Below are 72,089 nucleotides of genomic sequence, written 5' to 3'. Positions count from 1 at the left end.
TCCACAGGACTCAATAGGCCTAACTGCCTCAACTTGTGGAACAGATTAGTATAGGTTTCTCCCAGCCGAGTGAATGTTCTCTGCCTCTGCACCCTTTCATTCCTGAAAGTCTGATTCCCACGGAAACCTGGTCCCGAAGGATTCCTGTAGGCCCTTGGTAGTGGATATGTGTTTTGTGGAGGTGGATATGTGTTTTGTGGAGGTGGATATGTATTTTGTGGAGGTGGATATGTATTCTGGGGAGCCAGCGCACGCCATTGCGAGCGAGCCGGAGGCTGGGTGTAAGTTTGGGCGTGATGGACAGAGAAATGTGGCTCTTGTGGTGGGTAGTAGGGTTTTGGAGGGTAATTTGGAGTGTGTGGGTAATTTGAGTGATGGGGTCTAGGTTGGTAGTGAGGGGGGGACCTCTAGATCTGGACCAAGTACCTTCCTCAACTGTTGCGACATCTTCCCTTTTCTTCTTTCCGAGCGCACCTCCCATGCCGCTCTGGATGGCCTAAGTGGTTGCTTTAATGGACGAATAGCTCAAGATTTTGTTGGACTTAAGTCCCTCTTCAATCATACCACCCATTTTTACTACTTCGTTGAAAGATTTGCCAACTGACATCACCAAGTGACCAAAGTAAGTTGGCTCTAGAGTCTGTAGAAAGTAGTCCACCATTTCCCCCTCTCTCATCGGAGGATCAACTCTTGCTGCCTGTTCTCTCCACCAGAACCCAAATTCTATAAAGCTCTCTCCCGGTTTATTCTCAAGTTTCAGCAATGTGAGACGGTCAGGGACGATCTCAAGGTTATACTGGAAGTGACCTGCAAATGCTTGTACTAGATCGTCCCAGGTGTACCACCTGCTCGGATCCTGTCTTGTGTACCATTCCAGTGTAGACCCACTTAGACTTTGACCAAAGTAAGCTATTAGCAGCTCATCTTTACCACCTGCTCCTCTCATCTTGCTGCAAAAACCACACAGATGTGCCATTGGATCACTGAGCCCGTCGTATAGATCAAACTTTGGCATCTTGAACACTGCCGGCAATTGAATGTCGGGGAATGGGCACAGATCTTTGTAGGCCACACTGACTTGGTTGCCTAACCCATGGATATTCCTGAAGGACTGCTCCAGGCTTTTAAACTTTCGAAGCACTTCGTCTTGCTCTGGGCACTTAGCCGGCTTTTCAGTCTCTACCGGTATCTCAAAGTGAGTATTATAAGTATGAGGCTCGAGTGCTTTGAAGGTTGGTTAAGGGGGTAATATTAGTTATCATGAGCCTAAAACAACGGCTCGCTGGATGATCTTTGCAGCGTGGCTAGTGGGGGTGCCACGAAAACTAGAACATTTGGTGGAGGAGGGTTCTGATTGGGTTGTGAAGCTTGGGGATCATAGGCATTTCTTCCCTGATAGTATTGGTGACTGGGGAAGCTTGTCAAAGGACCGGGGGGAAGGTATTCCGGCGTGTTTACTGGTGGGAGAGTGGGAATAACGGGAGGGTTAGGCACTTTTTGTACCCTAGCTAAAGCCAGCTGCATTTCTTTCATCTCCTGTCTCATCTTATCCATTTCCTCCTTCAGCATTTGATTCTCCGTCCTTTCATCCTCGACACTTTGATCTGAACTAGTCATGCTTTTTAGTACGGGCCCTTTGGATCTTGTTTGGTAATGGTAATCTGCCAGAACGTTCTAACAAACTAACTGGTTCGAAATCTCTGGTAATACAACAAACTTGTTAGCGTTAGAGTTTAACACATATTGCAATTTTACGTTGGGGGATGCAATGTTCCTAGGCAGTTTAACCATTTCTAACATGTCTTTGCTTCGACCGCATGCGTCATTCCGGCTTACTTTGTTTGTGCCTTGTTTAAGTGTTTCCGAAACTTTCTTTATCTCTCTTTTTTCTTTCTTTTCCTTTATTTTATTCACTTTGCCTTTTCTCTTTTTCTTTTTAGTGGTGGTCGAATCTTATGTGGATTGCCTACGTATCATGTCCCTGCATGAATCAGACCGGGCATAGTTCTGCCACAAGTGCGGAAAATAAAAACACCATTTTTGGAGTTTTCAACCTTTACTAGCAAAATGTTTTATTACAAGGCAAAACATTTTTGAAAGGAAATTGACAGACTTGATACAGACTACAGACTTTATGCCAAAAAGGGAAATACAAACTCCGACGGACAATAGACTCTGAAAATAAGGAAAATACAGACTCAAACTATGAATGTTTTAGAGTTTTGAATTTTGGCGCCCGCGGGGCATCGTTCGGCCTCGCCGCGGGCTTTGGTGCAAGGCCCCTTTGCAGATCTTTCAAATCTTCCATGATCTGGTGGACATAAATCATTATTGAAGCAAAGAATATGGTACGGGACATATCCTCACAAGCTAGGCACTTTATGGTGATGTAGTGCCCGATATCGTCGATTCTTCCCTTGATTCTGTCCCTTTCCATAAGCAATCGCTCTATTTGTTGATTCCGCGTCCCCAGCATTTGCGCATTGTAAAGGAGTTGATCCTGAAACTCATTCATCTTTTTCTCCATTCGGGCCATTAGATCATAGTAGTGCTTCCTATCTGCTCTGGCATCTCGGGCTTGTCTGAAGATCCGCTCTTTGAGAGTGGATATTGTTTCTCTCAATGTAGCGATGTTCCTTTCGTAGCCCTTCGTTTGTTGCATAGACCGTGCTCGCTTTTCTGCCTTCTTTATCCATTTCCCCTGGATTCTTGCTAGACCAGCTTTGGATTTTTCCAGATCTTCTTGATACTCGAGGACTTTCCTCTTTAGACCGTTTACGAGCCTTTCATCGGCCCGGCTTCTCTTCGGGTTTCTGGTAGCTATTTTCATTTCCTGGATTTGAGCTTTGAGGACCTCGTTTTCCTGAGCTAGTTTTCTCTTTTCTCCCTCATCTGCAGTGATATGCAAATCTTTCTCAAATTTCAAATCTATAACTTGCTTCTCCAACTTGCCTATTACAACCCTGTACTCGTGCTCTTTAGCTAACCAATCCCACTGTTCTTGCGACGCCTTGACGAATTCCTGGAGATGGGGTCTTTTAGCCGGCCTTTCGTGCTCAAGTTCTCTCATGTACCACACAAGGTATCCTGGCGCCACTTTGCCTTTGGCCTGATCCTGCACGCAAGTATCTGCTTTTAAATATTGGCATTCACTCCAGATCTGATGGACTCTTGCTTCAGGGAACTGTCCGTCAGGGCTAATCTCAATTACTTGAGCACTAAGATCTTCCTCCTGTGGCACTGTTTGGCATCTCCCGAGTTGTCTCAAAACCCGATATGACGCGTAAGGCTGAATGCTCTTGAGCCCCATCAATAGAAAGTGGGTCCTAGCTGCCGGCATATGGATGACCTCGTCAACGGGCAACCATCCTAGTGTCCACTGTATTTGGCTGGCGGTGAGGGTCCGAAAGAATGATGTCCATGTCGTAACTCCCTCGGGTAGACTGACCCCCTTGATTCTTGTGTAGAACTTTTCTATGCAAGTTTTCTTCAAGGAACCATACCTTAAGAGTTGGGAACGGTGACAGAGATGCTCAGTCATCCATATTTGTAACAACAAGTTACACCCCTCAAAAAATTCCCTCTGGCTTTGCAGGCTGTGAGAGCTCGAAAGATATCATATACTATCATAGGCGCAAGAGTGCTTTCATCTTGAGTGAGCAAGGTACTGACGACCCCGGCTATTTTCAGATCAATGTTTCCGTCTCTCCTTGGAAATACCAAAAGGCCCAAAAAGGTTATCATAAAAGCCACTCGTCTATGCTCGTCCCATTTCTGACGGTTACTTTTGCTGCATAAATTGTTACCAGGGTTGTTGAATCCTCCGACATGACCGTATCTGTCGTATATGAAGCGTGGATTACAAAAACTTGCGGCCAAATCTGGGTTATGGACCGTCCTGGGTATCTTTAATGAATCTAAAAACCGATGCACAGTGACAGCTCTTGGAGCAACCAGGTATTTTTTGCCTCAACGGAACTTCAGTATTTCTGATGTACCAGGCTATTTCCTCCAAAGTCGGGGTGAGTTCAAAATCGGAGAAGTGGAAGACATTGTGTGTCGGGTCCCAGCAGGTGACCAAAGCTCTTATGATATCCCCCAGAGGCTGCATTCCCAATAAACCCGTAAGACCTTTTAGATATTTCTTGACCTCATCTTGCCCTTCACCACCTAAATCATCCCACCATAGCCGCAACTTGAACGGGATTTTAGTCATTATTGAAAAAGGTTCATTTTGCATCGTGCTCATCCTGCACATTTATTAAGGTGATTAAGAAATAAAATTTATTTGACTCAGCAAATTGACTATTTTTAATTTTTCACAGATTAAAAGGAAGATCCGGTTCCGCCCACGACTTTTCAGCACTTCGGGAACGAAGATTTTAAAGCTGGGTGAGTTAACCGGTCAAAAAACCAAAAAAACGACTATGAGTGGTCGTTTATGCAAAGTCAGCCTTCCAGCGTCCCCTTTTGGGAACATTCGGCTATTTTGACAAAAATGGCGTCACCCGACTCATTTATGACGAAAATTAAAATTTTGACATTTTTGTAAAGGGGAGGTTGGATCCGATGAGGGTTGCCTACGTATCCCGTACCCTGTGAGAATCAAACCGGCGTAGTTCGGGTAGATAAAACGAACTTCTTTTGAAAACAAGACTCTTTTCAATGGCAAATAAAAATCATTTTTCATAAACAAAACCCCCTTTCTTTTTTCATTTTCTCAAAAATTTGACAGAGTTTCGATGCTATTTGGACATTGATTTTTTTTTCAAAACAGGCGATTAACTACCTCTATCTCTCTTTCCTCAAAGTATTCAAAAGTCGGTCAGCATGCAAGTCCGAAGCAAACAAATGCACAGGTAGCAAGTTGGATGCACCAGGATGGTCTTTTGTCATTTTGGTACACCTGTCCTAGACAGACTCAACCCCTGTGTTGAGCCTCCAAAGTCAAATGCACATAATGCAAAACAAACGTTCCTACTAGGGATCCGGCATGAAGCTGAGTTATTCTAGGTTCGTAACCTGGGTATTTGTTCTAGACTCTGTACCTGAGCGGACAACTCGAGTTGAGGAGGGGGCTACGTACCGGGGACCCGCGGGATCGTCCGGCTTTGTAACTTGTCCGGACTCTTTCTTATTCCAAGGTATGACACTAACAAAATAGGGAGTCTTGCCCAGCAAGCGCATCCCCGGAGGTAAGAAGAGAAGGGTTTCGGCACAGTTTATATACAGTTCAGATAATATCAAAGCGGTAAAAGCAACATTTAGCACATCAGGCCCAAACATGTAAAAATCAGATAATAAACAAAGCCAATTATAATAATTATTCCAAGCTCAAATTCTCGAACCCTGAACCAGAGATTCTGGGTTCGTTCCCCAGCAGAGTCGCCAGAGCTGTCACACCTCCTTTTTCATCCGCGCACGCAGGGGCGCAGAGGAGTTTTTCCAATTAAAGGACAATCGAAACGGGATTTATTATTAAAGGATCAGAGTCACCACTTGGGAGATTTGTGGTGTCCCAAGTCACCGATTTAATCCCGAATCGAGGAAAAGAATGACTCTGTATTACAGTCTGCGAACCAGAAATCCGGATAAGGAATTCTGTTAACCCGGGAGAAGGTGTTAGGTATTCCCGAGTTCTGTGGTTCTAGCACGGTCGCTCAACTGTCATATTCGGCTTAATTATCTGATTTTATACAATTATGAACCTATGTGCAAATTTTAACTTTTAACCGCTTTTATTATTATCATTATTATTTTAACAGAGAATTGCAATGATGTGAAAACGTATCTCGAACCACGTCACATCAATGTACCCGTGGTTATCGACACATTTCGACTCCGTTGAGATTTGGATTTAGGTCACATAAATGTGCACCCGAGTTTAAGAAAGTAAATTATTAATGGCGCGCCTAAAGCGACTAGCGTATTATCATTTTGGGGAAGGCTGTGAACTTTTGCTAAACGGCCCATCCCGAAGTCTAAGGGATATTACAAACACTTATAGAAGGCCCCGCAGCTTATGTATTTTTGTTTGTCGAGGCTCGTCTCATTCATTATTTTTTAAAAAAAAGAATTGCAACATCATGGAAATGCATCTAGAACACGTCACAATCAATGTACCCGTGATTAGCGACACATTTCGACTCCGTTGGGATTTGGCTTTGGGTACATAAATGTGCACCCGGGTTTAAGAAGGTAATGCTATTTAAAGTACGCGCCTAAAGAGACTAACGCGGGGTTATTTTGTAAAGTGGCTGTGCAATTCGCTAAAAGGCCCGTCCCAAAATCTGAGCATTTTAATATATACAATTATCGAGGGCCCCGCAATCTGTGCATTTTATTTGGCGAGGTTCATCTCGTTTATTTTAAAAGGACGATCCTAAGGTGACTAAGATTTTTCTATTTTTTTTTCTAAAGATAAAGAAAAGTCATAATTAATTATATGCGTATAATGGCCCAGCTTTTATTATTTGCTCCAACAACTTAGCAATTTCCGCTGTTATACCAAACGAGAAGATATTGTTCAATTGAATTCCATTCAAGTTGTTCAATTCTACTAAATGCAAACTTAGGCGTGTATGGTAGACTGAAGTAAACTGCAGTAAATTGAAGTTGATTAGGATTGATATACATGAGAAATTAAGTTGACAACTAACAGCTCAAGCTCTAACATTTATCAGATATTTCCAGTACTCTAAATCTACTTCCCTATTCTACTTCAATTCTGTTTTTCAAAAAATAAACTATGTCAATTGAGATTATACTATAGCCTGGCTAAAGGGCAAATATCCAACTAATAGTTCACCGATTCCATCACGCACAGGAATATAAATACACTAACACTCAACTAACAAGCACATGAACAAACTAGGCGTAGGATTTATCAGTTCAATTTTCAGGCAACAGTTTACATTAACTGAAGATAATTCTAACTAAACAAATCCTTATCTAATACAACTCAAAACCATCAGAAATAACGACTAGGCAGTAACTAGGCAGCACAGAGACTCGGATCATGCTTCATTTCATTCCAATAGCCAAGGATATAAAAATGTGTACCTTTTATTGACAATACAAGAAGAGGAAGAAAAGGATTAGCAGCAGCAGTAGCAATACAATACAGCAGAACAGCAAACAGCCACTGCAAATACCAAATAGCAGGTACCAACAGCTAGTGGCATATGCAGCAGACCCAAGTGGATTTGAAACCAGTTAAAACCAGAACACTCAAACTTCAACAGCTCAAACGACCTTAGAAAGGAAATCAGAAAAAACACACTACTACAACACTACACCCAAACTCATCTTAAACCATCTCAAAATCTATTTAAACTTTGAACTCCTTTCTCTCCCTTTTCAGATTACTTTCTCTTCTAAATTCTGCCTAAAAGAAAAGTCAGACCAGACCCAGAGAGATCCAAGCCCAGACTCGAAAAAAAATCCAAAGAGAACTGATTTTCTGCTCCCAAAAAAAACTAGCCCCTTTTCTGGTCTTGAGTGACCCTATTTATCACCAAAACAGACCTGCCCCCTCTGCCTTATCAGATTTTTTGTCCATGATATTCCTCCACCACTACTACATGGTTTGTTCTCTTTTTAATTCACTTGTTCCCCACTACCCTTGCCTTTTCCTTATTTAATTGTTCAAACAGGTATGGGCACCTATTTCCTAATCCATTTCATTTAGACCTTCCACACCATCATGTTTTGTTCCCCATTAGCACTAAACAAATGCATTAGTTTAATGTTAATTAAGTGTTTTACTGACAGCCCACTTAAACTAGCCATTTTTAAACTTTTCAATTCCTAAATTACCCTCCTAAAGCCCCTGAAATTACTGTCCTACCCAATCCCTTCAATTGGTAACAACCCCAAACAGCTATAATCAATTCAAACTATCAAATTCCTAACAACAGACTCCTAACTCAACTGGACAGATTACAAAACTTCAGATTTGAAAAACCAATAGACTCCCTGATAACCAACTAGACAAGTAATCAACAGCATGAATTGCAATCAAAGGGAATCACACACTATAGAATAAGTTTTAATTCACAACAATTTGGCTAAACCCAACTACTATCAACATGTGATTGCAATTAGAGATGAGGCAATCAAGTGTCATGAAATGAAACCTGATTAATAACACGAGTCTAGGCTCAGACAATCATGAACCATTTCCTAAGCATTAGGTCTATTGTACAGGCTAACATTGTTGATTAAGGGATCACCATGACAACATAATTGGTAACCTAAACTTGAACAAACTAAACAGACACAAATTCATCCAGTTTGGACCTTAGACTAATGAAACTAAACAGACACAAACTCGCAAACTGGCCCAAGTTTGGACCTTAGACTACTGATCATAATTCAAACGGGAAATTCATGCCAATTTATAGAAGGGAAAGGGACATAGTAAACAAACGGAACTGCAAGAGTGAACAATCAAACTGGATGTAAAAGACTTGCCTGAATCATAACTCGATAAAAAAAACTCGAGGCTCTTCCCATTTTCAAGCCGAGACGGACTTTAACCATGTGTTTTCGAAGAAAAACAGCATGGCTAAAGTCAGTCTCTGGCTCAAAATTCATGGAACCTGGCCTGCCTAACTTCGATCTGGAATCCGAGCTACCCCACGATGATTTGAAAAGAGTCGATCAGGGATTCATGGTGATGTGGTCCAGGAGATCACAGGGTGTGAGTTTGGTGGCATTTGAACGGATTAGGGTTTGGGTCAATTCCTTTGATCTAAGATTCGAGGAGCTCGGGGGTGATTCGAAGAAAATTGAGCGTGGGACTAGAACGAGGAAGTCTTGGCAAAGCTGTGGTGTGAATTTGGAGGCTATTGAACGAGATAGGGTTCCGGCCTGATTTTCGATCTAACATTCGAAGCACACCGCCGGTATTCGAGGGATAAGAGTTAGGGATTCGGAATAGGGAGGTCGAGGGGAATCAGTGGTAAAAGATTGGGTCGTTTTGACCACCGGAACCGCCGTGAAGCGATTTTCGGTGGGTGGAGCACGGTGGTTGAAGGCGGAGGGTTTGTTTGATCTCTGAAGCTCAGAGACGAAGAGATGAGGGGGGGTTTGGTTTAGGGGGGCGGGGTAGGATTTAGGAATATATATCATGTGGGGAACTTAATCCCGACCGTTAGATCAATTAAGATCAACGGCCAGGATCAAGGAGATTAACCCATACGGCGTCGTTTGGTTTAAGTAGGGGGTCGGTTTGAACCGGGTAACGGGCCGGGCCAGGGGATGGGTAAGGATGGGATGATCTGGACCGTTGGATCAAGTCGCATCAACGACCCAGAATCTTCATGCCCGAACGGCGTCGTTCCACCCGTCTCCAAGACTGGTTGGATTGGACCGGGTAAAAGGGTATTTGGACTAGGCCTGAACTTTCTTTTAAAATTGGCCCAGTCCGATTTTCTTCTCTTGTTTTCTTCTTTTTCTTCTATTTTCTTTTTAATTCCTAAAAAACAAAATTCCTAAATTAAATGGTAAAACCAAGATTATTTTAAAAAGATATTAATTAACCCTTAACAATAATTAACACACAAGATCAAATATTGACTAAAATAAAAATCACACAATTAAACAATAAAAATGACAAAGCTACCAAAATTCATATTTTGTGATTTTTATTCTTTAAAATAGGACATGGTTTAATTAATTCCAAAATGCATAATTAAATTCTAAATATGCATGCAACATGTATTTTGGTATTTTTCAATTAATTAAAACAAGGTAAACATTCATAGACAAAAATAATTATCCCAAATGTCACGCCAAAATTCTCAAAATTGTACCCAAAGGCAATTTATTTTATTTTTCGATTTCTTTTGGAGTAGTTTTCGTGAAGCAAAAATCACGTGCTCACACCCGTCATTCTGGTAGATTCAGTGGTACCTCGTCTGGAGGTAGGGATTCTTATGGTAGAGGCCATCCTTCGAGGCCCTTTCGGTCAGCTCTTCAGGCTTCTCATGGTACACCAGGTGGTCGTGGTTCTCAGCCGCAGTATTCTGACCAGCAGCTCTTCAGTTCACCATCAGCACCTATCAGTGCACTACCACTTTGTTATTCTCAGCAGCCGAGGGCTAGTTATACTTGCGGCGATGTGAGTCACATTGCCAGATATTGCCCTCGAGCTTCCAGCAGCTTGCAGCAACAGGGTCCTCGCCCGATGATCCAGGCACCAATTTCCCCACAGCCTGCCCAGACAGCTAGAGGCGGGGGTAGAGGACATAGAGGTGGAGGTAGAGGTCTTAGAGGTGGAGCTCAGACCGCTAGAGGTAGGGGTCAGCCAGCAGCAGATCATCCCAGGGATATGATTCAGGGAGGTGGGGCCCAGCCCCGTTGTTATGCCTTGCCATCCAGGCCAGAGGCTGAGTCATCAGATGTTGTGATTATAGGTACTATTCTGGTCTGTGATAGGGATGCTTCTGTGTTATTTGATCCCGGATCTATAGTGGTGGACCGGTTTCATCGTTCATGTTTTATGGTATTCAGGGGTCTTGAAACCCGTGTTGACTTGTTACTCTTGGATATGGTAGATTTCGACGTTATATTAAGGATGGATTGGTTGTCCCCGTATCATGCGATCTTGGATTGTCATGCCAAGACCGTGAACTTAGCCTTACCGGATTTGCCCCGTTTATAATAGAGAAGGACTCCTGGTCATTCTTCTCGCAGCGTTATTTCTTATGTGATGGCTCGACGCATGGTCGAGAAGGGGTGTCTAGCTTATCTGGCTTATGTTCACGACTCCAGCGTTGAGGTCCCGTCTATTGATTCTGTTCCTATTGTTCGGGAGTTTCCCGAGGTCTTCCCTTCAAACCTGCCGGGCATGCCGCCCCACAGGGATATTGATTTTTGTATTGATCTGGCTCCGGGCACTCAGCCCATTTCCATTCCGCCGTATCGTATGGCGCCGCCAGAATTTAAAGAGTTAAAGGGTCAGCTTCAGGATTTGCTTGAGAAGGGTTTTATTAGACCCAGTGTTTCGCCTTGGGGCGCACCGATGCTATTTGTGAAGAAAAAGGATGGTTCGATGAGGATGTGCATTGATTATCGGTAATTGAACAAGGTGACGATTAAGAACAAGTACCCACTGCTGAGGATCGACGATTTATTCGACCAACTTCACGGTGCGAGGGTGTTTTCAAAGATAGATTTGAGATTTGGCTACCACCAACTGAGGATTAGGGCGTTTGATGTCCCTAAGATTGCATTTCGCACTTGGTATGGTCACTATGAGTTTTTGGTCATGTCATTTGGATTAACTAATGCCCCAGTAGCATTCATGGAGTTGATGAACCGAGTGTTCAGACACTATTTGGACTTGTTCGTGATAGTCTTCATTGACGATATTCTTATATACTCCCGTAGTCAGGAGGAGCATGAGCAACACCTCAGAGCGGTTCTTCAGACCCTGAAGGATAGTCAGTTGTATGCTAATTTCTCGAAGTGCAAGTTTTGGTTGAGTTCGGTCGCATTCTTGGGTCATGTCGTATCAGCAGCAGGTATTCAGGTAGACCTGAAGAAGATAGAGGCAGTCAAGAACTGGCCTCGACCAGCTTCAGCTACGGAGATTCGGAGTTTCCTGAGGATAGTAGGTTACTACCGTCGGTTCGTGGAGGGGTTTTCATACATTGCAGCCCCTATGACCAGATTGACCCAGAAAGGTGCCCAGTTCAGATGGTCAGACGAGTGTGAGGCGAGCTTTCAGAGGCTCAAGGCAGCTCTGACCATGGCACCGGTGTTGGTTTTGCCCATAGGTTCAGGGACCTATACAGTCTATTGTGATGCATCTCGTATTGAACTTAGTGCAGTGTTGATGCAGGATGGCAAGGTCATTGCCTATGCTTCGAGGCAGTTGAAGGTTCATGAGAAGAACTATCCAGTGCATGATTTGGAGTTGGCAGCCATTGTTCACGCATTGAAGATTTGGAGGCACTATCTGTATGGTGTGGCGTGTGAGGTGTTCACGGATCATAAGAGTCTTCAGTATTTGTTCAAGCAAAAGGAGTTGAATTTGAGGTAGAGGAGGTGGTTGGAATTGTTGAAATATTATTACATCACTATCTTATATCACCCGGGAAAGGCCAATGTGGTGGCCGATGCCTTGAGTAGGAAGTCAGCCAGTATGGGCAGTCTTACTTATATTCCGGTCGGTGAGAGGCCGCTTGCATCGTACGTTCAGGCTTTGGCCAATCAGTTTGTGAGGTTGGACATTTCTGAGCCTAGTCGAGTATTAGCTTGCACGGTCGCTCGTTCTTCGTTATTGGAGCGTATCCATGATCGGCAATTCGATGATCCCCATTTGTGTGTCTTGAGAGACACGGTGCAGCGTGGAGGTGCCAAGAAAGTAACCTTAGATGATGATGGCGTATTGAGATTGCAGGGGCGAGTTTGTGTGCCCAATGTTGATGGGATTCGAGAGTTGATCTTAGCGGAGGCCCACAGTTCTCGGTATTCTATTCACCCGGGCGTCGTGAAGATGTATCAGGATCTGAGGCAGCACTATTGGTGGCGCAAGATGAAGAAAGACATCGTTGCGCATGTGGCTCGGTGTTTGAATTGTCAGCAGGTTAAGTACGAGCATCAAAGACCTGGTGGTCTATTTTAGAGGATTGCACTTCCCGAGTGGAAGTGGGAGAGGATTACGATGGATTTCGTTACTGGACTTCCGATGACTCGGAAAAAGTTTGATGCAGTTTGGGTCATTGTTGATAGGCTGACCAAGTCAGCGCATTTTGTTCCTGTTGCAGCCACCTATTCGTCCGAAAGGTTAGCCGAGATTTATATCAGGGAGATTGTTCGCCTTCATGGGGTGCCGCTATCTATCATTTCGGATCGGGGTACGCAGTTTACCTCGCATTTCTGGAGAGCGGTTCAGCGAGAGTTGGGCACCCAGGTTGAGTTGAGTACATCATTTCATCCCCAGACGGACGGTCAGTCCGAGAGGACTATTCAGATTCTTGAGGACATGCTCCGAGCCTGTGTCATTGATGTTGGAGGCTCGTGGGACCAGTTTTTGCCTTTAGCAGAGTTTGCCTACCAGAACAGCTACCAGTCCAGCATTCAGATGGCTTCGTATGAGGCGTTGTATGGTAGGCGATGTCGATCTCTAGTTGGATGGTTTGAGCCGGGAGAGGCTCGATTATTGGGTACGGATCTGGTTCAGGAGGCCTTGGACAAGGTCAGGATTATTCAGGATAGACTTCGTACAGCTCAGTCCAGACAAAAGAGTTATGCAGACCGCAAGGTCAGAGATGTTGCTTTCATGGTTGGGGAGCGGGTATTGCTCCGTGTATCGCCTATGAAGGGCGTGATGAGATTTGGGAAGAAGGGCAAGCTCAGCCCTAGGTTCATCGGTCCATTTGAGATTCTTGATCGTGTGGGAGAGGTGGCTTATAGACTTGCCTTGCCACCTAGCTTGTCAGCTGTGCATCCCGTGTTTCATGTATCTATGCTCCGGAAGTATCACGGCGATCCATCGCACGTGTTAGACTTCAGGACTGTCCAATTGGACAAGGATCTGTCATATGAGGAGGAGCCGGTGGCTATTCTAGACCGGCAGGTTCGACAGTTGAGGTCGAAGAGTTTTCCTTCAGTGCGTGTTCAGTGGAGAGGTCAGCCTCGTGAGGCATCGACCTGGGAGTCCGAGTCCGATATGCGGGGCCATTATCCTCATTTATTTCCCGACTCAGATACTTCTTTCTTTTGTCCGTTCGAGGACGAACGGTTGTTTTAGAGGTGGAGAATGTGACGACCCAAATGGTCATCACCATAATTCTTCCTTGTTCCGTGCTTCCGAGGCCTTGAAAACCTCGCTTTTAGTTGCCTCGATTTGCGTGTGTAGTTCTGGCGCATAGCCGGAAAGTTTTTATGTTAGAATATGTGAATTATGTGAAAAATTTGATGAATTTTGATATTAATATGCATAATATTGACTTCGGTCAACATTTTGGGTAAACGGACCCAGACCTGTGATTCGACGGTCCCGGAGGGTCCGTAGAAAAATATGGGACTTGGGCGTGTGCCCGGAATCAAATTCCGAGGTCCCAAGCCCGAGAAATGAATTTTTGTGTGAAATTGTTTTCTAAAATTAATTAAGGAAAAGGAAGAAGAAAATTGATCAGAAAACTGTGGTATCGAGCTCATATTTTGGTTCCAACGCCCGGTACGAGTCTTAAATATGTTTTAAGCACTATCTGTAAAGTTTGGCTAAAAACGGACGTCATATGACGTGTTTCGGACTTAAAATGGGGAATTTGAGTTTTATGAAAGTTGAAAGAAAATCATGTGTTTCGAGGCTTGATCCTATGTATATGATGTTGTTTTGGCGATTTGATCGCACGAGTAAGTCCGTAAGGTGCTTTCGAGATCATATGAATGTTTGGTTTGGAGCACCGAGGGCTCGGGTGAGTTTTGAGTGGGTCCCGGGAGGTCTTAGACATTAAAAATGCAGGTTCATATATTGCAGGCCCCAGTGCGGCCGCGGCCATTTCCGCGCGGTCCGCGCTGGCAGCCACGCGGCCGCGGTGCTTTTCTGTGTGGTCCGCGTGGTGGGGTTCAGAGGGTCGACCAGTGCGGTAGCGCACCAAATCAGTGCGGGCCGCGCTGGGAGGGTTCAGAGAAAGCCCACTTCTTCCCTCCCTCGGCGCGGCCGCGGTACATTTCTGCGCGGTCCGCGCCAGTCCCCAGCAAAGTATATAAACTCGGAATTTTCAGTCATTTTTCCACTTTTCAAAAAACCCAAAACCTAAGAGGCGATTTTCCAAACACCTTTTCTTCTCCAAAACGATTGGTAAGTGATTTCTAACTTAATTTTTTTATTCCTTGACATCTTTTAACATGATTTCAAATTCAAATAAAAGATTTTCACGGGGGAAATTGGGTGTTTTGGGTAGAACCTAGGTTTTCTACAAATTGAGAAGTTGGACCTCAATTTGAGGTCCGATTTCAAAACAAATCATATATTTGGATTCGTGGGAGAATGAGTAATCGGGTTTTGGTTCGAACCTCGAGTTTCGACCATGTGGGTCCGGGGGTGTTTTTGACCATTTTGGGGAAAAAACTTGTAAAATTTATTTTCATGCATGGGGAGTGATTCATTTAGTAATTATTAATGTGATTAAGTAACTTATGACTAGATTCGAGCGGATTGGTGGTGGAATCAAGAGGTAAAGCTATACTAGAAGCGTGAGTTGAGTTTGGAGCATTCGAGGTAAGTGTTTGTTCTAACTTTGGCTTGAGGGAATAGGATTAGGATGTTATTTGCTACTTGCTAATGTGGAGTACGGTGTATAGGCATGGTGACGGTTATCTATGCACCGGAGTCTAGCATGACCGTGAGTCTTAATTGCTTTTAATTCGAATAACGTGACACAATCTCCTTGTTTATTTGATGAGTTTCATATAATGTGAACGGTTGAGGTAAAATTGTGATTGGTGTACTTTTGGAGCGTTAGCTCGAACATGAATGTGTTAGTTGAGGAAGAAGGGATTTAAAAAAAGAATGTGTTGTGATTACTCCCTTGCCGGGATGTGTAGACCGATATATATACTCTCCCTTGTCGGGATATTTTGGGCTGTTTGTTGTACCCTTGCCGGGTTAGAGTGATACGTTGTTGATTTCCCCTAATGGGACTCTCCTTACAAAATCAGATGTTTCGAATTATATTATGGGATCGTGTGGCACGCTGTCCACTTATATATGATATTATGGGACTGTATGGCACGCCGTCCACTTATATATGATATTATGGGATCGTGTGGCACGCCGTCCACTTATATATGATATTATGGGATCGTGTGGCACGCCATCCACTTATATATGATATTATGGGATCGTGTGGCACGCCGTCCACTTATATATGATATTATGGGATTGTGTGGCACGCCGTCCACTTATATATGATATTATGTGTTCGTGTGGCACGCCGTCCACGTATGATTTTCCGAAATGGGATCGAGTGGTACGCCTACCACAAATTAGAGTGATTATTGGTTATTGACCTCCGTTGCCGGTGACATATTGCGCACTGTGATAAAGATGAAATGGGAACGAGTGGTACGCCTACCGCGTGGTATATGAAAATTGGGATCGTGTGGCACGTCGTCCACTTATATATGATATTATGGGATCGTGTGGCACGCCGTCCACTATATATATATATATATATATATATATATATATATATATATATATCATGGAAACCAGAGTTTCTTCTATTTATTTCCGATATTTCATTTTTATCTGTTACTCCCCGATAGCATGTCCCCTCATAGCTTTACTTTGTATTATCTTGTTATTGTTTTCTTGCACTTGTATATATATCTGTACAGGTTAATTGTGGTAGGTCTTGTCTAGCCTCATCACTACTTCATCGGGGTTAGGCCAGGCACTTACCAGCACATGGGGTCGGTTGTGCTGATGCTACACTCTGTGCATTTTGTGCACAGATCGGGGAGCAGCTTACGGACCACAGCAGTAGGACTTCTGGGAGCTATCTTCAGTCCAGGGACTCTCAAGGTAGCCTAGATGGCGTTCGCAGGCCGAAGTCCCTTTCCATGTTTTTTTGTTTGTTTATCTTGTATCAGACAAACATGATGTATTTTCCCTTCAGACATTGATTGTAGTATTCTGTAGTAGTCCGTGAGCTAGTGACACCAGACCTTGGGTAGTGATGTGTATTAAACTTCCGCACTTTTGGTTTTCAGTTGCTTTAGATTTAAAGTCTTCCGCTTAAATTTTGTCTCGTTTATTATATTGTTTAAAAGAAAGCAGGAAATGTGTTTTAAATATTTGGCTTGCCTAGCTCCGATAGTAGGCGCCATCACGACACCCGATGATGGGAAATCCGGGTCGTGACATTGTCCAACTAGATGGAATTACATGTATGAAAGTTTAGTTGTTGCATATGAATATAGAAACCCCATAAACTCAACGTTTAATGCTCAAGTAAATGATGATGATGAGCACCTTACAAATATGGATTGGTCTAATGTTAAAATGCTTGTAGATTTTTAAGAAAGATTTCACGTTTCTACAAATGAATTTTCTGGACAATATTATCTGACTATTTCAAACTGTTTAGTTTATCTTGCAGAACTTGCAAATTTGTTTGCTTATTTTTCAGAGGGTGGAGAAATTTATAAAGAAGCTATTGATTCTATGAGAAAGAAATTTAAGAAATATTTTTTTCCCTATTCCACCTATTTATGATGTTGCTGCCTTGTTAAATCATACTATAAAATTAGGAGGTCCTCAATATTGATATCAATCTATTTATAATAGTTTAGCACTTGAAGATGAGGAGTTTTCTACACTTTCGGACGTAAAAGCCTCAATTAAAATAAATGCTCAAACTATTTATAGTGTTTATCAAATTGCAATAGATAATGCTAGACAAAATGTTCCGACTCCTTCTTCTTCTAATTCTCAATCATCTAAAAGAACTGCAGGAGTAAGAGCACTTACTGCTTGGACCAAGTTCAAGGGTTCTCAAGGTTGTCCATTAGTGATTGTTCATAATTAAATGAGCTTGAAGTTTATTTGTTACAGAGACTCGAGGAAGTTAATTCCGACGGCTCATTTAATCTTTTGGAATGGTGGAAGGACAAAGAAAAACACTTTCCGATCCTTTCAAGGATGTCCCGAGATATTTTAACCATTCAAGCTTCAATAGTGGCATCGAAGAGCACTTTCAGTCAAGCAAGACTTCAACTCGGTGATTATAGAGCGTCTATGAGGGAGAGCTAGGAAAAATCAGTACTTTTCAGAGACTGGATCCGTTCGGAACGAAGAAATTTTGGACTTGCTGAATCACAACCAGAGGTAGACGAAGCTTACGAAGAAATGCTAGCTAAACTTGCAGAGGATGCAGCTTCGCCCAGAAGCGGTGATGAACAAGCTTCTTTTCCGCCGCCACCAACGAAAATTCCTCCGAACCTTGATGGATTTATGAAATTTGTAAGAGATACCATGTAAAATTAATATGTAACTTGTATTTTGGCACATCTTGATTAGTTTCTTTTTCTTCTCAATGGTGGTATTAGCACCTTGGTTGTGTTCATTCCATTTGGAGGGGGGGGATGAAAGCTAAGAAGACTAAGAAAGATTGGGCCATGTTTTGTTAATGTCATAATAATAAAAATTATAACGCATTCCTTTGAATATCTTTTTACAATATTTTGTCTTTTAAATTTGAATTAAAAAATTTTAAGTCACAACTATATAATATAATTTACAAGAAATTGCCTTAGATAAAAAAAAATAAAAAAAAGTCAGGCCCACTTAGGCCTATATATATATATAATTTACAAGAAATTGCTTTAGATAAAAAAAAATTAAATAATAGGCCAGGCCCACTTAGGCCCGTTTAGGATCGGGCCCGACCCACTTAGCCTGGGACCATTAGTTCGTGGTCCCGGTCCCAGTTCGGTTACCTCCAAAAGCCCACGAAACCCGGGACCGTTTAAGTCCGTCCCACGAAGCCCGGACCCACATAGAATCGGCCTACTTAGGATCGGCCCACGAGGCTTGTTTAGGCCCGGGCCCGGCCCATTTGCCACCCTTATTTGCGGGTTCTATTGAATGCAGCTTGATTGAAGCGACACAAAATAAAATAAAATAAAAGTTGACTTATTACTCCAACTTGAAAGTGAATTACAAGAAAATACACTTGACTTCACACCATAACAAAAATGACCCATATTTTTAAGTTTTACCCTACCTAGCCCATATTGTACATATTTTAAAAGCACTAGCAAATTCAAAATCTGTTTTCTTGCCACCATTACTTCTAAAAGCTATGGAGCTAAATCTATGTTCTCACAACCATTGCTTTCACTCTCTTTTCTTCTCACAACTTCTACATATGCTTCAAGGGTCCGTCTGTCAATATTGCTTCTCCCATGTGTCACCTGGTTGCAATGTAAGAAAATTGAAGATTCAACATTCCACCATTGAATGTCATTCAAAGCTTTGCTTTCAAAAATAAGATTTTTTAAGTTTGTTAGTTGTTTGGATTGGGTGTTGTTCCAATTGATTGAAAATATCAAAAGGAGTTCAAAATTTAAATTTAAAGTGATTTGAAGTAGATTTGAGTTAAAATTCAGAAAAAACACAAGGAAGAAGACAAAGTCAGTTTTTTGTATAATTATGTATAATCTTGTATAATAGTGTATATAAGTGTATAACACATCTTATACACTATTATATATTTTTATACACCTTTATACAAGCGTCTGTAGACGAACTTCTTCCACGATTTTCAGTTGCAATTCTTGTTCAAAATCAGTCCAAATCTCCATTAAATGACTTCAAAGTTTATATACAACCTCCTTATATTATTTCTAACACTTCTAAATAATACCCACTCCAAATGTTTCACAAAATCAAATTCGGAATCTAAACCCACATATTTAAGCTTGTTAAAAAAGCTAATTTTCACCATCCAAATGGATTTGATTTGTTGAACTAATATTTGAGTTACAGTTACTGATTCGAAAATTAACTTAAAAGCTTGAATAATATTTTTTTAAAATTAAATAGTAATTTTGAGAATCTATTGGAGTTGGATATTGAATCTTAGCCAATTATTTTTGTACTAGTTAGTTATAAATTAAAATATATGTATAAAATTAAAAAGCAGGGATCCCAATTATTCTTTATGTAAAATTTTCCCTTGTATTAATCCCAGCATGTTAGCAGGAAACTAATGCTATACGGTGGGCCGGGCTGGGACCGGGCCCGCGGTCCTAACGGGCTAAACGGGCATGGCGGGCCGGTCCCTAATGGTGCAAAAAGCCCGTGGCGGGTCGGGTATGGAAAAAAAGCCCACGAGCCCGAGACCGGCTGGCGGGCCTGGGCCGGTCTTACCGGGCCTAACGGCTACTTTTTAAAAAAAAATAGCAACGGTCAAAAATTAAAATTATAGCCGTTGGGCTGCAATTTTGACCATTTGGAAGTTTAAAAAATAGCCATTTGGCCCTCAAACTTTATATAATTACACTTTTTCCCAATTCTCAACTATAAATACCCCCTCATTCTTTCATTTTTACTCACCAATTCATCAATCTCTCTCAATCTTTCTACTATAATTGCTTATTTTATTGTTAAAATTTCGTGAAAAATTGTGAAGTTGGTGAATTGAAGTATTCAAGTCTTCAACGATTTTCAATTTTCAAGAAGTTGTTCGGCAATTCGGTAAACGCGTTCCAACTCTTAAGTTTTAATATTATAGTTTTGTTAGTTTTATTTAGTATAATTATAATTAATATGGCATTTTCTTTGAAAAATATTTTTGGTGGTAAGGGTAAAGCTAAAATTGGTGAAAGTAGTGGCCAACCTACTACCCTTCCCCCGGCTCCCCGACCCAGACCTGGTAGACGTCCTGCTGCTCCTATTATTCTTGATAGTGATAACCCCTGTTTTCAATTTTCCGATAGTCAATTTTGCCATAATGTTGCACCAGGTGAAAATTTAGATGATGAAACTATGAATGCTCTTTATCCTAATGAAACTATCTTTGAAAATGAGGATGAAGATGAAACCCAACCGGATTTAGATGATACACCTACTAGTCCTTTTAATAACCCAACTGATGTACCGCCCGACCCACCTGTAGAAACCCCTAGTTTTAATAGACAACCTCCTAAACGCCTAGAAACATCATTAGTTTGGAATTTTTTTACTCAAGTAAGAGAACAAAATAAGGCTAAGTGTAAAACATGTGGGAAATTACTGGCGCATAAATATACTGGAGACCGTAGCGGCACGGGTAGTTTGACTAGGCACATAAAAACACACCCTAGAGATAAAGCTAGATATTTACAAATGAAAGCGCAGCTAGAGGGAACACATGTAGATTCTGATGTTAACCCTAGTACTGGTTCAAATCTAGTTCAACCAGGAATTAACAATGTGACCAGAGGTATTTTATATTACGATCCAAATAGAGATCGTGAAGAATTAGCAAAGATGGTTACCGTTATGTGCTTACCCTATTCTTTTCCCTCTAATCCTAATTTGGTGCATTATATTAGAAGAGTTTTTAATCCTACTTATAAAGGTTGGCCTCGCGCAACAGTTAAGAGCGATATTTATAAATATAAACATGAATATGAACAATATTTGCGGTATTTATTTACTCATATAAGTAATCGAATTTCTATTACTACTGATATTGGTAGAAGTGGTAATGATTGTGATTATCTAACTGTTACAAGTCATTGGATAGATGAGGAGTGGACAATGCAAAAACGCATTATTGCGTATAGAATAATTAATTCATGTCACACAGGTAAGTTTATAGCTAACACTGTTGCAGATATTTGTAGATATTTTTGCTTTAGAGATAAAATAATGGCAATTTCTATGGATAATGCTTCTAGTAACACTAGTGCTATAGGCATACTTACAACAACACTAAATCCCGCATTTAGGAATATATTCCATGTTAGATGTATTTGTCATATTTATCATTTAATTGTCGGTGATGGTATGCGAATTTTAAATTTAGAAATTGAAAAGGTTAGAATGGCTCTTAATTGGCTTTTTTATTCAAACCGTAGAAGTAGACTAAGAGAATATTTTAAAAAATGTGATGAATATGGCCTTAGAGAAAGAAAGGTTCCTAAAGCTTGCCCGACTAGATGGAATTATATGTACGAAAGTTTAGTAGTTGCATATGAATATAGAAACCCAATTAATGCAACGTTTAATACTCGGGTGGGTGGTGAGGATAATGATGAAATGCTTACTACTCAAGATTGGACGAATGTTAAAATTCTTATAGATTTTTTAGAATATTTTCAAATTGCTACAAATGCATTTTTTGGGCAATATTATCCGACTATTTCAAACTATTTAGTTTATATTGCAGCACTATGTGATTTGTTTGTTGAATTTTCGGAGGGTGGGGAAATTTATCAACTTGCTATAAATGCAATGAAAGAAAAGTTTAAATTTTTTTTTCCTTATCCCTCCTATTTATGGTGTTGCTGCAATGTTAAATCCTACAATAAAATTAGGAGGTCCTCATTTTTGGTACTCAAATATTTATAAGGCTTTAGATCTTTCAAATGAGGAATTTGCGGTGATAATTTGCGGTGATCTTCCAACCCCTACTTCGTCTAGTTCACAATCGTCTAAAAGAACTGCGGGCTTAAAAGCACTTAAATCTTGGACGGAGTTCAGGGGTTCTCAAGGTGATAATTATGATAAAACTTCACATCTAAATGAGCTTCAAGTTTATTGGTCGCGGGGACTTGAAAAGGAAAATCCAGACGGCACTTTTGATCTTTTGGAATGGTGGAAGGCAAGGGAAAAATATTTTTCGGTTCTTGCAAGGATGGCTCGGGATATTTTATCTATTCAAGCTTCAACTATTGTATCAGAGAGCGCTTTCAGTCAAGCAAGACTTCAAATAGGTGATCATAGAGCGTCAATGAGGGAGAGCTTGGAAAAATCTGTACTGTTCAGAGATTGGATCCGCTCGGAAAGAAGAAACTTTGGAATTGCGGAATCACAACCGGCGATAGATGAAGCTTATGAAGAAATGATGGCAGAACTTGCGGAGGATGCTGCTTCGCCCGGAAGTGGTGATGAACAAGCTTCTTTTCCAGCACCACCAACGCAACCTCCTCCGAACCTTGAAGGATTTATAAAATTTGTTAGAGATACAATGTAGATTATGGTGTACCTTGTACTTTTTGGCATATCTTCTTTTAGTTTTTTTCCCTTTTAATGGTGGTATTAGTACCTTGTTGTGCTCATTTCATTGGGGGAGGAAGACTAAGAAAGATATACCATTTTTGGTAATAAAAATTATAAGACATGCCCTTGATTATATTTTTGCAATATTGTTTTGTCTTTAACTTGCAATTATTTATAAGCTATAATATATATACATAACATACAATATATACTACAAGAAAATCTATATATATATATATATATATATATATATATATATATACACATAACATACAATATATACTACAAGAAAATATATATATATACATAACATACAATATATACTACAAGAAACTTTATAAGATAATATATATACATAACATACAATATATACTACAAGAAAATATATAAGGTAATATATATACATAACATACAATATATACTACAAGAAAATCTATATATATAATACAAAACATTATAAGAAATTATATTTAGAAATATATATACATAACATACTATATATAGTATACTATACTAGTATACTATATATAGTATATATATATATATATATATATATTATACTATACTAGTATACTATATATACTACAAAACAAGATTTTTCAAAATTCAAAATGAGGGCCCCACCCCAATGACCACCAACGGCCATATTGCACAAATAGCCGTTTTTTTTTTCAATTTACAAAACTAACCTTCTCTAACGCTATAAATATCCCCCTCCCTCTTCTTCATTTCAATACTCAATACTCATTTCTCAATCTAAATTTCTCTCAATGTCCAATTTTCAAGACTTCAAGTCTCAATCTTAATTTTCAAGTTACATCATGCCTCGTTCGGAAAGAGTGCGCTTATTTGTTTCGCACTACTATGAAGTGCTTGAAGAAAATGAAGAAGGCCAAATATTAAAATGCAAGAACTGTGGAAGAGTCTTAAATTTTCGTTCAGGGTGTACCATAGGCATTTTAAGGAGGCATATAACGTATTGTGTTGATGGTATTTATCCGCAAATTCGTCTTTAAGATATTTCAACAATTTGTGTTATTTTAAAATTATTAGACGTATTTATGTTTCATGTTGTACTTTCTTATTAATTTATTATGTATGGCAATTTAGTTTTACTATTGTTTTGTTATTTTACTTTTTCGTCAAGCACTTTAATAATTAGATTTCTACATATATATTACATATATATTATTTATATAGCCATGATATGGTTTACAAGAAATTGCCTTAAACAAAAAAAAATTAAAAAAAACCCGGAAATAAAAAAATCCGTTAGGCCCGCTAAGCCCACGAGCCCGACCCGTATAACCCAGAACCATATGGACTTAGGCCCGTCACAGACTGGTTCCACCCATTGAGCCCACGAAGCCCGGGACCGTGAGGCCCGGGACCGCCAGAGCTTGGCCCGTTAAGCCCAGCCCGTTTGACCCATTTAGGCTCGGACCCGACCCAGAATACAGCATTACAGGAAACACAGAGCAAAGAAGCGAAATAAATGGGCCCTCTCTGATTAATCGAATGTACATTGCATTTGCCCACCAAATGAAATTAAGGCTGATGAGCCAAGAAGACAAAGGAAAGTCAAAAGTAAAGTTTGACTCTTAAGAATTTTTTGGTTTATCCAAATGAGTCCCAAATGTTTTTGTTATAAAATGTTGATAATTATGATTTATGACGTTTTCACGTTGGATTATCTACAGTACCTTATGGCTGATGTGTGTGCTTTCGTCACTAGTTCCTTCATTATTAAGCACTATGTACGTACTCATAACAAAAGTAGTAATTACTCTCTACATTTTTTAACCCCCCACCCCCTCACCTCCCCTCTAAAAGAAAAAAACCATATTAGTTCATAATTTCGTAACCGCTTTGTCTAAAAGCTACTGCTTTGAAGCAACACTAGAGTTATTTCGGTATGATCAATATGTATGGAATAACAAAAACAGTCATTAATATTTGTATTATGATAGATTATCTACATCACATTTTTTTGGATACGGTCTTTTTTCGTACCTTGCGTGAACATGAAATACTTTCTACACGAGACTATTTAATAAAAGAAAATCATTACGAAAATAATACTTGTGTTAAGTTCTCTAAGAGCTTGTTTGGGAAGCCACGTAGGAATTGAATTTGAATGTAATTGGGTGTAATTATACAATTTGGCATGTTTATGTGACCAAGTAATTACTTGGTCAGCGTAAAATTGATTGTAATGGGAGAGGTGGAATTATACTCTTTAATTGTCAAGGGGAGTTGGAAACAATGTCTCTATCATCACTACGTAGAAGTAAGGTCTGCGTACGCTCTACCTTCCTCAGACCTCACTTGTGCGAATATACTGGGTTTGTTGTTGTTGTAATTCTCAAGGGGGAGGTGAGAATTAATGGTAATTAAACTGTGTAATTAGGATGTTACTTTTTAACTTCTTTCCTTTTTTTTTAGTTTTAATTCATTTTCTTTATAATTTTTTATTTCCATTATTTTAATTTCTTTTTATTTTAATTTCTTTTATTTTACATCATTTCTTTTTTATTTTAAAATATATTTTCCTTTGTACATTATGTTTCTTTTATTTATCTCCCTCTACTTTTTGTGATTCCATGTAATTGCTCTTATATTTTGTTTCTTATTTATTTTACTTTCTTCATTTAGCGTAACTGCATTATTACTCTAGTTTTTGAAACTACATCTCATAATATTAGAAATAATGAGTCATTGACAAACTTAGCATATAATGAGTGATGACATTAAAGTAAATTTTTGTTTTTGAATGAGGTTATAAACGTATTATATTTCCCTAATCTTAAGTTGTATTGGAACTTATTTTTATTATGTTGGAATTTGACATATGTTAAACTTTTTTTTTCTGAATTTTGAAATTGTATTATATTTATGGTTCCAATTTACTTATTTTAGTAGTATTGGCTTGTTATTTCACATTGCATGTTGTTCATTATAATTGGAATTAATAGATTAAATTGGTCAAACATTTGAATATTGTTGTGACATTATATTTATAAATATTAATTTATTTTATCAAACATTCATTCCATGATGTTTTTACAAAATGTATGTTTTTAGTTTTTATAATTAATTAGACCAAATATTATTAATTTAGAAAATATATATCAATTATTTTTATACTATTAATTAAAAATATATGATTACTAATTAATGTATATTCAAGAAAAAATATGCATCTTAAATACCAAATCTAATATCATTTATACTTATAAAAAATTATTTATAGGCATATATTTATTATATTACTCCCTCCGGTCCAAAATAAGTAATTTTCTAGCATTTTTTTTGTCCAAAATAAGTGATTTTTACAGATTTCAAGAGAGCATTAATATCTTTTTCCCTATATTGCCCGGAGTAAATATTGTTGGAATATGTGTTATTAAAGTGTTTATTTCCAATGCAATTGAATTCTTCCATATGATCAGATTCACGTTTCCACTTCTCTAGTTCTATTACTCTTCAACTATGGCATACTCACAGTTTACATCAGATTATACAATATCAGATTCACGTTTTGATTATTTTGTGTTGTAGCCATGCTTATTTCATCATTTTAGAAAATTAAACCTTCTTTTATAAGAGAATTCTTGGTGGAAAATGTTGAAATTTTTGGCTCCATTTTATATTTTGTTGATATTTTAAAACTAAAATTCTAGACATATTGAGATTCTTTCTGAAAATTTGAAATCATTTTTCAAGCGTTGCTTCGTCTGACAAATTGAGATGGTTGCTAATCATGAATGTTCTGCCGTTGCGTCTTCCATCTGCTTCATTAAATGTTTTGTGAGAGTTGAGAATAATCACATCCCAAATACCAAAATAGATAGCAAAGGATAGTATAGTCATTTTTATTGATATTTAATGCTAAAAGGTAATTTTCTTAATCTGTGTAAAAACACCCAGAAAATCATTTATTTTGAATCGGAGGGAGTAGCTTTTAAGTTTTGATAATTACTTCATTTAAAATTCAATATAACTATATAATTATATTTATGCAACCAAACAGTACGCTTGTAATTACACTATATTATGATGTGATAAGTAAATAGATCGTCGTAATTACTATATTGTGTAATTACTACCATAATAATTATATCAATTCCAATTACAAGTGGCTTTCCATACATACCCTAAGATGAAGAAGGTGGTACCACGTTCAGTGAAGTCGATTAAGAGTTGACTATATGTGGTTGGTAAACTAGAGATATTCAGTTTTACGAAATCTGTTTGATTAGGTCAAAACATATTGTAGCTCCTTGAATATTAATTTACGTCTTTTTGCCTTAATCTTCGAATTGAAATTATTTAAAGATTTTTATTCCATTTAACAAGTGAACCTCACGTACCAAACCTAGAATAGACTATATCAAAGCAACAACATCATCATTAAGGCTTGTAGCAAGTGGCACCAATAAAGCTCGTAGTAAAATGATAAATTACTCATTTATCATTATTATTAATCATAAACTTCGAGTTCAGAGTCTTGATATGAAATTTTCATTATCATTAATTTTAGAATACTAGAAGCTACTCAAAATAAGTTTATTATTCAATCAAAGGTATAAAATCACCTTTATTAGGAAGAAATTCAGATTTAATCAGCTGCTAATTGGCTAATTTTGTCTTTTAATTCTGGAAATTCCAAAAGGTGTGGCACAAAATATAGAGGCGAACATCACAAGAAACAACATATGAACACCCCCCCCCCCTACCTCAACCAAACCCCACACCAAGCTGCCTGCAGAATGATGGTTACTCAAAGTCAAAAAGATTACAATTAAGAAATTACCCCATTCTTCAAACATATTTACCAACCTGCCATTATTGATTTGTCTGTATTTTGTAAGAGCCCGTTTGACCATGAAAAATATTTCACTTTTTCCGAAATCAGTGTTTGAACATAAAGTTTTCAATTTTCACTTGAAGACGAATTTTGAAATTTTTTCAACAAATTATTTTCCAAAATTTTTGCTTGGATCATTCACAAAAATTCAAAAACAACCCAAAATTATATTTATGTCCAAATATAACTCTAATTTTCAAATACCATTTTCAGTTGAAAATATTTTTTACATTTTTTGAAATTTTACAATTCTTATGTCCAAACGCCCACTTAATCTTCCTAGCCGTTTTTCTCGTTTTTCATTCCAATGTTTCAAGGTAGTAAGTGCAAATCATTTGAAATGGCTTGAATAATACTAATTACCAATTCTCTTTTTTTTTTTTAGTACTTCATATACTAATTAAGCTCACAATTCTCTTTCGCGCCATTTATTATGAAATCATTCAAAAAATAAATTTAAAATAGATACACATTCCCTAAACGAGGATTCCATTAAGTTGTTAAGCTATCTTTCATATAGAGGGTTGCCCTTTTAAAATTAGTCGAAATATGACCGATTAATGATATATTTATTCGAATGTTTTGTGGCTTTAATAATAATATAGGAGTAGATAACATTTTGAGTAGCTTATTTTGGTTGAAATAAGAACGTGGTAGAACTTAGGAGAATGAAAGTAAATCAGAGGGCAAGAACCCCATTTCCCTTCTTTTTTTTTTAGTGAAAAATGATTAAATAGTAAGTAGCATTGAATCAAAAGAGAAGAAGTTAATATTTTCTTTTCACGTAATTTTTTTCTCAACCTCTCAAACTTGATGGTGAGAAAGTTGATTTGAAAGTTCACTCTCTCTATTATGATAATAATCTGCTGAATAATGTGAGCAGAATAATATGAGAAATATTAGAACAAATAAAGTTCACTCAACTATAATACTTATTTTAATAATGCCATATTGAGGAAATTAAAAGCTCCTAACAAAGTTAAGAACTTCATATGGCTTCTTGCCCAAAACAAGTTGCCTACTAGAGCCTACCTTCACATAATTGAGGTTAACTGTAACCCCCAATACTGCTTCTGTCAGAGAAATCAAGAAACAAGTGACCACATCTTTTTTGAATGTACAAATGCAACTCAATTCTGGCAGGAATTATTATTCAAGGCTTCTACTACAATTAGGCAGCTAAACCCCATTTCTCAGCCAACTATGACCATCAACATGGAACAAGCTTAAGAATACACTCTTTAACAGAAACATTCCTCGGGAGAATATCATTCTCTTATGTTTCTGGCACATTTGGCTAACTAGAAATCACAACCTCTTCAAGAACAAAAAAGATAGCATCAGCACCACCAACACCATCTCAAAAGCAACCGAATACTTTATGTTGGTGAAGAATGGCACCATCAAGAAGTCTTTCTAGACCAATATGAAACAGGAGAGGCCATTACAAACTGAACATGGATCGTGCTGCTAGGGGTAATCCAGGCATTGGAGGAATCGGTGGAGTATTCAGGAACTATAACGGGGATTGAATTATGGGGTATATAGAGAATATAGTACATACCACCAATACCATGCCTGAGCTGAAATCTCTCCTAAAAGGGCTACAACTAGCAGAGCAAAATGGGTGGATCCTTCTGGACATCAATACAGGCTCGGCTGAAATAATTCAAATGCTTCTTATAGGTAACTTAATATATGATCCTATGATTTGTGAATGCAGGTTTGTTAATGCAAAGGATGGACAAGGTGACGGTGATGCACACCTACAGAAAGTAGAATAGGGTGGCTGATGTACTGGCGAAAGAGGCAGCAAAGTCATGTTTTTTGGGACGAATCAGCATACTAGCAGTTCCTCTGATGTTTGCAAATGATGTATTTTGGGCAGTCATCTTAGGAACTGAAGTTGTTAGAACATTTTTTGCATGTAATATTGATACAATAGAACAAAACATCGCAGTATTGAAGGAATTACAGTACCCCGACATAGATAGTACTATGCATTGTATTTCCTAGTTTTTTGTTACAAGCTTTATATATAAATATCTCTTTAACCAAAAGAAAAAAGCCACAACTAATTTTTTCTTAAATAATCATATAAAAATAGTTAAGAGGCTACAAGTAAAATTGAGTGAGTTCATATTACAAATGAAATTGAGTTAGTTCATGCTCAAATGATCAAATGATAAATACTTATTCGCACTTTCTTAAATTAATGTAAATATTTGATACTAGTAAATTTCACTAATTCCAAATAGTTAAATGCCGGATCAACCAAACAGGGTGGGGTTAAATACCAGGGCTAAAAAGGAAGTCAAAGGATAAGTGAGTCCAGCGCGTGAGGAGTGGTACTTTCGTAAATTTAGTACAACCAAGGGGTAAAAGTCCACACTACAACAAGCCGCCCCCTATTAGACCCAAAAGTCCAGAACCCTTCACAAAATCGTCAATCTTCTCACTTTCCTGGCGTCTCGCAATTCTCCTCTTTTTCCCGGCGATTTCTCGCCGGCCGTCGTCGTCGTCGGGAGCTAAATCCCTTTCCTATCCCGTTCATAAAACCCCTTTTGAAAAACAACCCTAATTTCGACACAGTTCTTCCAAATAGCCATTCAGTTTTTCCCTGATACCGTTGACCCAACTTTTCAATTCACCAATTTCTTCACCGATCCACTGATTTCTTCAATCCCGATGGCATTTCTTCGCTTCTGTTAGGTTTTTTACAACTCTCCCCGTTAATTACCGAACCTACAATTCTCTACATCTTTCTCGGTTTATTACAATTTATACTTATGGCGATTCGATTCACCGTCACTTACTCCGGCTACTTAGCCCAAAACCTAGCTTCCTCGGCTTCTTCAAAAGTTGTGGGTTGCCGGTTCTTTCACGAATGTAGTACTACTGTCCGATCTCGAATTTTTCATCCACCATCTCAAAAACCCGAATCAAATTACTCCGATTTTCGCCGATCCAAACCGAAACCCCGGCCGTTGAGTAGCACGTACTCGGCCCGGTCTTTTTCGTCCGGTTCAGTTTGTTCGTCTCTTGCTGCCGAATTCCTCAGTGAAAGTTGTTCAAAATCACCTTTGGTTGTTGGATTAATTTCGCTGATGAAGTCTTCTTGTGGGCCCTCTGCTACTATGAGTGTTTTGGGGATTTCGCCTTTGAAAGCGTCTTCAATACTTCCATTTTTTCAGGGCTCGAAATGGCTTCCTTGTAATGTGCCCAGTACTATTGGGTCCTCGGCTGCTCGGCCCGAGGTGGATAAGGGTGGAACTGAAAAAACTGAATGTGGTAATAAAAAGTTTGTTTGTTCGGAGCCTTTGGTTTCGAATGAATTGAAGGCTGTTTCGAATTCGAAGAGCTGTTGGTTGTCAAAGGTGTTGAACGTTTGTTCTGATGATGCAAAAGCTGCATTTACAGCATTGAGTGTGAGCATAATGTTTAAGTCATCTTTGGCTGAGCCAAGATCAATTCCATCTGCTTCCATGTCACCTACTCTCGATGTGGGTGACCGTATAATGGCTGAAAAGGTATATCTGTTATTCTTTCATTTAAGTCATCTTTTTGGATGTTTTTGAATTGTATTATCAGTGGTTATAATCATTGTTTTGCACCTGGGTTACTATAATGAATTTGAAGTTTGTTACTGTTTGATTTCTTTTTCATTTGTAAATGGCGGGACTAAATATGTGATGGGTGGTTATCAAGATCATTTGTGCCTGGAAAATGAAGTTTTTTAGGTGTTGTATTCTCGGGACGTTTGGTTCAATTGTGGGATAGACTGAGAGACAAGGATTCCCATGGGATTAGCTATCCCACCTTCTATATCGAATGGCTAATACCACCATTTTCGTATAAAATTTATATTGGTATTAGCTAATACCCATAACCAAACATGGGATAAATACAATTCCAATTCTATCCTAGGATTAGTATCCTTTTCCTGCTAACCAGACGACCCGTCAGAGTCTTACTAGTATTATTTTACCCTTTACCTATAGAAAAAACTACTATTATTCGAACTGATAGTACTTTTCAACTGGTGTGTCAGGCGTATTTTATTAATTGATTGATTGAATATATTGGCAGAAAATGCTGAGCCTTACCACCTAACTAGGTTATGTTGGTCATTCAATGTTTTAGAGAAGAGCTGTTTTAGTTTCCTTACACCGTGGTAATTTTGTTAATCGGGTGATTATTCCGGTTTCCATTTTTGTTATCAATGATTTTATCGTGTAAAAAAAAAAAAGAGTCTGTCGTGTATCCAACTTCTGTGTGAGGGTTGTCCTAGTAGTGCCAAATAACCAATCCTCATTTGAGTACATGCTCCTTACGTGCTTGATAGATCAAATGCTCGTTGTGTTTATGATTAGTTTGGTCTTTATAACTGGTGCCTTATGTGCAACAGACATGTTTCCTACGATCACTATCTATGTCTGAGCAAATTTAACATGCTGGGGTTCTGAGCAAAGCATGTATACTCTGTCCTGATTGTTTACCAACCTTGTAAAAGCTTAGCATGTGTAATGCTAGCTCTTCACTAATCATTATGCTTTCTGCCGCATTTCGTTTCAGGTTTCATATATTTTCCGGAAGCCTGAAGTTTCAGATATAGTGATATTTAGAGCCCCACCTATCCTTCAGGTATGTTAGAATTGTCTGGACTGTTTGTAGTGTGAGATTTTTGTTCTGCACATGCATTCAGCAGGTGGCAATTTTCTGTATCTTGCAGCATATTGGTTATAGTGCTGGAGATGTCTTTATTAAAAGAATTGTTGCAACAGCTGGGGACTATGTTGAAGTAAGTTCTTCTACTCTACCATGTTTTATGGAGTAGTTTTGTCAAGTCTGATGTCTTATTCAAGGATAATGTTTTATGCAGGTGCGTGGGGGTAAACTGTTTGTGAATGGTGTTGCTCAAGATGAAGACTTCATTTTAGAGCCCCTTGCATATGAAATGGAACCAGTGGTAATGCATTTATTCTCTTTATCTTTGAGGATGTCTACAATTTAATTTCATCAAAGATGTAATATTTGCTTGGTCATTTTATAGCTTGTCCCTGATGGCTATGTGTTCGTGATGGGGGACAATCGCAATAACAGCTTTGATTCTCATAACTGGTGAGCATAGAACGGTTTAATTTATTCAACAGAAAAACAACAATTCACTGCTAAAGAAGCGCTGTATTAGTATTCAACCTTTCCTTCTGTCTCTGCCTCTCTCCCTCCGCTCCCTTAAGACCAAACCTTTCATTCTCCTTTAATTAAGTATATAAAAGAGCCCCTTGTTGTGAATGTGATAATTCCATAGGAATCTCTTGTGCATTTTGGCCTAGGTAGGTGAAACAATTAAAATCAAGCAGATAGCACTGGTGTATTTTTTCATTTGTCTGTATGCAAAATTGGGATCTCATTAATCTGTATGCAAAATTTGTATCTCATTTATACTGTAATTTTTTCAGGGGTCCACTTCCCGTTGAGAACATTGTTGGTAGGTCAGTATTCAGATATTGGCCCCCATCCAAAGTGTCGGACACTCTGCATGGCTCAGTATTGGAGAAGAGAGTAGTTGCAGTTTCTTAACCCTTGGCCCCTTTGTTCTAAGTGGGGAGGAGTTCAACTGACTTCTTTCATCTCTTTATTCTTTTACTGGTCATTTTCTGCCTTTTGGCTCATTGGACCAGCTGTACAATCTTTTACTATTCCATCTAGTGTCGTTCGATACATAACATGAACCACTTTGAGGATGGATTGTCTTAATCCGCCGTGTTAGCTATTTTTTTCTCAAGGGCCCTATCTTGGGCGGTTTCTGCAATTTTATAAAGTCTCACAGATAAAGCTGTTCACTGGAATTTAGCAACTCAGGTGTGATGATCCGAAGGACGGTTGATTGGTGATGTTCTTGGAACTGGAACATTTTTCTTCTCTTTAACTTTGAAGTGGAGAACCGGACTGGGGTGACTCACTCGGTGCCTACGTAGATCCAGCAAAGTTCCAGCAGCAAATCGTGACAATTTTTTGAGGCTGGATGTGTTTAATATTTGCTTGTATTCGTGCTGAATGTAGTGAATTTTTGAAGTATGGTTTCCATGTAACAATTTTCTCTGCTGTGTTCGAGGGCGGCTCCACCCCTAGGCCAATAAAGCTCTTGCTTTTGGTCCCAAAATTCAAATCCCCTACAATTATTTGTATTAGCTATAAAAATTGTAATTCAAATATTACAATTCTTATAAGTAATTTGTTTTAACCGTTTGTTGTTAGCTTGTTATCAATCATTAATCACTTTATACCATTTATGGGGATTTGGTTGAGGTAATTATAGATCAAAGTGGTAACTAATTATAATTTTAGTCACTTCACGTTTCTTTCGTCATATTCGTTGAAACTTAATGAATCAATTTTGTTTACAACTTTTGCTTCGTTAAGTTTCTTCTTTTAAGGTCATAATAGACTCGTTTCAAGTCAACATTCCAACTCAGTGATGAGAAGCAAGAAGTGGAAGCGAAGATTGATGCTCAAGTCATTTCCAAAGGAGATAGTTTAAAGTATTTTGGGTCTATAATCTAAGGTAACGGGGAGATTAGCGAGGATGTTACTCACTGCATTGGAGCAAGTGGATGACATGGAGGCTAGTTTCCGGGGGGGGGGGTATGCGATAAGAATGTGCTGCCTAGACTTAAGGACAAATTCTACAGGGTGGTGGTTAGATCGGCTATGTTGTATGGAGCCGAGTGTTGGCCCGTCAAGAAGTCCCATGTCTAGAAGATACAAGTAGTTGCAATGAGGATATTGAAATGGACGTGCGGACATATCAGGAAAGACAAGATTAGGAATGAAGTTATTAGGGACAAGGTTGGAGTGACATATGTGGAAGACAAGTTGCGGGAATCGAGGTTGCGATGGTTTGGGCATGTGAAGAGAGAAATAGATGCTCAAGTCAGGAGGTGTGAGGGCAGGTGCAGGCTAAAGAAGTATTGAAGAGAGGTGATTAGGCAGGACATATCATTCTTTCACCTACCCGAGGACATGACTCGCGATAGGAAGGTGTGGATGTCGAGGATTAAGGTGGTGGGTTGACAAGTAGTTGTGAGTTTCTCCTAGGTTTATCGATAAGTAATAGTACTATTCTTTTATTACTTGTTATGTCACTCGCTTCGATTACCTTATTATATTACTGTTGTTATTGCTTGTTGATTTATTTTTACCGTTCCTTAAACCGAAAGTCTATCGGAAACAATCTCTCTGTCTTTATTGGGTAGAGGTAAGGCTGTGTACACACTACTCTCCCCAGACCCTACGTATGAGATTAAGCTGGATTTTTTGTTGTTGTTGTTGTTGTAATAGACTCGTTTCAAGCTGATCATATTTTGGCACACCACTCCATAAGTTGAAAGTAACCTTTTTTTCAGAAGTACTTTTGGAATTTTTGTCAAATACAAATTGCTTCTCCTAAAGTATTTTTTTCCGAATATTCTTGTGACAAAATCTTTTTCAAAATAACTAAATTTTGAAAGATTGGCATAAACTTTATTCTACTTTACAATGAAGCCTCAATAAACCATCCGGTAGAAGTATGCCTCATTTGATTATCTATCTAACTATTCACGAAGTTTAGACTACTATTTTGATTTGTATACTATATAAACAATAGTTGATTTATTTATAAAAGAAATAGCTAAAATGTTATTTTGGAAACGAAAGTTTTACTTCAAAACTTAAATTATTAGATAGATAATCACGCACATATATTTTTAGGCTTAATGATCTAAAAGAATGACATGGTAGATGGAGAGTAATGTATTAAAACGTTGGCTATTAAATTTATATAACACTTGCAAGACAAATAATATTATATGTGAAGGCCGAGCTATTAATGTTCAATATATCTCTAGAATAAGTATTGCAAAGATGCAAATGTTAAGGTGATTGTGCAGTTATACAAGATTAAGAATGATTATATTTGATATAATGTGTGATCTAATAAAAAATAGGAAAGATCTATATAAGTGATATCAATAAGTTGAGATTAAAAAAACTTGGGATTAAATTTTAGTCATATAGTAAGTTCACATTATGTCCAATATTTATTAACAGTCTTTTATTGTATCAAAAATTTATATATCGATAAAATATACAGACAACTTCTCACTCTCTTTTTAAATTTTAGTTAATATAATATTGGTTGAAACGAGTTTTGATAGAGCAAAATAAGAGTCCGAAACTTTTTTAATTATTTTTTGGACAAAAAACACTTTTGTATTACTTTAAAAAAAAGTTACATAAATGAGTAAAATGCAGTATTATACTGCGAATTACTTTAACAGAAATTTTGCCGTTAAAGTAATTCGCAGTATAGTACTGCGTTTTACTTAAAAAATTATTTTTTGTAATTCGCAGTACTATACTGCGTTTTACTAAGATACATTTGTAAAAAGCAGTATAATAATGCGTTTTACATTAAATAATTGCGTTGTACTCTGATTTTTGCCCCCACCAATAATGAACTGACATAACAATAATTCAATACATAAAACGTAGTATTGTACTGCGTTTTACATAGAAAAATTCTACACCCCAACGTCGGACTTGCCTTATTTAAAGGCGTTTCAATTTTATAAAAATTCATTCAATACTTTATTTCAAACTTACGTTCATACTTCTCTCTTCTTCTTATCAATTATTTTTTTACAATGTCTGAAGTGGCAAAAATAAGGGTTTCACTATATTGGGGGGGGGGAGGTGAGGTTGTGTTGGAGAATAACTCTGTGAGGTATAGCTCACCTCCACAATGTCATGTTAAATTGCCGCTTACTATGAAGTACGATAAATTGGTATCGTTGTTACGTAAAAAAATGAATGAGAGGAGGCGTTCGGTTAACCTTAAAATAACCGGTAGATTTCCGTATTCAGTGACTCCGCAGGGGTTTGCTTATTATTCTGAGTTTAACATCGAGGATGATGAAACTCTTAGAGATTTTTTACTGATTCCGGATGAATATAGGGAATTTATTGTAATAAAATTATTGGAAATGTACGTCAAGGTGGAAGACGTTCCCAATAATGAGGGCGTGCATAGTAGGGATAACCCCCAGTCATCGGGTGGTTATTTTGGAGCAGTTTTTGCCGGACAGATTGGTGATGAAAGAGCTTGCCTTGATTTAAACTTGTCACCACCGGCGAATGAGCAGCCACAAAATAATTTTTCGACTTTAGATAATCAACAAGACGACTGGTAAACTTCAATTTTACTACGCTTTAGCGATGTTTAATTTATGTTTTAATTGGATTTGTATTAACACTCATATTTTTCATAGGGGGTACCGTCCGGATATGAATTTTACAAGTTATGACCCTGCCCCTAGTTGGAATATGCGTAGTTCTGGAGTATTGGACCATGGTGGTCCATCTGGGAGTCATCACCAACAAGAAAATATCCATCATGAAACGTCAAGACAGTACGACTTGTAAGTAAAGTGATATAGCTATATCTAAAGTATTTATCTAGTTGGGTAACTTATCATTTTGTTCTTTATGTGCAGTGAAAACGAGCTTCTTGAAGCTCCTGACCTCACACAGTTGCCCATAGACGACGTATTTACTAGTGAATTGGCAGATGCGCAGAGTCAGGAAGATGATAGTGATTATGACAACAATGCGGATGAGTCTGGGGATGACACACCCTTCCATGATGAGGGTGATGATAAGGAGGAAGTGAATGTTGAACCTGAGTTGACGAGGGAGCATGTTCCTCCACCTCCAGTTAGACCAAGAGTGTATGAGTCCCACGTGCCATTTCATGAGCGAAATATTCCCTACCTTGATAATTTGCCAAGCATGCCGAACGTGGATGCCCTCACAAGGGATGATGATGAATTTCGGTCAGCGATGTGGGATGAGTCTAGACCAGCTGTTCTGACAAAGGGCATGTATTTCCCCGATAAAGCTCGCCTAATTAGGGCTGTAAAAATCTACAGTATAAGAGAGTGCCGTGAGATGACGGTAAGTGAGTCAACTACGGAGAAATACAAGGTTGTATGCCGTAAAGACTTTATGGGTTGTCACTGAATATTGCGTGCCACCAAGAAGAAATCAGGTTTGTGGAAAGTGGGTAAATTTATTAGCGAGCACAGATGTGAAATGGACACATACAATGAGAATCACTTCAACTTGGATGTGGACTTGATTTCTCTTGTCTTGATTCCATATTTGGAAGTGTCCATTAGGTTCAAGATTAAAGAGTGTATTACAGCCGTCCACCAGGAGTATGGTTGTACTATAACCAAAAGAAAGGCATATCTCGGTCGCAAACGTGCCTTTGAACTTATTTATGGCGACTGGGATAAGTCTTTTTCAAATCTGCCCAGGTACATGGCCGCACTGCAACACTTTAACCCCGGGACTGTTGTTGAATGGAGGCGTGAGCGGAGTTAGGACAGACCCGAATATATTTTCAACTATGTGTTATGGTCATTTAAACCAATAATTGATGGTTTTGTGCATTGTCGTCCTGTTATTTCATAGACAGTACTCATGTCTATGGAAAGTATGATATTAAGCTTTTGATTGCAGTTGCAGTAGATGCCAACGGGCAAATGTTTCCACTAGCTTTTGCCATATGTGCCAACGAAAGTGAAGAGACATGGACGCTTTTTTTGAACCACTTGAAGCAGCACGTTGTCAAACAACGTTCAGGTATTTGTCTAATATCTGATCGACATGGTGATATTTTAAGTTCTGTACGTCACTTGCCTGAATGGCAGGAACCATATGCATACCACCGTTACTGTGTGCATCACCTGAAAGCCAATTTCCAGAAGAAATATCCTGACAAGGCATTGCATGACTTAATGTGGCTGGCTGCAACTGAGCACCACAGTGCAAATTCACGAGGCGCATGGAAGCGATCCGGTAGTTAGAACCACGAGCCTATACTTGGTTGATGGGGCATGAGCTTCATATGTGGACATTGCATGCTGATAGCGGCAGACGATGGGGAGCCCTCACTACAAATGTGTCGTAGTCATTCAACGACTTGTTGAAGTCTGCCCGTGGACTGTCTGTCACTGCCATGGTCCGCATGACATTCAAACAGAATGCGGAGAGGTTTGTTGAAAGGCATGCAGCTGCATCAGCATTGATGGACAGGGGTGTTCAATTTATGCCAATACCCATGAGAAGATTTGAAAGGTCCAGGAGGCGAGCACAGTGGCATTCATTTCTTCAGTACGATCATGAACGGGGTGTTTTTGAAGTTAAGACCGCTATCCGCGGACACCGTGGGAATAATCTACAGACGGTGAATGAAAATAGAAGGTTATGTTCATGTGGGAAATGGACCATCTACCACATGCCGTGCGCACATGCGTTGAAGTGCTTTCAACAAGTTGGATATGGGGCAACAAACTATATCAAGGATACCCCTAGTCTTTTATTTTGGTATTATTTTTTGTAATACATGTTTTTACTTGTGTATGTTGCAATATATATCAAATAAAATTATGTTCCACAATTTGAAATGAGTGAAGAAAAAGCTATTTAATTGTAGGAAATGTAATATGTAAAGCGTGGTTTGATAGTTTCATATAACAACACAAGCACTTAAACTTATCTTGCACTTCAATTAAAATAAAGCATTACTACAACACAAACACAAACATAACAGGCCAACATAATAAAAATACATGAAATATAAAAAATACACTAAACACATACAAGCAAATGTTTAGTCCCGGTTGCCATTTATTCTCCGCTCCAACCACTTAAATCGTTCTTCCATTCGTTCTTTTTCTTCTTCTACCTCTTTCAGTTTCGCCTTCACCTCCGCAAGTTCCCGTTTATATTTTTCTTTTCGTTCCTTTTGTGCTTCACAATTCCATTGTGCTTTCCATTTTTCTTCACCCACCTCCTTCAGTTTCGCCCTCATTTCTACAATAATTCTATCGTTTTCTCTTTGTGTTTCCTGTTGGCATAAACACATATTATGAAGAAACTGCAGTTGTTCTCTGTAGCATTCCTGATAACATGGTTCATCAACCCATTCCTGAAAATCACAAATAGGTTCGCTGGGAACCTTGTATAACTGGTTCATACAGCAACAGTAGCGACGTCCAACTTCACCATCGTCCCAACAATTTTGCATCGAGCATTCTTTTCCACAGTTGCACTTTGGTGCACGAAGAGGTTGAGCCATTTGATGAAATATTTGCTTTTAGTAAAAAAAAAAATCTTACTTTTAATGAAATATTGCTTTTACTAATTTTTGAGCACACAAAATAACTATAATGATGCCATTATTTATAGGCGAGACAAAATACATAAAGCGTAGTATAGTACTACGTTTTATGGAGTTGTCTTGTCGTTCTAAAAAAGAAGAAAACCATGTGAAAAAGTTGGTTTATTGCAGAAAAATTTAACACATAAAGCGTAGTATAGTACTACGTTTTATGAAGTTGTCTTGTCGTTCTAAAAAAGATGAAAACCATGTGAAAAAAGCTGGTTTATTGCAAAAAAATTTAACACATAAAGCGTAGTATAGTACTACGTTTTATGGAGTTGTCTCGTCGTTCTAAAAAAGATGAAAACCATGTGAAAAAAGCTGGTTTTAGTTATCCTTTGTGCAGTGATGGTTTTAGTTCTATTGTTTGTTTTTCTGTGTACTGTTATCCTTTGTGCAGTGATGGTTTTAGTTCTAGTATAATACTACGTTTTGCAATGTTTGTGTTTCTTGTGTACTATAGGAGGGGCAGAAAACCACATATGTCCACCGCTGGGCCCATGCTCGCCCGACACATTCTCCTATATAGGTATGCGAGAACAGCAACACTCCAACTGTACTGGGGTAAACCATCCAGCTGCTGAAGATGATGAAGAAAGCGCATACTCACTTTACTCCCTGAAGTGTTCGGGAACAAGACACACCCGAAAAGCAGGAGCAGCGCCAACCGCGTGTACCTCTCAATGTGGAGATCCTCAGTCTCGCCGGTAATGTCTGGGTGCAAAAATGCCATATGATCTCTGATGGCTGACAAAGCAACGCGACTGCCCCCAGCGTCACCCTGAGGTCTATAACCAGTAAGATTCCCCATCATATCCAAAAACTGTGCACGCGTCATGGATCTAATGTACTGGGGCAGTGCTACGGCCTGTCCATCTACGCGCAGCCCGTACAAAACCTGAACATCCTCCAGCGTGATGGTGGCCTCTCCAGTGGGCAAGTGAAAAGTGTGCGCCTCCGGTCGCCACCGCTCTACCAAGGCCGTGATGAGAGACCAATCAAGCTGCATCCGTCCAAGCTCAAAAATCGTATAGAAGCCCGTAGCCTGTAGGCGCGCGACTACACAGGCATGGAAATGATGCTACCCAATGAACTCCCACAAATCGTCAGGTCTCCTAGGGCGTAGAGGCTGCATCGATAGCTGTCCCTCTCATACAAAGGAGGACCTATGGTCGCCCTGCAACACTAGTAGCTGATCCTCGGCATGTCCGGAATGCGCAGGCGGAGGAAAGTCCATGTCGTCTACTATAATTTAAACAAAATTAATTGTGTATGTTAGCTTAATAAATTAAATAATTAATTATGTTTACAATTGGACTGAATAATTATGTATGGGTTCCAGACTCATTTTTTGAGGCCCAGTAGCACCGAGTTATCATTAATAATTATGCGTGTCAATTCAACATTTTTAGAATTGTGTGTGTTAGCTTAATAAATTAAATAATTAATTATGTTTATAATTGGACTGAATAATTATGTATGGGTTTCAGGCTCATTTTTTGAGGCCCGGTAGCACCGAGTTATCCTTAATTATTATGCGTGTCAATTTCAACATTTTTAGAATTGTGTGTGTTAGCTTAATAAATTAAATAATTAATTATGTTTACAATTGGACTGAATAATTATGTATGGGTTCCAGGCTCATTTTTTGAGGCCCGGTAGCACCGAGTTATCCTTAATTATTATTCGTGTCAATTTTAACATTTTTAGAATTGTGTGCTTGCTTAATAAATTAAATAATTAATTATATTTACAATTGGACTGAATAATTATGTATGGGTTCCAGGCTCATTTTTTGAGGCCCGGTAGCACCGAGTTATCCTTAATTATTATTCGTGTCAATTTTAACATTTTTAGAGTTATGTGTGCTAGCTTAATAAATTAAATAATTAATTATGTTTACAATTGGACTGAATAATTATGTATGAGTTCCAGGCTCGATTTTTAAGGCCTGGTAGCACCGAGTTATCCTTAATTATTATGCGTGTCAATTTTAATATTTTTAGAATTGTGTGTGCTAGCTTAATAAATTAATAATTAATTATGTTTACAATTGGACTGAATAATTATGTATGGGTTCCAGACTCGATTTTTGAGGCCCGGTAGCACTGAGTTATCCTTAATTATTATGCGTGTCAATTTTAACATTTTTAGAATTGTGTGTGCTAACTAATAAATTAAATAATTAATTATGTTTACAATTGGACTGAATAATTATGTATGGGTTCCAGACTCGATTTTTAAGGCCCGGTAGCACCGAGTTATCCTTCATTATTATGCGTGTCAATTTTAACATTTTTACAATTGTGTGTGCTAGCTTAATAAATTAAATAATTAATTATGTTTACAATTGGACTGAATAATTATGTATGGGTTCCAGGCTCAATTTTTGAGTTAATTTTACAACATATAGGAATTTGTTACTTTTGTAAGTTTATTGTTATAAATTAAATAATTAATTTTGTAAAGTGTAATTGGATAGAGTTTGCAATTACTACATACTTAAACTACATAGACTCTACGCTAAAAGACTCTACATTTTACTACGCTAAAAGGCTCTATATTTTACAACACTAACAAGCTCTATATTTTACAACACTAACAGACTCTATATTTTACTACACTAAAAGGCTCTATATTTTACTACGCTAAAAGGCTATTTATTTTACTACGCTAAAAGGTCACTATTACATATAAAAACAACTAACATAAAATACAAATATGAACAACAAACAAAATAAATAATATTAATTTTTTAACAATACAAATAATTTATCAAATTTTAACAATTTTTTGTACCAAAGCTAATAAATCAATCCGGGTATAAATAAGATACAAATTTAAACACAAACATAACACAAATTAACATGGAAACACATTAAACAATACAAATATGCATGTACTATACGAGTTTCGACATAAACAAAATTGAAATACCTCGATTTAAGTTTTTTGAATTTGATTGAAATCGAATTTTTGCACCCGAAAGAAGGAATCCAAAGTTTGTCTTGTATGTGAGACTTACACTCCTTGCTCTTTAGGTGATGGGTGGGGCCCAAATTTTTTTTAAGTTTGACGCGGGGGGTGGGGGGACCAGCAGAATCGAAGGTGTTTGGTTTTCTTCGGTTCAGTGGTCCAAAGAAGAAGAAGAGGCTATATTTTATTGAAGTTGTTCGCAGTATTATACTGCATTTTAAGTATAACGCAGTATAATACTGCGAACAGCTTTAATAAAATATAGGTCCAGCATCTTAGTAAAACACAATATAGTACTGCGAATTACAAAAAAATAATATTTTAAGTAAACCGCAGTACTATACTGCGAATTACTTTAACGGCAAAATTTTCGTTAAAGTAATTCGCAGTATAATACTGGGTTTTACTCATTTATGTAACTTTTTTTTTAAAGTAATACAAAAGTATTTTTTGTCCGAAGAATGATTAAAAAAGTTTCGGACTCACCAAAATAAATATATAACCAACTCAAACTTATTTGAATGGATTGATAAGGAATTATGTTGTACAATATAATGCGGTGTCCCAAATAGTCCCTCTACAGATCTGTGTTGTCTCTGCAGAAAGCAAAGCCTTTAATCCCATTGCCATTTGCATAGCAAAATCAAAAGCCAACAATGATCCATACCCATTCTTCTACTTTTCTCCTAATCTTTGTCCTTCTTTCTCCAATTTCAATTGCCACTTCCTCATCCCCTTTACCCTTCAACATCTCTCACTTCATTTATCCCAGAATCAACTACTTCGAACATCCCCAATCTTCACCTCACCCTTTTCTCCAGGTTTGTTCAATTACCCAACCGGGTTTTGCTTAATTACTGTAATTAAATAACTATCATGATTCTCTAATGTGTTTTACGGTTCTCTTTGGTATATATGTTTTCAGGATGTATTAAAAGGGATTGCTGAGAAAGAGAAATGGGATTTGGAGGACTTGAGAGTTTCCAAATTGGATGTGAAGAAATTAAAGTTTGGAACTTTAAGGAAGTATGAGTTTCGGGTTCGAATGGGGAAGATGGAATTTGTGTTCTTGATGTCAGATGAAGTGTCTCAGTGGAAAGACTTTAACTTTCTTAACAAGAATGAATCTGACTTTGAGTCATTGGTTAAAGAGATTGGTTCGAAGGCTACTCTTGATGTCTTGAAAATTCAAGGGCCATTTGAATTGTATGCTACTGGAGATGATGATTACCTCTCTTTGAACTTACCCGTATGTCTATCTTTATTTATTGTTTCACTTTTCTTTTGTTAAATTTTATATGTATGGTTGAAATTTTTTAAATTTATGCACACACTAAGGCTGCACCTATTGTCACAAAGGAGTAGTGGATAGCATCCTCTATACTTTTATAGGTTAGTGCCCAGACCCCACTTATGAGATTAAATTGGGTTTTTTTTTGTTGTTGTTGAGTAGTGGATAGCACCCTGTTTAGCTCGGGTTCTATATATATAGTTTAAATTTTTTAACTTGTACCTACTGTTACAAAGGATTAGCGAGTGTAGTGGTACTCCGCACTTGCTGACTAGAAATTGTAGATCCACCTCAGATTGATTGCAAATTTGGATTGTGTTGTAATTGAAGTGGAAGTATCTTAAAGATGTAGTATTTGGTTTTTGATTCTAATGTTGGAGTGCCGAATGAAGTAGTTTTCCATAGTCTTTGTGTATCAAGTTATCACAGGGCAAAACCTTTGAAGTCCTTATGTTCAGCATATTTATAAGTGCTAACCTCCTTGAAGTTTCAGTTGACTTATCAGATCGAACGGAAGCTGCGATTATATCAGCAAAGTTGTTATAGACTTATCTAGGTTTCGTCCAAAATAGAACCACTACATGTATACATGCAACTTCTTTAGATGCAAAATGTTTTAGAACTTCTAATCTGTCTCAGGGGAAGAGAACATCAAATTTGTGAATGGATGTGATATATTTCTTGTTCAATCTATTTGACTGACTTGAAGCTCTAATGGTGAAAAAATGTCAAACTAGCCTATGTGCACCATGATTGGTTTTCTAGCTGTTAAGTTCGATTACATAATGCGAGGATATGAATATTATCATATTATACCACGGAGAATTGTGCTTAGACATGGTGCGACATAGCCTGTTTGGATGTTGATGTTTGACATATTCCTTTAATCATTTAAATTATACTCTTGAAGGGGATGGGTATAGATTTGTGCTTTGATCTCTTCTTGCTAGTCTTGCAGCTACTGTTGCTACAATGTGATTTGTCATCACTTGATGCCTTCTTTATGTATTCTGTTCGAACAGTGAAAGTAAGATTTATTATAATCATTACATTTTCATATTGGGCTAATGACATTTTGTTGTTTGCCTTTTTAACAGCTGAACTCTTCCTATACGGGGTTGAAAAGGATCCTTGTTGGTGAGGGCATCACTGTAGAAGTTAAAGGTGCGGATAAAATATCAATTTTCAACATTTCTGCGTTGCTTAAATTGGTAAATGGAAGCATTTTGACCAAGTCGGGAGGTTGTGAATTTGGATATGTTTGGCAATCATCCTGCATACCGTTACTTCCAGTACATGCTAGTGGATCTGCATCAGTACTTGCATATAGGACCAGAAACCCTGGTTTAAGAATTGAAACTGCCTTTATACCGAGAAGAATCATCAAGTTGCTAGCTGAAAAATGTTATACAAGGCATATTTACAGAAAGCGGAGCTTGTATAGTGATTTTCTGAGTCAGAAGATAACATTACTCGGAAAAGTTCTAAGGAGTTTTCTAGGTGGCAGGACGAGTCAGATTGCAACTTTAGATCTTTTAAAAGTGAAAGTTGAAGACTTGACCCTTTTTCGCTTCCAGATGGAGTTGGAAAGAGGTATTCCCAGCAATGACACATACTGGACTGCTTTGGGGCAGTGGAGAACAAAGCCAGCTGTTGAACGTTCATGGTTTGAAGTAACAGCAAGGTTTGAGGAAGAGGTCTTGAAGCCGCGTTTCATTAAGAAGGTCAGACCTTTTATTGAAGTAGATTCATCGTCATGGAGTAATTTGATGTCGAATATGTCCTTTACCAAAATTTCATCTTTTCTTGTCCCTCCAGAGCCTTTAACATTGGATGTTAGATGGTAGGGGAATTACATCTTTTATTTACTTATTAACCAGTCTCAGCGTGCTGTAGTGTAGATTCTCAATCTTCCTCACTGTGAAGATTGAAAATGGTTGCCGGATTTGTACATCATATCGCTTGTAAATTGAAAGTGAATGGAAAGGAATGAGTAACTCTATTTTGTAAATCTGAAGGAGTGACAATTAATCGAGATTGAAAAAGTCCTTGTATTACGTAAGTTTATGATAATAACTGAACACTTGCTCTCGATATTGCTCTAAATGAAAGCTTGTTTTAAGTATGTGAATTGCTCTAATTACGTAAACTTGCTAAAGGAATCTCTAAGATGGTCTGTCTCGTCTTAGCCTATGCCCAAGTTCACATCAAATGATGCTTGTTTTCCTAGCCCTTCTAATTTGTTGCCTCCTAACCTATCTTTTGTGGAGACATATTAGAGAGATATACAGTCTCTTAGGGTCGATCAGATGAGTTGTTAGGATTCTGCAATTAGCATGTGGGCCAGAAACAGGATCTGACATCATAGCCTCCTGTTTCCTCAGTTCATCCTGTGGTAACTAGAGGACGAATATGAGATACTGTTCATGTAATATGTGACCTTAAATTCTGTCAGTAGAAAACTGCAGATTTTAAAGTAGGTGGTTCCAGGATGTTAATTTTCCGGGTACCCTTGGTTTCTAACACGTTTGCTTCGTTTATGGGATTGTCTGACTCAATCCAATTTCGGCACAGTTCATGGATACTTCAACCAGTTAGTTGTTTTTTTTGCTACTTTATCCAAGCTCTGGTATTGAAAGAAGTAAAAAAGAAGAAGAAATGCACTTTGCCTTTTTCCTAATAACTAGACATTCAACATTTAATTAAGCGAGGAATAGTTTAGCAATGAAGAACTTAGAGTGAAGGTTTAATGTATTACATTAGGTTGTCACAGTTTACTTGGATCAAATAACAACTCAAGTCTCAAATTTCATGCCCATGTTAATACCTGCTGTTATTGCATTTTACTTCTCCTTCCTCCTCACCCTCTCCCTTCCCAAAAAGAAAAGGGAAAAATTATTTTATATTGTGATGTATTGTTTAGTTCCTCCGTTCCAATCAATTCAGTTGAGGTAATATTGGAAGACACCAATGCTTGGAAAATGTTCTTCGATGGAGCTGTGAACGCAAAAGGTGTATGGGTGTTAACCGTACTTCATATTTGGAGTGCCATGCTGTAGCTAAGCCTAAAACCATATTGCCAGGATTTTTCTCCTAGATACACTTTGGGTGTGCTAGATACTATGATCATTTGCATTTCTGAACACTTGATCAACTAAAAATACTGAGTGCAGGACTACATGGAGACTAGGGAAATAAGTACATTGTTATTATATTATATAATTTAGGTCAAACACTAAGGAAGAATATTTCTTAAACGCCACATGTTTCCATTTTCCCCTTGGCCTTCTTATCAGAGGTAGCATCTTCTCGATTCAGTTCTAGCTTCTTATATTTATACCAAGATGCACACAGTAAATAAAACCCAAAGTTCAGCACACTGACTCCTGCTAGCAACCAATAGAAGTAGTCGAGCTTGTCTCTGTTCAAGTTGTTATTAGCTAACCAGCCACCACTCACCTTGTTAATTACACTCACCACCAATGAGCTTGTGAAGTACCCAAATGCCAGAGAAGACCAAGAAATGGCCATACTCAGTGATTTCATGCCTGATGTGCTCTCTGCATAAAAGAAATCAAGCAACCCCACCAATGTAAATATTTCAGCTGTTGCAAATATTACGTATTGGTATCCGAGCCAGAACACACTCATAGGTAATGGACTGGCTGAATCAACCATGTTGTGCTCAATGGCAACTGATTTCCTGTGACTTTCTACAACTGCAGCTACTGCCATAGAAACTGCTGTAATTACTAGTCCAACACCTATACGTTGGAGTTGTCGAATCCCAGAAGGGATCTCTGTAAGTTTTCTTGCTATTGGAACGAAAATACGATCATAGACTGGGATCAGGAAGAGTTGGAACAATTGTGGAATTACAGTTATTGAAGGCCCTGGGATCTCAAAGTTTCGGATTTTTCTGTTCATTGTTAGACTTTGCTGAATAGTGAAGGTCTGGAGTTGAGCCATGCAAGTGTTCATGAAGACAGTGCTCAGTATTATTGGGAGCATTCGGACTACAATCTTTGTTTCTTCAACTTGTGAAATAGTGCAGAGGCTCCATTGTCCATGTGCACTTGATGTAGATGCTTCTTGTTTTGTCCTCAGTATGGCTGCCCTGTCCAAAAATCTGTACATATTGTGGGAATTTGGTTAGCTGGAGCAATATATCAACCAAAAGATCAGAAAAAGAGTGATGTTAAGTACTTGAATTGATCAGTCCTTTGAAGAATCTCTGTTCCATTTTCAGGTTCTCTACTCTTGATCTGATGTAAATCTTCTTTGTTTTGTGGTAATGGGAGATTTCTGTTTCTAAAAGCTGCAACAAAAACCTGCGTGATACGCATAAGAGGGCTTCCTTTAGGAATGTTGTTTCTGTAAAATGGTTTTCCCATGGTTAAGAGCAGGATTGCCAAACCAACTGCTATACAGCAGACACCAAAAGACCAATCCCATCCTTGGCTATCACTTATCCAGACTAAAAATGTAACACCAAGCATGACTCCAACGGTGATAAAGAACAGTAGCCAATTGAAGTAACTTGATAACTTAGCAGCCTCTTTCGGATCCTTTTCATCAAATTGATCGGCACCCAAAGATGGCAAAGCTGCTTTGACACCACTGTTTCCGAGTGCTATTAGATAAATGCCTCCATACAAGATTGCCAATTGGCCTATATCTGCAGATTCACATTGATTGCTTTGGCTTAAGGGTACATTCTTGCAAGGAAATGGTCTCAGTTGGCTGAAATGTGCTTGAACAGCTAGAAGTGCATATCCCTAACAAATGAAAGAATGATCAAAGTCAAATCTTGATTCTGCATAGACTCTTTTTATTTTCTTGCTTAGCCAAGAGGTAGAAATAAGAAATACCAAGACTTGAATGCTGCCAAACAGAACATAAGTCTTGAATCTGGAGAAGTAAGTATCTGAGAGAAAGGCTCCAAATAATGAGAGCAAGAATGCGGTTCCCATGAAATTTGTGACAGTAGTGGCAGATTTTGTTAAGCTGAAGTTCATATACCCATAAAAGTAAGTCACCAGGCTTACACCAATTGAAGTAAAAGCCATGGTATCAATCCCTGCCACAGCTGCATGATCAGAAGCTAAAATATCAAAACTCAGAAGTTTGGATGAGCCTTAGAGGGGAGCGTTGGAGCAACGGTAAAGTTGTTTCTGTGTGACCTATAGAACACAGGTTCGAGTCGTGGAAGCAGCCACTAATGCTTGCATTAGGGTAGGTTGTCTACATCACACCCTTTAAGGTGCGGCCCTTCCCCAGACCCTATGCGGGATGCTTTGTGCATCGGGTGCACTTTTAAAAGTCCGGATGAGGACCCAACATTAGGTAAATCAAGAATAAAGATAAATTTGACTCTACCATATTAAGAGCAGGCCTGAATTTTGCTTTTAAATAAACACAAAAAACAAGCTCATCAGGTGAGGATTGACCAAAACCATATTAGGAGACAATAGCTAACACCTTTTATCTACATATCGTGATTCGTGAAGGTAAGACTTTGTGGGAACATTTTATTTTGTGTCTCATACAACTGACACTAGTTGTATGAGACAACTTTTTTGTCTCATAGTTTTGTGGACCCAGAAGTGTAAGATTGGGGTCCACAAATTTGTGAGACAAAAAGGAGCCTCATACAACTAATGTAAGTTGTATGAGACACAAAATAAAACTTCAAGACTTTCTTAATATACAGGTGTGAGTCAGCCTAACCCCTACTAGTGTAAGGAGGTATTATACCTAAATTTTTGTAAAGGAATACTGTTCAATTAGATACTTGAACAGTTGAAAGATATGCTTACCATACACAAAAAGAGCTGCTCTAGTTCCGCCCTTCCTTGGTAGTTGCTGTGCTTCAGTCTTGATATCTCTGCAAATTCCCTGCAACATGCAACAAGTAACAAATGAAACTACTTAGCCAAATATTCGTAAGACACAATTGCAAAGGCAACTTACCATTTCGATCGTAGCTTTTGTATTGCAAGCCAAACGCAAGACTTGCAAGCTTAAATGCTATTGCTCTCCTCTTATAAGTATAGGGAATGGACGTAAAATATCTTTTCTCACAGAGTAACAAATTAATTCTGTGAGAAGGAATCAGATAATCTATGTATTTGATAAACTCAGCTGAGAGTGTTTTTGTAATCTGTCTGCCATAAATAAAGTACTACTGATAATGTTAACATTACATCTTTTTATAACTTGACAAGTTGACCTAAACACGTACGGATAATCACATTAATTATTTGGTTTGGTTTTATGATGCCGTCCCTCAAAGCGACCTTCGTAAGAAGTAGTACTAGATTTCCATCTGTCTCATATTATGTGTAATGTTTCTCTTTTACACGCATTTAGAAAGGGATTGGACTATTATACCCTTATTTATGTCTTAAGATATAATCTCTTTTCATTGAATATTTATTTTATGTACGTGTTATCTCAATCTTCAAGAACAGTTATTACTAAGGGTAAAAAAGAAAAAAAAACAATCAATTTTGTCTTGAACTTCTAAAATGACAAAAAATTGAGACAACTATTTTTAGTAACCATGACTATAAATATGAGACGGAAGGAGTAATATTTTAAACAAACTTTAGAGTTTAGAGCTTGCATAAAATAGTCAAGTTCTGAAAATTAGGTAACTTTTATTCGTTTATGATCTCAAGATGGAGCTTTTTCTCAATCATTGTAATGTAAATTAATTTTTTCATACAAATCATTGTAATGTGAGTTTTTTCAAAAAAAAAATAAAAATAACCATGGTATCAAGACCAGCTTGCACGTATATGGACTAATTCTATGGGTACCAGCTACCTCGAAGGTATTCATACAAAAATTATTGAGGGTAAAAGCAATGATTTTATAACTAAGGGGTCGTTTGGTAGGGTGCATAAGAATAATGCTGAATAGGGTGTATTAGTAATGATGGTATTAGTTATGCTTGCATTAGTTATGCTGGTATTAGCTATACTGACATATTTCTTATCCATTGTTTGGTTTGATGTATTAAAATATTGCACAGTTTCTAAAAGAATTATTTGTTTACAAAAATGCCCTCAAAACTAGTCCACACTCTAACTTTTTAAAAGAAACATATATTGAGAAATATTTTTATATGAAAAAGTTAAAAAAAAAATTATTTTATTTGTCTACCTATATTATAAAATAAAATTAAATATTTATTTATAAAAAAGGAAATATGTTAAATATTTATTTATTTATTAGGGATATAATTTTATTTTTCACTATTTGGATTATTTTGAACTTGCATTAATATACTAACTAGCATATTTTAATCAAGCATAAATTTTGAAGGACAATTTTGCCTTTAACTAAGCTAATGCATGCATTAAAACTCATTGCATTGCTAATACCATTGTTTTCTATGCATTAGTTATGCATAGGATAATACCAAATAAGATGTATAACTAATGCTTGCATAACTAATGCATAGGTTTAAAATATCTACCAAACAATGTATTATTAATACACAAAGCTAATGCATGCATTAGCTTATCCAATACATCCTATCAAACGACCCCTAATAGTATTGTGGGCAATTAGTGGACAATGATGTGACTAATCTTTTCGGGTCATCCTTTTCTTGGGGCCCAAAGCGTGCGTCCAATGTAATATTTCTATGATAAGCGACATTGACAAAAACAGAAACCAATAAGAAGGATTTTTATATTATTGTCCTTAGTTATGGGGTAGGCAGATGATATCATAAGCTTTTGGAGTTTCCACTAATTACGGTATTCAGCCACTAATACAATATTAGATTGCTTATTGTGGAGTTTCCATAAGCCATTTATGACTTCTCAATTGATTCTCGTTAACTATACATGCCATTTCTTTGTTTTCTTTTCCCATTCGAGTCTTTTGTCTTCGAAGGAGAGTATGATCAAACACGAACAGTCTTCCTCACAAACGGATTCCGAATTTAAACTTGATATATTCAATCTTAATACTCCCTCCATTTCAATTTAGATGAGGTAGTTCAACTCGGGACGGAGTTTAAGAAAAAAAAAAAGACTTTTAAAACTTGTGGTCTTAAAAGCTTAAGGGATAAAAACTTTGTAGGGCCATGACATTTATGTGGTTATAAAAGCTTCTCATTAAGGGTAAAATAAAGAGTTTAAAGTTGAATTATTTTTAATTGTAGAATGTGTCATTCTTTTTTGAACGGACTAATAAGGAAAGTGTATAATCTAAATTGAAACAGAGGGAATAATATTTATTGACATTTTCGTAGTTTTCACATTCAACACTATTTTGTAGCAATTCCTAAACTATGTTCGTCTCAATCTTCCCCTTGGCCTCCTTACTAAGGAGAACATCTTCTGGATTCACATCTACCTTCTTGTATTTGTACCATGAAGCACAGAGTAAATAAAACCCGAAATTGAGCACACTCAATCCTGCTAACAACCAATAAAAGTAATCAAGCTTGTCTTTGTTCAAGTTGTTATTATCCAACCAGCCACCACTTACTTTGTTCACTATACTCACCACCACTGAACTTGTGTAGTATCCAATTGCCAGTGAAGACCAAGAAATCGCGGTACTTAGCGCTTTCATGCTTGATGAGCTTTCTGAATAGAAGAAATCCATCAATCCCACAAATGTAAACATATCAGCCAAACCAAAGATTGCATATTGATAGCCTAGCCAAAAGACACTCATTGGCAATGGAGTGGCGGATTCAACCATGTTGTGTTTAATAGCAACTGTTTTCCGGTGTTTTTCTACAATTGCAGCTACTGCCATTGACACAGCTGAAAGTACTAGGCCAACACCTATACGTTGCAGCTGTCGAATACCTATTGGAATTCCTGTGAATTTCCTTGCTATTGGAATGAAAACGCGTTCATAGATAGGAATCAGGATAATCATAAATAATAGTGGAATTGCTGGAATTGAAGCCCCTGGAACTTCAAACTTGTGGATTTTTCTGTCCATTGTTGTGCTTTGTTGGATAGTGAAAGTTTGGAGCTGAGCCAAACAAGTGTTCATGAAAACAGTACTCAATATAATTGGGAGCATTCTGACTACAATTTTGGTCTCTTCAACTTGTGTTACTGTACAAAGTTTCCATGGTCCATGTGCACTTGATGTGAATGTGTTCTGGTCAGTCCTCATTATCGTTGCTCGGTCCAAAAACCTGCAAATATTTCAGGGCTTTATCATTTCTCTAATATCAAATATCAACTTGAACATAAGTTGAGAGTGTCAAATGTCTTAACATACCTGAATTGGTCAGTTTTTCGAAGAATCTCTGTATCGTTTCTAGATTCTTTATCATGAATCTCATGTTCATTCTCTGGCAAAGGTAGATTTCTGTTTCTAAGTGCTACAACAAACACCTGCATAATACGCGTAATGGGGCTTCCATTTGAGGCATTGTTTCTGTACAATGATTTCCCCATAGTTAGGAACAGAATCGCCAATCCTACAACAATACTGCAGGCAGCAAAAGACCAATCCCATCCCTGATTCTCACTTATCCAAACTACAAATGTGACACCAAACAACGCGCCAGTGGTGAGGAAGAACATAAGCCAATTGAAGTAGCTTGATAATTTAGCAGCCTCTTTAGGGTCCTTCTCATCATATTGATCAGCTCCTAAAGGCGGTGTAGCTGCTTTAACTCCACCGGTCCCTATTGCAACTAGATAAAGTCCCGCGTATAAGATTGCCAATTGGCCTTTATTTGCAGACTCGCATTGATTCAGTTGGCTCAAGGGTACATCCTTACAAGGAAAGGGTCTTAATTGCCTGAAATGTGCTTGCACTGCTAGAAGTGCATACCCCTGAAAGTTAAGCATGCACTTTAGCGTTCGTTTGACTTAGCTCATTAAAGTAGCTGATAAGCATTAAGTGCCGAAAAACACTTTTAATAGCTGAAGTTGCTTGTATGCAGTTACATAATTAGATAGAAGTGTTGAAGCTGAAATTGGGGGGGGGGGGGACTAATTATTTCTTAAACCTAACACGGAGATATTAACTTACAACAACTTCAAAACAGCCAAATAGAACACAAGTCTTGAATCTGGACAAGTAAGTGTCTGAAAGGAAGGCTCCAAATAATGCTAGCAAGAATGCTGTTCCCATGAAGTTTGTAACAGCAGTGGCTGATTTTGTTATGTTGAAGTTCATAAATCCATAAAAGTAAGTCACCAAGCTCACACCAGTTGCGAAGAAAGCCATGACATCGATCCCCGCCATAGCTGCATGGTTAAAAGATCACAATATTATTAAGAAGAATTAACCAATCCACCTAATTTCCTAAACTAAAAATAGCCCCCAAATGTATAATATATATATATATAATTCACGTATAATATGTGTATAACTGTGTATAATCTATGTATACCGGCTAAAAAAAGTAAACAATAAATTTGGCCGGCTATTTGGATAACAATCCCAGAGTCACAAAATATTTACCATATACAAATAAAGTTGCTCTATTTCCCCCTACCCTTGGTGGTTGTTTGGGTTCAGTGTTGACATCTCTGCACATTCCCTGCATATAATTAACACAAAAAAAAACTAATTAGCAATAAATGCCAAACATGATTTTGAGTCATTGAAACATTTTTCTTTTAGACATATTCTTAGTGGACCTTACCATTTTGATGTTGGAGTTGTTTCAACAGCCAATATGCGAAATGTATATTTTTAGCTTGAATGGTTCAATCATAACCCTGACTTTATATGGAGAGTGAATAGATATAATCTCTCACATAGGGAAAAGAAAAGATAAAAGGAATCAAATTGCATCTGCACATTTGAATAACATAGTCAGAGGATCTTTTGTTCCTTATGATTAAACCCTTCCTATTATGATAAATAAACTAAAAAAAACTAAGTGTTATACTCTGACTTTATTAGTTGACATAAGCATGAGCAGATGACTTAATGCCTAATATTTTGAAAAACTTAGATTTCCGAAGGGGAGGCCTTGGAGCAGCGATAAAGTTGTTTTGTGCGACCTATAGGTCACGAGGCCGTTGGTACTTGCATTAGCCATTAGGGTAGGCTTCCTACATCACACCTTCTTGGGGTGCGACCTTTCTCCGGACCCTACATAAACGCATGATGCTTCATGCACTGGCCTGCCCGGCCGAAAATGAGATTCAATTATTTGGTCTCCAATTTCTGTATGTCAAGAACCACTCAAAACAAACACTTTAATCACAAAGAGTAATACTCATAATTAGTGAAAACAAGGCAGTACATTCCAATTACTTACAACAACAAAATTTCTTTTTCATCTGCAACATGGAGTTAATTAAGCAGATGGTTGTAATATTTTAGCTCCAAAACAGTGATGTTTTATGGACATCTCCATTTTATTGTTCTCATTTGGTCAAATGGTATCTTAACCTGAGCAAAGAGACAATAAGTATCAGACTAGTATTTGGTCCAATTTGCGCCAAATTTGTTATCTCTACGGCTCCAAATTTGGTGTAACTAGTAATGTTGCTGCCATGTGACTAGGAGATTACTGTTAGGACCGTAAAAATCAGGTGTCATACGGAAGCTAGCAAAGCAAATCTTGAGCGACGATAAATCATACAACAAAGGAAAAATATACCAAAAGAGACACAAACATTTAACGTGGTTCGGTCAACTGACCAACGTCCACCGCGGAGATGAGCAATCCACTATATAAAAAGAGAGTACAAAATATCGAGAGAACAACCTCACGAAGAGGAAAATACAAGTGACTCACTAACACTTGTCCCGTAAAGTTCTTCCCCTAAACACGACTCTCAAACCCCCTATGACTACATTGTGGATGCTACTGAATGAGAAGGACGAATCTTCAATTTATAGAACTCCAAACCTTTTCCTACAAGAAAAAGGACTAGCCAAGTATAGGAGAATTATAATTTCCTTCTACAAAAAGGAAAACCCATTTAAGGTAATTATATTGCCCTTTCCTTCAACAAATAGGAAAATCAAATATGGTAAGAAAATTATGGCAAACACCTAACAATTACGGGTTCGAGCCGTGGAAACAGTCTCTTGCAGAAATGCAAGGTAAGTTTGCGTACAATAGACCTTTGTGATCCGGCCCTTCCCCGGGCCCCAGGCCTAGCGAGAGCTTAGTGCACCGGGCTGCCCTTTTTTTCTTGAAGCTGATCAAAGTAAACTTGTTAAAACCTTAAGCGTGCTTTATCTCCACATTGTTAATCCCTTATAATAATTGATTTGAAATGGAATTCAAGTCAGTGTAAGCAAATTATTAGAATGTCAACTGAGTTCTGATGCTGAATTGCAACTTAGCATTTTGACACTCGCTTTAGGACAAAGACATTATTATATATGCTAGAGCTATGTAGATGGCAACATATATATTAGAATAACTCCTATTTGCCGATCATTTACACAGTAAATTTGATTTACTATAATGAAGCATTACAAAGTTGGCTCATGTAGAGAGGTGTCATATGCGGCCACTTATGAGCTGGGCAAAAAAGACCAAAGAGTTTTATTCTAAAAATAATAATTTATTTACCCGTTTAACTGGCTTAGATATTGGGGCGAAGTGCACCAGTAGCTACTTTTTAAGCTTGTTATTTAAAATATATTCATAATTTATAATGTATTTAAAGATTAACCAATTCATTTAAACTTCAGGACTAAGTATCTTGAATTTTTGAGCTGCTAATTTGAAATTCAGGCTTAGTGTCCTAAATTTTTGAGCTGCTAATTTGAAACTTGAGACTAAGTGTCCTGAATTTCTAAACTGCTAATTTGAAATACATGACTAAGTGTCCTGAATTTCTGAACTATTAATTTAAAATTTATGACAAAAGATTCAAATTTCTGGACACAATTTTCGAATTTTAGGACACAATGTCCTGAAGTTTGAAGATTGCTTTGCTTGTTAACTACAAAAGTTGACTTGATGTTGATGAACCATTTAGGCAATATAGTTAGCTCTTGTGCTAATCTCTCAAAAAAACTTTCATGGGGGAATTATGTTAACTTTATAAGAAATGAGCCAAAGAATGTCAAAATGAAAAAAAGAAAAAAAGAAATTTGGTGATAGTTAGCAGTATATTGCCGGCTTTGGATTCTTTCAAAGGCATAAACTCTTGAAGGTCCACTGGAATATCCAAGAATCTCAACTTGATCTTAGTTTAACAAATAAATATCAAAAGTTGACCGGCGTATATATATACAACTTTACAAGACATATTAAGCTAATTAAGTGTTAGACAGAAACGTCTTTACTAAAACTGAAGTATTTCAGAGTTTGGTGAAACAGATGGATCTAAGGGTGTGTTTGGTATAAAGGAAAATGTTTTTCGTGGAAAATATTTTCTTGGAAAACAAGTAGTAATCTTATTTATTTTCTGGTGTTTGATACGCAAATTAAGGAAAATAACTTCTTAAGAATATTCATAAATAATTTTACAGGTAATTGTTTTACAATATTAGGTTACTCAAAATCACTTACAGGTAATTGTTTACTTCAAAAATGGACTGGCGTCCGGAAAAAAATGATAAATGAATCGTTACATCAATTAAAACAACATTGATTGTATCTGTAAGCATATAATTTGACCTTTCCCTCAAGTTTGGGTTCGTAATACTAATATCTCTTGTGGTTTACAATATCACTTGCATCCTTTGTTTCGAAAAGCTGATATTTATAGCAAAACCAGCAGCGAGTAAGAGTTTGTGTTATAGCTTTCAAGTATCTACAAACAATCACAAAGAAATGGCTACAAAGAATTGAGAGACTCCTACAAAGAATTAGTCAACACTGTCTATAGAACTGAGGCTAAAGTTGTTGATTTTAGACGCCAGGTGCATGCTCTGTTTAGTCTTTTGAATACTTTTATTTTCTTTTGTATCTTGTCTCTTCTTCATCTTTTGAAGATCACCTCACTTTCTTGATTCTGCTGGATTTTGAACCGCTTTACTCTCCCATAATTTTCAGACCAATTTCATGGATCGCTAGACCATACTCTTAGGTTCCTGTCTCAACCTTGTTGCCTTATATATAAACTATTCCGTGTACAATACTGAAAACCATAAATAAATTGAAAAAAGGCAACCCGGTACACTAAGCTCTTGCTATGCACGGGGTCCTGGGAAGAGTCGAACCTCAAGGGTTTAAAGTACGCAGTTTTACCCTGTATTTCTGCAAGAAGTTGTTTCCACACTGATTACATGACATCAACTTTATTAGTTATTGAGTTTAGTATAAGTTATGCATGTATTTGTGCATAGGAAATGAACACAATGAATTCATTATGCTGCAGGAAGAGTACGTAGAAGAAGCTAACTTATGGGCAAAGTCTGCATCAAAAGGACTTATCATAGAAGTTCTAAAGACCAAGCACCTCAACGACTTTGCAGCGGTCATTTCGGCAAATGCCTTATATTTTATGGATCATATGAAGGTTATCAAGTTGCTAAAATTTGATATGGAATTGGAGAAGACAATAAAGAGATCTCTATGTTTATTTTCCTTCCAAATGAAAAAGATGGATTGCCTAGTCTATTGACAAAAGTGAATTCTAATCCAAAATTCTTTACCCAAAAATTCAGGCTTTGGAAGGAAAAACTTGATGCATTCTACATTCCAAAGTTCAAATTCTCATACGCTGCTATGGATCAAGTGATAGAAACAATGAAGGAAATGGGATGACTCTGCCTTTTGACGAAGAATTCAGAGAGATAACTGAGATTGTGGAAGATAAAGGGTCATTCTTTATCAACAGGATATTACAAAAAGCATTTGTGGAAATAAATGAGAAGGGTACTGAGGCAGCAGCTGTTACTTTTGAGTCAGATGATGACCTGGGATTTTCATTGGAGGATTTAAGTTTTGTAGCAGATCACCCTTTCTTATTCATGATAAAGGGAAAAGGTTTCAAGATTGGTGATATTCACTGGAGCTGTACTAAATCCTTTGAGTTCGTCAAATGATTCAGATGACTAAGAAAGAGACATGGGATTTTTTTTTTTTTTTGTGTGTGTGTGTGTGTGACATTGGCTATTTGTGGAGGCGGATCCAGAATTTAAAGTTTATGGGTTCCTATAGCGACCTTAAGTAAATATACAATAAATTACATGGGTTCAAAATAAAAAATTATGGATATTTGGTGAATTTTTAAAATATATATACAGGATATGTACAAAAGCTACTAGGTTCACGGAACCCACATGTAATAGGTTGTATCTGCCCCTGGCTATTTGTATAAGAACTTTGACGGTCTCCTATTGGTAAAGCCTTGTTACTGAGGGACGTCCCTCAGTAATTCACATCGATAAAAGGTGGATATTTGGTAGTGATATTAGTGTTAAAACACAACCTAGGTTTGATGTTTGGAACCATTTTGATAAATTTGAGGTTAATGGGGTTGGGAAAGCACGGTGTCGATATTGTAAACAAGCTTATGTTGCTAATTCATCTAAGAATGGAACAACATGATTGAAGAATCATTTGCTTAGATGCAAAGAATACCCACTTAACATTGCTAAAAATAATAGTCAAACATTGCTAAATTTTCAATCTTGCCAAAATAATGAAGGATCAATTTGGAAATTTGATCAAAAAGTGGTTAGGAGGGCCTTAATTGAGACTACGCCCGTAAGGGCGTAAATGAGTTTTTTCCAATTAAAGGACAATCGGAACGGGATTTAATTATTAATGATTCAGAGTCGCCACTTGGGATATTAATGGCGTCCCAAGTCACCGGTTGAATCCCGAACCGAGGAAAAATATGACTCTGTTAACAGTCCGCGAACCAGAAATCCCGGTAAGGAATTCTATTAACCCGGGAGAAGGTGTTAGGCATTCCCGGGTTCCGTGGTTCTAGCACGGTCGCTTGACTATTGTATTTGATTTTATCTAATTTGTATACATGCTAGCTTATGTGCCTTTTATTTAATTTTGAACCGCTTTTATTATAATTATTTTTTAAAAGAATTGCGACGTCGTGAAAACACGTTTCAAACCACGTCGCAATCAATGCACCCATGGTCGTCAACACATTTCGACTTCGTCGAGATTTGGATTTGGGATGTGCACCCGAGTTTAAAGAAGTAATTAAATCGCGCTTAAAGCTTCTAACGTAATATTATTCTGGGAGAAGGCGGTGGAATGTGCTAAACAACCTTTCCAAACTTAGTCATTTAAATAATTATACTGTTATCTACTTAATTTGTCCCTAAAAATCCTGATGGGTTAAGGTCATACTTTTCGAATCCAAGTTCAAATATCCAGGGAGAATGCAGAGAAATGGGTCTTGAGCCCATAAGGCCCAAATCATGTAGTTTCATAGGATGCGAGCTCAAAAATCTTACAGCTCCAGGCATCAGGCCTAATGCAAGCCAAAGTTTTAAACAAAAGATAGGCATTTGTAAAGCCCGGGGATCGAGCCCTTGGGAGCACCTTTTGGTTTAACTAATTGCCTAAGTTTTTAATACGCCTAGGCCCAATTCAAGTTACCACCTAACCAAAACAGATCTGGGCTCGCTATTAATACAGCCAGGCCCAAATGAAAACTGGCCCAGTACGAAGCTATTGAATATACAATTCAGATTAAAACCAAAATTAAAACGAATCACGTGTATTGAACTCAAAATCAATTGTAACTTTGCAAATTTAACTTCAACAGACTGTGGAGCTTAAGCAAAACTGAAAGCTACAATTACATAAACATGGAATGCACAGTCTGAACAGTCTAGAAATGGTCTGAATTAATAAACCTTAATACAACTCAATCCAAACGAATCAAATACATATAGCCATTTATCAATCAACTGATTACAGCTATATACATCCAACGAACACAGATTGACCAAGGTGATTGCATTTCATCCCAAATTGTGATTACATCAAGGGGATTTTGAAAATGTACATGGAAATTGGAATGTAAATAGAGAAGAGGAGATTAGCAGCAGTAACAATTCAGCAGCTCAGAAACTAAGGTAATAACCCAGTCACAGTCAGTGAAGGAGCATTTCAGCCCACCCAGATTCAACAATTCAGCAGAAATGAGTTGAAATACAGGGCAAACTCAATGAATCAACCCAAAACACATTCAGACATACCAACCATTTAAAATCCTAGATAAATGATTCCCAATTTGACTTGTTTGATTTTCAAAACCACTCGAAATTAAATCAGAAAAAGTGTTGTAATTCTGCTAATAGAATTTCAGATCTGGGAAACTGAAGAACATATTTAGTGTGATTCTTTTTGGGCTGAAAATTCCATCCCTCCCTCAAGGCACTTCATGCCTTTTTATAGGTGATCCCAAAAGGGTTCATCAGATTTTTGGTTTTCTTTTTAGTCCCTCCCCTATTTTCAGTTTAGTCCCTCATTTCTTGACTTGTTTCCCAGGCTAATATCCTAAGCTGGCAGAAATCTACACTAAAATACCCTTCTAGAAGGCCCTAGGATGCTCTTATACCCCTAAACTACCTATACTACCCTTACCCCTATTTTGAAATTACTATTCCCGAAGAAACTGCCATTTTCCATGCCTAAACTACCCCTGAAAGCTTCTCCAAATCACTGATTCTACCTATATTCTCAGTAGCTAACCAATCCTCTGAATTAATTCAAAGTTAACCAGGACTGCTTAATTAGAAGTCAGACATTAACCAATTGAACTAAACAATCCTAATTGTTCAAATAACCAAACCCAAACAACTTAAAGAAACAGGATCAGTCAATATTAATGGGAAAGAAAAAAATGGTACTGAATCCAAACTAATTAACAATTGAAATTATGATTAACTAATAAACGACACATGCCTCAATCTAAATCACAAATGCTAAGATACTTTACTTGATCAAGGAACAAAGAAAATTTAAACTATACTAATGCACACAAAACAAAATTGTAAAATAGAACGCCCTAATGAAATCAAAAACTGTAACTATGCAAGTAAAAAGGAAACAAGAAAGCTCACTGAAGAACGAGAAATTCAAGCCGATTGCTATCATCCGAATCTTTCCAGATTTTTGACTCGTAACATCCCTAACCATGTGTTTTCACCATAAACACATGGTTAAGGATAGTATAGTCCAAAATCGCAAGATTTTGTGTTAGGGATTTGACCAAAATTTTCAGATTTGAAATCCGAGCTACTTCACCGGGATTCGAAGGAAAATAATCATGGATTTGGGTTGAGGGAAGTCTGGGGATAGTGTGGTATGATTTTGGACGGGTTTGGACAAACTTGCGAACTGGTTGGAAAATTAAAATCGATATTCGACGAGTTCTGGCCGGATTCGAGGAAAAGCAAATATAGGACTGGAAAGAGGTGGAAGAGGGGAGTTGATGGTGTTAATTGGGTGATCGTTGGTGTAGTTGACGTTCACCGCCGGCGAGGGATTTGGGGGCGGCGTGGATTAGGGTTTGTGAGGGTAAAGGAGACGATACGAATGGGGTGGGTGGGGGAGGGGGGCATTTCGGACACTTATATAACAAACATCCTGGTTAGATCCGGACCATTGGATTGATGAGATCCAACGGTCGTGACTGAGGGCTGGGGAAACGACGTCGTTTCATCGACTGGGAGGAAGACCGGGTAAGGGATTGAGCCTGGGTTGTTTGGCCGGTGGAAACGGGTATTGGGCTAAGGGTATTGGATCAAAAAATGGCCCAGGGGTCTTTTGAAAGTCCACCCCTTTCACACTCTATTTTTCTTTCTCTTTTATTTCTTTTATCCAATTTGTATTTTGTATTTATATATTTTGTTTTTGATTTTATAAAATTGTAACAATTAAAATAAAGTCCTAATATATTTCAAAACTAAACTAATAATATTCTAAATTTATTAAAAACCTATTTTACGCCAAATTTACGATTAAAACAATTAAAATGCGAAAGTGAGCTATTTTGTAATTTTTCATATTTGGTTCTAAAACAAACTAACCCCTAATCGGTCCTAAAAATATAAAATTATATCCTAAATGCAAATGCATATTTTTGTGTTTTATATGAATTAACATGCACAAATAAAATGCAACCATTATCAGAAAATGATACCAAAATGCACAAAAAATTGTACAATAAGGAAAAATTATTTTGTTGGATTTTTGGGAATTATTCATATATTAGGCAAAAATCACATGCTCACAGCTGCCCCTCTTTGCTCGGAAACACGAAAGGTTTTCGGGCAAAGATAAGTGAGCAAATACGAGCGATTTTTGCCCGTTCAAATATTCCGTTGAAGCATTTTTGAAAAGTTTGACCGCACCCTACTTCAGAGGTTGCATACATATCCTGGGCTAAACAGGAATCAGGTCAGTGTAGTTCGGGAATGTCTGGTAGCTGGGACTATTATGAGCTGTGATTTCACTGCGATTGCTGTTGCTGCTGCTTGCTGACTTCCCTTATTACACCGTGTAAAAATAAAAGAAGCTAAACTATTTGTGCTCTATGAATTACAAAAAGTCCTATCTAGATTCTTCAAACTTGCTCTTATACTCCCTTGTTGCCTTGTTGTCTCGTGTTGTCTTGTTGCCTCAATGTCTTGTGCTTTCTCGATAAAATTCCCTGTTGCTATTTCCCCTGGTTAATTGAGATGTTATTCCCTCTCTCCAAACTGCTGAACTTGAATAAACTCGAACTCGAATGTATTCCTCTGTTATCCAGGCGGGCTTCTGACTGCTGAACTTAAAATTGAAACTACTCCTCTATTATCCAGGCGGGCTCCTGACTTCGACTACTTAAAAATTTAACACCTCCATTCTTCAGGCGGGCTCCTGACTTCGACTGCTTAAAATATTTAACACCTCCATTCTCCAGGCGGGCTCCTGACTTCGAACACACCAAGAAATTGATTGAAAACTAAAATCTGAATTGTGTGACCTTTGTTCTTCAGGCGGGCTCCTGATTGCTAAAATTAAATTGTATGTCTCTATTCTCCAGGCGGACTCCTGATTGCTAAAATTCAAAATACGTGTCTCTGTTCTCCAGGCGGACTCCTGACTTTTAAAATTTAAACTGTATGTCTCCGTTCTTCAGGCGGACTCCTGACTTCCGAAACTTGAACTGTATGTCTTTATTCCCCAGGCGGACTCCTGATTTCTGAATTTGAAATTGAATGTCTCTATTCTCCAAACGGACTCCTGATTTCAAAAATAAACGAACCAAGAAAACTTTCTGCCTCAGTTTGGGGAAACTGGGGCTTGTTACCACCTACTAACAAGGGTTAAAAACTAAACTTGCATGCTTTTAAAAGTTACAGACTGAGATGTATTCCTCTGTTATAAGGGCGGGCTCCCCACTTCAACACTTTACCACTACTCTAAAGTGCAGACCTGGAACAACTTATGTCTCCCTATGCTACTCTTCATTTTCTTGTATTTTAACCATGCCATACTTGTGATCAAATTGGGTTAATACCTGCTCTTCGCTCACGGAGATCCCTTCCGCCAAACAATTTTCTGCCCCTGTTTTGATCAAAGAAAATTCCGTTAGTTTAAAAATAGTGGTTAGCTGATGGCGCTCTTGCTGAAAAATCCTTCCCCTGCATTGCTTTATGTTGACTGACTTTCACGCACTGGCCCTGAACCGCTTGACTTTCTGACCAACTTTTAAATTCCCCAACCTCTGGCGACCTAAATGTTTTACACTCATGCTGTTATTTCACTTTTCTGACCCTTTTGTTTGAACCTTTGCATTTCCCACGACATTTCCCAATCATTTCACCGATGAAGCTTCCGTTAATTCCCTGTATTCCACTTTACATCATGTTGTTTTTGACATGCTCTGACCACGTTGTGCTTTACAATTCCGGAAGCTGGTAGTGAGCCTTTAAATCCTTTTCCACTTGCTTTTGAACATAACTGACATTAGAACATTTAGACAAACAAAAACCCCCAAAAGAGAATGAAATGCAATGGCTTTACGGGTTAAGGATAAGAAGAATCCAAAACCAGATGACTGTTTGAAAAGAGAAGGAAAAGAAACTTATCTGAGCGAGGCAACTGGTACCAATGGTCATGACATGCATTTTGGATTAATCAACCCAATCTGTCCAACCAAACAACTCTCAATTGTCGTACCTCATTGCCTAGAACTTCCATCACTTGTTTGATTTAACCAGACCTTAACCTTGTTTCCCTACGGTACCACGAAATGGTTTCCATCAACAGACCTTTCTCAGTTTGCCATTTCTTACCTCACCTTCGCCTTGAGGTGCCCGTAAAGGTTTTCACCAACAATACTCTCTCATTTATTTTTCTCTCAGCTCCCGTCGCCTTACGGTGCCCGTGAGGGTTTTCACCCATAAGACTCTCTCATTTATTTTTTTGTTCTTCTTGCTCGAACCAGAGTGTTGCCCCCTATCGTGGGTTATTCCTACCTGTTCATCTTGGTATTTCTCAAAACTAATCAGAAGGTCTTTCTTTGGACCGTAATGTAGGCTTTTGGATTGGGTTAGAAAGAAACGTATAAAAGGCTCAAAACAATTCAAGTGGGTTTAAATTACAACTTTCGGAATCCAATTTTCACAACAATCACAACTTCTGCCCCAGTTTCTTGCTTGGGGATTTTTAGATTTCTATTTGGTATGACTGAACCTCGGAGTAAGGCTGTCTACGTACCCTTTCGGGATCAAGTCAAACGTAGTTCGCTGTATCATAACTACCTTTGTTGTTGTGTTTTTTTTTCTTTCCTTTTCTTTCTTTTTCTTTTCTTCTCTTTCTCTTTTCCTTCGCTTTCATTTTTCCTTTCTCTTCTTTTCTTCTTCTTTCTTTTTTTCTTTTTCTTTTTTTTCTTTTTCTTTTTCCTTTGTTTTTCTCTTCTTTCTTTTATGTTCGGCACCTGTTTTCCCTGATAGTGCCATTGATTCCGAAAGAGGGGTATGAAAAATAAGTAAGGCTCAAAGAGGATGACAAGGGATAAAAGTGTTTGGATAGCAGGATAAAACGCCTTCATCATTTCAATCTTTAAGATATGCCAAATACAAACAGATACATTCAGAAATAAAGAAATCATACATAATATCTCTTGACTGCATCGGAATTGATGGCCATTTCTATACATTTTCCTTCCACATCTGTCAAATACAATGCTCTGTTAGACAACACTCTGGTTACTACAAATGGTCCCTGCCAGTTTGGGGCAAATTTTACTTTTGCTTCAGCCCAATGAGGCAAAATCTGCCTCAGTACTAACTGTCCGACTTCGAATTTCCTTGGATGCACTTTCTTGTTGTATGCTCTTGCCATTCTTTGTTGGTACATTTGACAATGACACACTGATGCCAATCTCTTCTCGTCAATCAAATTCAACTGCTCAAGACGGCTTTTCACCCATTCATCATCATCGATCTCTGCCTCCGCAACGATTCGCAGAGACGGGATTTCCACCTCTGTAGGTATTACTGCCTCGGTGCCATACACCAATGAATAAGGAGTCACCCCCACCGAGGTACGAACGGTGGTGCGGTACCCTAACAATGCAAACGGTAATTTCTCATGCCACTGTCTAAACCCTTCAACCATCTTCCGGAGTATTTTCTTTATATTCTTATTGGCTGCTTCAACCGCACCATTTGCCTTGGGACGGTATGGAGTAGAATGCCTATGGGTAATCTTAAACTGCTCACATGTCTCCTTCATCAAATGACTATTAAGATTAGCTCCATTATCCGTGATGATTACCTTCGGAATCCCAAACCTACAGATGATATTTGAGTGCACGAAGTCGACTATAGCTTTCTTAGTCACAGACTTGAACGTATTAGCTTCCACCCATTTGGTAAAATAGTCTATAGCTACCAGAATAAACCTGTTCCCGTTTGACGCTGCTGGATCAATTGGCCTAATAACATCCATGCCCCATGCAACAAAATGTCATGGTGCGGACATCGTATGTAATTCTGATGGTGGAGAATGAATCAAGTCTCCATGCACTTGGCACTGATGACACTTACGCACAAAACTGATACAATCCCGCTCCATCGTGAGCCAATAATAACCTGCTCGGAGAATCTTTTTTGCTAGAACGTACCCACTCATATGCAATCCACAAACTCCGGAATGTACCTCAGTCATGATAGATGTGGCCTGTCTTGCATCCATGCATCTCAACAACCCGAGGTCTGGAGTTCTTTTGTAAAACACTTCTCCACTAAAGAAAAACTCGCTTTCCAATCGCCAAATCGTTCTTTTCTGATTACCGGTGGCCTGTATCGGATATACTCCCGCCCTAATGTACTCTTTGATATCATGGAACCACGGCTCGCCGTCAATTTCCTCTTCTATCATATTACAGTAAGCATGCTGATCACGGACCTGAATCTGCAATGGATCAACATAAGCCTTATCTGGATGATGCAACATCGACGCCAAAGTAGACAAAGCGTCGGCAACCTCATTATGAATCCTTGGAATGTGCCTGAATTCTATGGCCTGAAACCGTTGACAAAGCTCATGCAGACACTGCCGATACGGTATAAGCTTCAAATCCCGTGTTTCCCATTCTCCTTGAATTTGGTGTACCAGTAGGTCCGAGTCACCCATGACCAAGACTTCCCATACACCCATATCCACAACTAATCTCAATCCCAATATACACGCCTCATATTCTGCCATGTTGTTCGTACAGTAGAAACGAAGCCGAGCTATAATAGGGTAATGCTGACCGGTTTCAGAAATAAGTACCGCTCCTATTCCCATGCCTTTCATATTTGCAGCCCCATCAAAGAAAAGTTTCCATCCCGGCTCTCGGCTTGTTCCAATTCATCAATGTACATCACCTCTTCATCAGGGAAATAAGTTTTCAAAGGTTCATAATCTTCATCGACGGGGTTCTCAGCCAAATGATCGGCTAGTGCCTGTGCTTTCATCGCAGTCCATGTCACATAGATAATGTCGAACTCTGTAAGCAGGATCTGCCACTTTGCAAGCCTCCCTGTAGGCATGGGCTTCTGAAAAATATACTTCAACGGGTCCAAGCGAGATATGAGGTAAGTAGTGTAGGATGACAAATAATATTTCACTTCTGTGCCACCCAAGTTAGAGCGCAACATGTCCTTTCCAGATGAGTATACTTAACCTCGTAAGATGTGAACTTCTTGCTGAGATAGTAGATAACCTGCTCCTTTCTACCCGTAACATCGTGCTGCCCCAGTACACAGTCGAATGAATTATCCAAAACTGTCAGATATAGAATCAAAGGCCTCCCTGGTTCTGGCGGGACCAACACGGGTGGGTTCGACAAATACCCCTTTATCTTACCAAAAGCCTCCTGACATTCATCAGTCCATTTAACCGCAACGTCTTTCTTCAACAATTTGAAAATCGGCTCACAAGTTGTCGTGAGCTGAGCAATGAACCTGCTGATATAGTTCAATCTTCCCAACAAACTCATCACCTCGGTTTTGTTTCTTGGAGGTGGCAATTCTTGAATAGCTTTGATCTTCGACGGGTCTAATTCAATACCCCACCGGCTGACTATAAACCCCAACAACTTCTCAGATGGCACCCCGAAAGCACACTTTGCAGGATTGAGCTTAAGATTGTACCTGCGAAGCCTTTGAAAGAACTTTCTCAAATCTCTGACATGGTTGGATTGCTGTCTAGATTTCACGATCACATCATCCACATACACCTCGATTTCTTTGTGTATCATATCATGGAATATGGTTGTCATGGCCCTCATATAAGTTGCCTCAGCATTTTTCAAACCAAACAGCATGACCCGATAACAATACGTTCCCCACGGCGTGATGAATGCCGTCTTTTCTGCATCTTCCTCGTCCATTAGAATCTGATGATAACCCGCGTAACAATCCACAAAAGAGCCAATATCATGTTTGGCACAATTGTCAATCAGTATATGGATGTTGGGCAGTGGGAAATTATCTTTTGGACTTGCCTTGTTAAGATCTCGATAATCGACACACACCCTGGTCTTGCCATCTTTCTTCGGCACAGGCACGACATTAGCTAACCAAGTGGGGTACCGTGTAACCTGAATGACCTTTGCCTCAAACTGCTTGGTAATCTCTTTTTTGATCTTCACACTTATGTCCGTTTTGAACTTTCTCAACTTCTGCTTGACAGGGAGGAGTGCCGGATCAGTGGGTAATTTATGAACCACCAAATCGGTGCTTAGACCTGGCATATCATCATATGACCATGCGAAAACATCATTGTACTCATGCAATACTTTAATTATCTCCTCCTTGAGTTGTGGCTCCAGATGAACACTTACTTTAGTTTCCCACACATTGTCTTGGTCCCCTAGATTAACTGCTTCTGTGTCATTTAGGTTAGGTTTGGGTTTTTCTTCAAAATGACTTAATTCTTTACTAATTTCCTCATAAGCTTCATCGTTGTTACAATCCACCCCATCATCACACTCGATTTCTTGTATTATTACTTCCGAGCTAGATTGGCTTTTAAAACTGGGCCGAAGATTCCTCATGCATGTCATATCATTGATATCAGCATAAAAAGAACTGTACAAAAGAAAAGAAAAAAATGGAAACAAAATTAGGAACGAAGAAAATTGCATTTCATTGAATGTAAAGATAACAAGGTTTTAACTCATCCAAACGGACAGAACATAGCAACTGGATTACAAACCCTGGAATAATCCAGGTGACAAAAGGAAAACAAAACCCACTACCACGACTCCCTCCGAATTGGAAGAGGAGTAGCTTTCCAATTGTTGATGTTAGCATGTGGTCCGATGTACTGTATATCTGCTCCGCTTGACCCTTCCCCGGCCTCAACCATGTTCACTTCAGGAAATACTCTCTCGAACACCTTATCCAAGTTCCCCTCTGCCCCAATCAGTGAACCTGACACCTTTGCCAATGATTGCTTCTTGCTACCCGACCTGACGAAAGACCTGGACAAGCGCGGAACCGGTTTGGGGAGAACCCAAGCTTTCTTTTTCAATTTACGAGCCCTTCTAACATCTGCCGCTGTTGGTTTGAACCCCAATCCGAAGGTGTCCAGATTTTTGGGCAGAGAAATAGGTTGAATAATTCCCTGAAGTTCAGCCCCCAGACCTTTCCCTGGCACGAACCCGTTACTCAGCATTTCTGATACTACCATGACGGTCGCAGCTGCCATCCTGGGACATGGAATACTTTTACCCTCGGGCACTCTGCTCATCGGGACCGTGTAGAAGACCTGATAAACCCATGGTCCCTTATCATCTTCGGTTTCTATAAAGGGCATAATGGCATCACTCATGGCGCATATGGGATCTTCCCCATATAACACAATTTCTTGTCTGTCCCACTCGAACTTGACCATTTGGTGCAGTGTGGAAGACACTGCTTTGGCCGTGTGGATCCATGGTCGACCCAACAAAAGATTGTAGGACACTGCAGCATCCAACACCTGAAATTCCATAGTGAACTCGACCGGGCCAATAGTCAATTCAGTACAATATCCCCTACTGTGTTTGTTCCCCCTCCGTCGAACCCTCGAACACAAATGCTATTTTTGCGGATTCTATCATCATCAATCTTCAACTTGTTCAATGTGGACAACGTGCAAATATTAGCACTCGACCCGTTATCGATCAGTGCCTGAGTAACCATTGAACCTTCACACTTGACCGTCAAGTAGAGAGCTTTATTGTGTTCTGTGCCTTCCACAGGCAATTCATTATCAGAAAATGCTACCCTGTTCACTTCAAAGATCTTGTTGGCAATTGTCTCCAGATGGTTCACTGAAATTTTGTTGGGCACATTAGCTTCATTCAATATCTTCATCAAAGCTCGGCAATGCTCGTCAGAATGGATCAATAACGACAACAACGAGATTTGGGCCGGTGTTTTTCGCAATTGTTCAACAATGGAATAATGTTGCACTTTCATCTTTTTCAGAAACTCTTCTACCTCTTCTTCCGTCACAGCTTTTTTGACTAGCACTGGATTGTCTTTAGCGCCCTTAGCCTTTCTCAACTCTTCGGGAGCAAAACAACGTCCCGACCGAGTTAGTTCTTGTGCTTCACAACTCTCTTCCTCAATTTCCTTTCCTTTGTATGTCACCACTACCTTGTCATATTTCCACGGTACGGCTTTGCTATCAACCACGGGTAACTGGACTACCGGTTTTATGACAACTGGTTCTACGTAGGCCCCTTTCACAACAACCACGGGTGCAGATGATGACCCTGGTACCACTAACTTGATTGGCTCTGGCTTTTTTGCAGCAACAAATGGTCCTTTTCCCATTACCAACACTGGCTTATCTTTTATTGCTTTTAACTGAACCACTGGCCTTGCGCTCGCTGTCTTTTCTTGGACCTTGGCTTCTGTAGAACGGATCACCATAACCGTCTGCGAGGTTTTTTTAGGCTCTGTCCCCTTATATATCAGCTCGATCATATTGGCTTCATAATGCGCTGGTAACGGATTTTGATTGATGTTTGGGGCCTCTAGAGCCTGTACTTCAATACAGCGATTATCAATGAGTTCTTGTATCGCATTTTTCAACTTCCAACATTTTTCAGTATCGTGCCCCGACATCCCTGAGCAATACTCGCAGCTAACAGAATGGTCCAGGTTTCTGGGAAGGGGGTTTGGTGCTTTGGACTCAATTTGGGTCAACATTCCCAACTGTTTCAATCTATGGAAGAGAGCGGTGTAAGATTCTCCCAGCAGAGTAAATGTTTTTCTGTTTGGGGCCTTTTCACTTCTAAAAGCTTGGTTTGGGCGGAAGCTGGTTCCTGGTCTGTTTGCCCTGGGAGGTGGATAGGTGTTTTGTGGGAGTGGATGTGTATTTTGAGGATTCGGTGCACGCCATTGCGAGTACACCGGAGGCTGAGTGTAGGTCTGGGCGTGGTGGATAGAAAAGTGTGGTTCTGATGGTGGATAATAGTGTTGTGGTGGTCCATATGAGGTATATTGGTAGTTTGGGTAGTGGGGTCTAGGTTGGTTGTAGTAGAGTGAAGGG

The 72,089-nt window shown here is 38.3% G+C and overlaps 5 protein-coding genes across 5 annotated transcripts; 2 read left to right on the top strand and 3 right to left on the bottom strand.

Annotated features, from left to right (window-relative positions):
* Positions 1 to 30,021: 30,021 nt before the first annotated feature.
* On the top strand, positions 30,022 to 33,855 carry LOC104217967 (thylakoidal processing peptidase 1, chloroplastic-like). Its single transcript, XM_009768330.2, has 6 exons — positions 30,022 to 31,138; positions 32,184 to 32,252; positions 32,341 to 32,409; positions 32,491 to 32,577; positions 32,662 to 32,729; positions 33,071 to 33,855. The coding sequence occupies exons 1-6, from the start codon at positions 30,398 to 30,400 to the stop codon at positions 33,189 to 33,191; spliced, it is 1,155 nt and encodes a 384-aa protein (XP_009766632.1). The 5' UTR covers positions 30,022 to 30,397; the 3' UTR covers positions 33,192 to 33,855.
* A 6,484-nt stretch (positions 33,856 to 40,339) lies between these two features.
* LOC138890452 (serine/threonine-protein phosphatase 7 long form homolog) lies at positions 40,340 to 40,891 on the bottom strand. Its single transcript, XM_070173839.1, has one exon. It carries the CDS (start codon positions 40,889 to 40,891, stop codon positions 40,340 to 40,342), a length of 552 nt encoding a protein of 183 aa, XP_070029940.1.
* Positions 40,892 to 43,386: 2,495 nt separating this feature from the next.
* Positions 43,387 to 46,280, top strand: LOC104217966 (protein TUNICAMYCIN INDUCED 1). The gene is made up of 3 exons (XM_009768328.2): positions 43,387 to 43,679; positions 43,784 to 44,107; positions 45,247 to 46,280. Exons 1-3 carry the CDS (start codon positions 43,515 to 43,517, stop codon positions 45,994 to 45,996), a joined length of 1,239 nt encoding a protein of 412 aa, XP_009766630.1. The 5' UTR covers positions 43,387 to 43,514; the 3' UTR covers positions 45,997 to 46,280.
* Positions 46,281 to 47,260: 980 nt separating this feature from the next.
* LOC104217965 (protein NRT1/ PTR FAMILY 4.5-like) lies at positions 47,261 to 50,335 on the bottom strand. The gene is made up of 5 exons (XM_009768327.2): positions 50,123 to 50,335; positions 49,969 to 50,047; positions 49,021 to 49,238; positions 48,356 to 48,927; positions 47,261 to 48,278 (listed from the first exon to the last, which is right to left on the bottom strand). Exons 1-5 carry the CDS (start codon positions 50,123 to 50,125, stop codon positions 47,402 to 47,404), a joined length of 1,749 nt encoding a protein of 582 aa, XP_009766629.1. The 5' UTR covers positions 50,126 to 50,335; the 3' UTR covers positions 47,261 to 47,401.
* A 2,118-nt stretch (positions 50,336 to 52,453) lies between these two features.
* LOC104213269 (protein NRT1/ PTR FAMILY 4.5-like) lies at positions 52,454 to 54,684 on the bottom strand. The gene is made up of 4 exons (XM_070171639.1): positions 54,614 to 54,684; positions 54,179 to 54,396; positions 53,417 to 53,979; positions 52,454 to 53,330 (listed from the first exon to the last, which is right to left on the bottom strand). The coding sequence occupies exons 2-4, from the start codon at positions 54,392 to 54,394 to the stop codon at positions 52,454 to 52,456; spliced, it is 1,656 nt and encodes a 551-aa protein (XP_070027740.1). The 5' UTR covers positions 54,395 to 54,396; positions 54,614 to 54,684.
* Between the last annotated feature and the right edge of the window lie 17,405 nt (positions 54,685 to 72,089).

The sequence above is a fragment of the Nicotiana sylvestris genome, chromosome 4 (assembly GCF_000393655.2).
Source record: "Nicotiana sylvestris chromosome 4, ASM39365v2, whole genome shotgun sequence".
Taxonomy (NCBI): domain Eukaryota; kingdom Viridiplantae; phylum Streptophyta; class Magnoliopsida; order Solanales; family Solanaceae; genus Nicotiana; species Nicotiana sylvestris.
Note: the sequence above shows the minus strand (reverse complement) of the source record. Positions and strands in the feature narration are given on the sequence as shown.

Bases quoted from the DNA above. Each gene is read 5' to 3' on its own strand.
- LOC104217967 (XM_009768330.2), top strand. From the start codon at position 30,398: ATGGCGATTCGATTCACCGTCACTTACTCCGGCTACTTAGCCCAAAAC. The intron at 32,410-32,490 runs GTAAGTTCTTCT...TGTTTTATGCAG, and splicing joins CAGCTGGGGACTATGTTGAA to GTGCGTGGGGGTAAACTGTT. The intron at 32,578-32,661 runs GTAATGCATTTA...GTCATTTTATAG, and splicing joins CATATGAAATGGAACCAGTG to CTTGTCCCTGATGGCTATGT.
- LOC138890452 (XM_070173839.1), bottom strand. From the start codon at position 40,891: ATGCAGCTTGATTGGTCTCTCATCACGGCCTTGGTAGAGCGGTGGCGA.
- LOC104217966 (XM_009768328.2), top strand. From the start codon at position 43,515: ATGATCCATACCCATTCTTCTACTTTTCTCCTAATCTTTGTCCTTCTT. The intron at 43,680-43,783 runs GTTTGTTCAATT...ATATGTTTTCAG, and splicing joins CACCTCACCCTTTTCTCCAG to GATGTATTAAAAGGGATTGC. The intron at 44,108-45,246 runs GTATGTCTATCT...CCTTTTTAACAG, and splicing joins ACCTCTCTTTGAACTTACCC to CTGAACTCTTCCTATACGGG.
- LOC104217965 (XM_009768327.2), bottom strand. The intron at 49,239-49,968 runs GTAAGCATATCT...CTGATCATGCAG, and splicing joins AGCAGCTCTTTTTGTGTATG to CTGTGGCAGGGATTGATACC. The intron at 48,928-49,020 runs GTATTTCTTATT...TTCATTTGTTAG, and splicing joins TTGGCAGCATTCAAGTCTTG to GGATATGCACTTCTAGCTGT.
- LOC104213269 (XM_070171639.1), bottom strand. From the start codon at position 54,394: ATGGCGGGGATCGATGTCATGGCTTTCTTCGCAACTGGTGTGAGCTTG. The intron at 53,980-54,178 runs GTAAGTTAATAT...CTTAACTTTCAG, and splicing joins TTGGCTGTTTTGAAGTTGTT to GGGTATGCACTTCTAGCAGT. The intron at 53,331-53,416 runs GTATGTTAAGAC...AAATATTTGCAG, and splicing joins CGAAAAACTGACCAATTCAG to GTTTTTGGACCGAGCAACGA.